This window comes from Monodelphis domestica, chromosome 4 (assembly GCF_027887165.1).
Source record: "Monodelphis domestica isolate mMonDom1 chromosome 4, mMonDom1.pri, whole genome shotgun sequence".
Lineage (NCBI taxonomy): Eukaryota > Metazoa > Chordata > Mammalia > Didelphimorphia > Didelphidae > Monodelphis > Monodelphis domestica.
The window spans coordinates 261,009,121-261,081,209 of NC_077230.1; positions in this window are offsets into that span (position 1 = coordinate 261,009,121).

The window sequence follows — 72,089 nt, forward strand, 5'->3', positions numbered from 1 at the left end:
TATAAGCAGGTACCTCAGAGTTATTTTAATTTGTATTTTTCCAACCAGGAGAGATTTAGAACATGTTTCCATGTGATTATTGATAGTTTTGATTGCTTCATCTGAAAACTGCCTATATTGCTTCATCTGAAAACTCCCTATTCATATCCCTTGGCTATTTGTCAGTTGGGGAATGATTTGATTTCTTAAAATTTGTCTTAGTTCTTGGTATATTTAAGAAATTCAATCTTTGTCAAAATTTTGTTAATTTTTACCAGTTTGTTTCTTTCCTTCTAATTTTGGTTGCTTTGGTTTTGTTTCTACAAAAACATTTTAATTCAATATAACAAACATTATTCATTTTGCATTGTGTAATGTTCTTTATCTCTTGTTTGGTCGTAAATTCTTCCCTTCTCCCTAGATCTGACAGATATACAATTCCACATTCACCTAATTTATTTATAATAGCACTTTTTATGTTTAAGGCATATACCCATTTTGACCTTATCTTGGAATAGTGTATGGGGTGTATGGGGTGCTCAGGGAGGGGTAGTATCTCTGGTATGGAGGGCTTGTTGTGCACTCCTAGGGCAGCTCTCCGGCCTCTGACCCCCACCTGAAACCCAGCTCTCACTTGTGGCTCCCAGTAGCTGCTAACATGTGGCAGTGGCCACACCCCCGGCAACAGCTTCGAACAAGCTGGCTAAACCTTGTGAGGGTAGCCATCGGGTCATCGACCCCTGGTGAACCAGGGCTTTGCTCACCCAGCATGTGAAGACTGCTTTGGCGGAACAGGCAGAAGAAACCAATAAGAAGGTTCAGTGGCTGAGATGGTGACGCAGCAAAGCACTGTGGAGTGTTTAGGGTGTGTTGGAGCACAAAAGACAATACGGCCATCCAATGCAGCTGATGCATCCAATGCAGTATGAGATATTGATCTAAACTTAATTTTTCTTATACTGTTTTCCAATTTTCCCAGCAGTTTTTGCTAAACAGTGGGTTCTTACTCAAAAGCTGGCATCATGGTTTATCATACACTAGCAAATCACACAGTTTTGAAAAATTTTATAATGTTTTTTTAGTGTGATTATACCTTCCACATGGAAAAAATTAAAATAGGTTATAATTATTATTAATTAAAATTCCCCATTCCAAAATTTACAGTCATTATGCTATGCTTTATATAGAAAGCTTCATTATGGAGTGGGGAAAGAGGATGCCATCTGTCTAGACATGAGCACCTATGATAATACCTAAGCTTATACTAAGACAATGAATATAAATTTCCTTTTTTGCACCTGTTCTAGAGGCCTTTCTAGATTTCACAGGACTGACAAAATCACATAAACATGCCATTTTAGATTAAAAGGGACCTCCTATCAGATTTGACCAATATACTCAAAAAGAATAACCATTACAACATATGACACAAATGATAATTGAGCTGTTAGTTGAAGACTTCTAAGAAACAGGAAGTAATTTCTTCCTGAAGTAATACATTCTGCTTTTAAGTAGCTGAAATATTTTTCCCCTGATAATAAATCTAAATCTGTCTTCTTGCAATTTCAATTCTGTGTTTCTCATTGTGCTCTTTGGGGCAAGAGGAATTAAATTTAATTTTTTCAAATGATAATCTTCCAAATACTTAAAGACAGTATTATGTCATCATTTTACACATAACCAAATGGATTAATTATGCCTTTTGAACTCTAGTGGACATTTTCCAGATTATTGTTGTTCTTCCTGATTCTTGACATATACAAAAAAGTCAAATGTGTCATAACCAAAGCAGAGTACAATGGAACAATCATTTCTTTGTTTCTAGAATTTATGGCTGTCTTAATGTAGCCCTTTCTCATGGAGAGAGAGATTACATTGTTTTTGCTTGGCCATAGAGTATAATATAAGAAGAAAATGGACAATCTTGGCATATGTGAAATCATTAACACTGAAACTTTTCATTCAAGAGGTATTTGAAAGTTTATCAGGAGTACTGCAAAGGAGGGGTCAGTTCAAGAGAAAAACAGAATAAATATCACTGAAGGCCAAATGAAGTGCTAATGAGAAGGGAAAGGCTGATAGACTGTGAGGATAGAAATAGAAATTGACAAAAAAGGGAAGTATATGGAACAAGAAAAAATACAGGTGACTGATAAGAGGCATTTTGTTTTAATGAAACTAAATCTGTGATCACAGTTACCTTCTTCATTTCTCTGAGTTGATGAGGAAGTTGATTGATTTTTTTCATAAAGCTTTAGCAATAGGCATCAACAATATACAGGGATATAACATGTCTCTTTGCCTCAGTAGCCCTTTTCTTTCAATGGTTAGTTCCTTTCAGAAACCCTATTTTAGGGATGATCACAGAGCAATTGTATTTTATGCTGGATTTTGCATCCACACTACTGTGATGAGAGTTTTCTTTTCCTTTCCCAATTCCCTTATATGTGTTGTCAAATTTCTTTAGAGTGTAAGCCTCTTTAGGCCACAGACTCCTTTTAATTTCACTTTTCTTTTTATCCTCAGATCAAAGCACACATAATGTCATATAATAAGCGCTGAATAAATGTTGGTGTTAGTGGTGGCTCTTTTTGTTTTTGGTTATGATTGTTGTTATTGCTGCTGCTGTTATAGTGCTGATTTTTGAGTTGAGAAAGACTTGGATTTGAATCATCTTGGATGCTACCTATATCAACAAATACAAGTCATTAAAACCCTTTCAGTCTTTTTATCTCTCAATTTTTCATCTTCAAAAATGCTGTATGACACTTCCTACACTACTACACAACATTGTTATAAGATCAAATTAGTTAAAATATAGTAAGTGTATTTTACACCTCAAAGTAATATATAAATGTGATCTGATATTAAAAGAATATTGCTTTGATGACCCTCCTTAATCCTAGTTTTCTAGTAATTTTATTTTTAAAATAAGCTAATACACATAGGTAGAATATCTAGGAAAATTTTAGAGCCCCAATATTATTCTATGAATCTAGGATTCGCCAAGTTGCCTAGAATTTGTCTGTATTCTCTGACATAAAAGAAAAATAGAGTCCAAGCATTCTTGGGAGTAATACTCTGGAGGTAGACTTTGTTTTTAGTGCTTAGGTTATGAGACATTCATTAAACAGTTAGAATATATAATATAAAATTAAGTGATATCAAGTGCTATATTAGCATTTCCAGAAATAATACCTCATTGTCTATAAATCAACATTCTTAACATTGGAGTCTGAGAATGCAATTCTGAGAGTGAGCAGCTAAAGCTACCTAAGGCAAAGATCTGTGTGGTAGGGTATGGTATTCTGGGATTGCCTCAGGAGATGAGTAGAAAGCCTTCACAGTTTGATAGTACCTGACAACTCCAATTTTGCAGGCTACCTTGCTTCAAGAAGGTATGATCCTTTGAATGTTATCTATGACAATTCCTCCCTTCGGGGATTAACTTCACCTCACACAGAAAACGGTGTAAGAGCCTGCTCTCGGATATTTTAAGATGAGCTTTTGAGAAGGGACTTTAAAAAAGTTTGAGATAATGGTGCATGAATTGCTACCATACAGGGCACTAGTAATAAATGTTCAAAGTATGTATATATGTTTTATGGAGCAATTTAATCAGTTATTTACTTTAAAAAATATTCCCTTTGCAACTGACATGAGACATCTCTAATGCTATCTTTGGCACACAACATGAAACACTCAAGGTCATAATGCACTAATGGAAATGTCTTTCATTTGAACATGTTTAAAGTTCACTGTGCTTTAACATGTACTTAACTGTGATGATATAGATTTGGCCAAATTGAGGTTAACTCATCAATAAAAAAAAGCTTGCCAGTACTTTCATCATTTTTTAACCTTTCCCCTAGTTTGTCAAAAGCAAATGGTTTTGGCAGCAAAATAACTCAATGGATAGAGTTCCAGGAGTACCCAGGGTCAGGTCTGGCTTCAGATATTTCCTAACTGTGTTACCCTGGTCAAGGCACATAACCTAAATTGTCTAGCCCTTACCCTTCTTCTGCCTTGGAATTAATACTAAGTATCAATTCTAAGACAGAAAGTAAAGATTTTTTTTTCAAATCTAAATAATTAAGTAAAGGAAGTGAGAACAAAATTAATTCAATTCAATTCAATTCATGATGTAGTAGAAATGGTACAGTGGAAAAGTATCAGTGAGACTTCTGGTTGAAGTGAAAATATGGACATATGTAGAGTAGCCCAGATACTCCCAAAGCAACTAAAGCAAAAGATCTAAAAATTTAACAGTACTGTGGTAAAGAAAATGAAAAATAATTAATCCTTTGGCTATAACATGCATCATTCATTCCAGGACTATCTGAGACTACTGCCAGAAGTTTTGCTCAAGTTCTAACCAGAGATAATCAAGGGCTCATGAGAGTCTTGACTTGTACATAACCAAGCCAATTGCCATGGAGTCCAATGCCCAGACAGCCTGAAGGTAATCAGTAGCAACAGACAGAGCCCGACTAGTACCCAAACAGTCCATGCCTTACTCAGCACCCAAAGAACTTGTGGTAAATCCTTAGCAGGGAACAGCATAACACCAATAACAAGGAGGATAAGCATTCAGTACATGTCATAATTAATAGAGTAGACAAGGCAATACTAGTGTCCAGGAAGACTGCATCTGAGTCCTAAAAAGATGAAGGACTAGGCCAAAGCTCAGATAGCATGATATCAAGATAGCTTATTTCTAATTCAGAGAAGTAGACTATATCAGAGAAACATCTGGGAAGTAAAGCATCTGGGATCTTTTAGGTTACTTGCTATCATGTCCATTAATAACTTGTCTGGTAGTCTACCTGAAGCCAACTCTTGTTGTGGATTGTGGATTGTAAAAAGAGAGGGAGAGAAAGGGATGAATTTTATTGTAAGCCACCACAATTGAGAACCAAAACATGGAAAATCTTAGAGATAGTTGGGACTTTTTTTAGCCAACACATCCTAGACCAGTGATGGCAAAACTTTTAGAGGTGTGAATGATGTGAGAAATGTTATCAGGCACATATGGAGAAAGGAAAGGGAGCAGTTCTGAGTTCCTCTGCTTCCTACTAACAAACTATGGTAAACTCTGTGCTGGGGCAAAGGTCCACATGCCCACAGAGTGCCCCCTCTGACACACATGCCAGAGGTTCAACACCATGGTCCTAGACCAAGCAGGATTTATATATAGAAAATAAGAGCATATGAAGGATCAGAGTTTGAGCCAAGGATATTTCAGTTAAGTAACTGAGTCATAAGAAATAGAAGAAAAAGTGAAACATGTTGAAAAAATAGTGTAACAGAAGAGAAACTCAAGAGGTAAGTCCAAAATAAAAGTTATTCCATAGCAATCTAAGTACACCTTCAGAAAAAGTCATAGCTTAAACATAATGACCACAAGAATTCCTAGAAGGAATGAAGCAATATATATATATATATATATATATATATATATATATATATATATATATATGGGGATTAAAAATTAAGTAAGACATATGGAATAGAGAATACAATTGAAAATTAATAAATTAAAACATAAAATGCTTAACTCTGAAAACTTACAATGGGTCAATCAGAAAAGAATAACTCCATAAAACATTGACAATTAATAAAACAAAAAAAAACAAAAAAGTACTCAACATTATAAAATATTTCCTTTTTAAAACAACACACATGAAAAGTAATTGAACAAAAACAATCTAAGAAGAAAAATTACCTCAAACTCATGAAAGAAAAAAGATACATGCATATAATTAAACACACACACAAAGATATCTCAAGTTAAAATTGCCCTAAACTATTAGAATCAGACGTCAAAATGAAAAGAAATAATTCACCATTCCTCCCTATAAAAACAAAATTCCAATTTTATCAGATTCCAAATCTTCATCTTCTACATCAATGTAGAAATATATCAAGTGTAAAAATACAGAAGATATAATTTAGACATTAAGGAAACCATCAGGAGCAAAGAAAACGTGTTAGCTACCACTATAAAGAGATTTTTAAATCTGATATTCCAAAAAACAAAAGTAAAGACTATCAATTGATAATAATTCATCCCATAAAACAAGGAATAACCTTACATGTAAAACATTAAAAATTCTCCTATAATTCAAAAATTATTTCCTGTTTTTTTTGTTTTGTTTTGTTTTATGTTTTGTTTTGATTTTTTGTTGTTTGTTTTTTTACTGAACTTGATTGGAACTATAGTGGTCAAGAGAAAATTGGAAAAATGACTATATTTTATATTGGAAATGGGCCATATGATGATGTAATTATGTTCTCATGGCCAAAAGAGCCAAGTATCCCTTCTTAACTAATATCTTCACATATTAGTTTCACATAAAGGGAGTTAGATAAGGCAAATAGAGAGTCTCAGGGTATTTTTATTTTGATTGCCTTAAGAGAAGAAAGAAAAAGGAGTGGAAAAGTTTGACACTGGAGAAGAAAGGGGAGGAAATAGAACCTATTGTTTCACATAGCTAGGCTTTAAGAGATGAAGAGTACACATACATGGAAAAAAACAGGGGAGCAGCAATTATCAAATATACCTCATTTTCATCTGAAGTACACAAAAAATTGAACATTGACTCTCTTTATTTTTGATTCTCTTTGTTCTATCTCTGCATGTCTTTAATCTCTGAATATATTTCTCTCAGTGTGTGTGTGTGTGTGTGTGTGTGTGTGTGCTAGTGTATCAGTGTCTATCTCTTTGTCTTATATGCAAAGTTTAGTATAGAAATAAATTAAACTTAACTGGGGAAGAGGTGCAAACAATTATAAGAAAGAGGGGATATCAATTATAAGATAAAAGTTAGGCTATATATGGGATTATTCATAAGTTAAAAAAAACCTCTATCATCAAAAGAAAAATTTTAAATAGTTGAAGGTATTAAAAATAACTAAAAAGGGGGCAGCTGGGTGGGTCAGTGGATTGAGAGTCAGGTCTAGAGATGGGAAATCCTAGGTTCAAATCTGGCCTCGGACACTTCCCAGCTGTGTGACCCTGGGCAAATCACCTGACCCCCATTGTCTAGCCCTTACCACTCTTCTGCCTTGGAGCCAATACACAGTATTGACTCCAAGACAGAAGGTAAGGGTTTAAAAAAATAAAAAATAAAAATAACCAAAAACTTAAAAATGTTTTATGTAGCAAAGAAAGAGAAAAAAGGTCCAGAGAAATAGTAATGGATTATTTCAATTATCACCTTAGGGTAAAAGTATACATCAACACTCACTATCTTCTCATGCATTATGATGAGGAGAGGGAAAGACAAAGTACATTTTTAAAAAGCATAAATGGATAGAAGAAGATAAATATACAAAAAAACATAACCATTGAGGTAAATGAGATGAACTTTGCATCACATGGTAAAATGAAGAATGAAGAGTATAGTAGGATGAATTAGAAAACAGAAGGGGGGGGAGAGAAAATGATTTTTGTTTCCAATGAATAATGTTTGGAAATGACCAAATAAAATAATGTTTTTTTAAAAAAGAAAATATACAACAGAATAAATATGTCACCCATATAAAATAAAACAAAATCTAACAATAATGCATTCACTTGGTCTCTTATAATCAGAGAGATGCAAATCAAAACAACTCTGAGGTATCACCTCACACCTAGCAGATTGGTCAACATGACAGCAAAGGAAAGTAATGAATGCTGTAGGGGATGTGGCAAAGTAGGGACATTAATGCATTGCTGGTGGAGTTGTGAACTGATCCAACAACCATTCTGGAGGGCAACTTGGAAGTATGCACAAAGGGTGATAAAAGAAAGTCTACCATTTGATCCAGCCATAGCACTGCTGGGTTTGTACCCCAAAGAGATAATAAAGAAAAAGACTTGTACAAGAATATTCATAGCTGTGCTCTTTGTGGTAGCCAAAAATTGGAAAATGAGGGGATGCCATTCAATTGGGGAATGGCTGAACAAATCATGGTATATGTTGCTGATGGAATACTATTGTGCTAAAAGGAATAATAAAGTGGAGGAATTCCATGGAGTCTGGAACAACCTCCAGGAAGTGATGCAGAGTGAGAGGAGCAGAACCAGGAGAACATTGTACACAGAGACTGACACATTGTGGTACAAGAGAATGTAATTGACTTTTCCAGTAATGGCTTTACAATGTCCCTGAACAATCTGCAGGGATCTATGAGGAAAAAAAAAACTATCCTCAAGCAGAGGACAAACTAAACTGAGGGAGTAAAGACACTGAGAAAAAGCAACTGCTTGACTACAGAGATTGAGGGGATATGATTGAGGAGAGACGCTAAATGAGCACCCTAATGCAAATACCAACAACAAGGAAATGGGTTCAGAGCAAGGACACATGTGATACCCAGGCAAATCCTGTGTTGGCTAGGGAAGTGGTGGTGGGGGTGGTGGGGGAGTGGGGGAGGAAAAGTAAATGATCTCTTTCCAATGAATAATGTATGAAAATGACCAAATAAAATAATGTTTTAAAAACTAAAAAAAATAAAAATAAATCACATTCAACTTAAAGGAATCATTGATAATGAAACAATAGCAATACACAGAAAACATGAACTGAATTAGTTAGCATCTAAATACTTAAAAGAAACCATTACTCAGTTGCAAGGAAAACTAACCCATTAATTTAGATCATAACTGAGACTCAGAACAAGTGTGACAGTAAAAAAAAAAAATCTGGGGAAAGAAAGTCAAAGGATTAAGGATTGCCACCTTTGTTTGGATGGTTTTTATGTATATGTATTTGTATTTTGAGTAAGATAGCTTACCTTTTATATTTCAATTTACTCATTTGTAAAATTAAATGTTTGCACTAAAATACTTTCCAATGACCTAATTCTTAATCCATTATTTCATGAAACCTACTTCAAACTTTTGTTATCTTTTATCTGAATTATTATAGTCAATCAGTTAAAAATATTAATAATCATGTAGTATAGGTCAGGCTTTCTGTTAATCTCTAGAAATACAATAACATAATCTTATCATTGATTTTCCTGCTTCCAGTTCTTTCCCTCTCCATAATCATACCTCAATAATCTTCCTAAAATACTGAACTGATTGTATTTTCTTGCTCAAACACATCCGTCATTTTCCAGTGCCTATGCTATTAATAAACCTACCACATCTCCAATTTCTACCACAAAAATATCTAGCATTTATATAGTGATATATGGTTTGCAAAACATTTTACATGCCTTATATTAAATGATTCTCACCACATCCTTGTGAAGTAGATGTTTTATTATGTCCATTTTGCTGATGATTTTATTACCTTTAACTTTAGTCTATTTTCATTCTACTCTTTCCAAACTCTGAAGTCTATTTAAACAGTACTGCTAGTTGTTTCTAGATTTCAGGATTCTACCTCCCAGTTACTATGTGTATTATTATTATTGCCTATGAGTAGATTGTACTCTCTCCTCATCTCCTCTATTCATAAGTTTTGCCTTTCTTTAAAGACACATCTTAGGTGTGTTAAATTTATTTGTGGTTGGACTCTGAATATATAATAGGTGGTTGCCAGGGATTTAAATTTCTAAATCCCAAATGAATTACTAAAATGAAATGAATTTATGGTAGTTCATTTACAATAGAGGGAAGATATTAAGGAAAGAGAGAGAGAGAGAGAGAGAGAGAGAGAGAGAGAGAGAGAGAGAGAGAGAGAGAGAGAGAGAGAGAGAGAGAGAGAGAGAGAGAAAGAACTCTCACTTCCTCTGAGACAGTTAGAAATTTCTAGGCCCCAGCCAGAGGAAGAGAGTCTCAAGATGATGGGCCTTTCCTGGAGGCTTCATGTCTCCAGAAAGGTGGGATCACTATTTCAGCCTTTCACTCACCAATGATGACCATCTAAATGAAAAGAAGTCTGGGTGTCTGTCTTCTGGTCACTCCTCAAGTGTCTGTCTTCAGTATCTCCTCTGAGTCAGAGATCCTTCATCCAACTCGAAACTTGAATCAAATATATCTTCCCTTTCGTCCTCTTTTTAAAGAATCTTTTTCTCTTGTGTCACCTCCCCTAAATTTCATGTCTACCAATCACAACAGATGTTTTTCTCTAGGACTTCCCACTCTTTAGTTCTCACTTTCTTTGATTAGATTATATCTTTTTGGGTTACTTAACACCTTTTTTGGTAAGTTCACCTTTTGCAGTTACTTAACATTTTTTTTTGTGGTTTAAATGGGTAGACGTACTTAAAATACTGAGTTGTAGCCTTTCTGCAGATTAAAATCTAAACATATATTGTGAATTACAATTTAATCTTCCCAATAAAGGAAGATCTAAGTACCTTCATTGTTACAATCAGGAGATAGCTAAATCCAGTCTTCACAGGTGTTACCTCTTCAGTGAAGTGTTCCCTAACTTGTTCTCACTGGTGCTTTCTTCTTTCTGAAGTTTATTTTTACTATATTTGTACACATTCATTTTGTATTTTGTGTAGGAATATGCAAACTACTTGAGAATATAAAATGTTTGGGGAGTCTTTGGGGTGAGGAGGGGAGGAGACTTTGCATTTCTGTAGACTTAGCATAGCACATCATATGCAGTATTTAATAAATGTTTTTTTTAATTGAATTGTATTGGTGATTCATAATATATTTTATTTTCCTAATTATATGAAATAACATCTTAAACATTTTTTTCTGAAATTATAAGATCCAAATTATCTCCTTGTATTCCCCAGTAGTGAGAGTGGACCCATTTAAAATCAAAGCCATGGTTTGTCTAGAATCACTCCACACATGAGGTCCCCAAAACCCCTCCTTTCCAAATTCCCCTCTGTTTTACTTGATAATAACTGACTGTTCTTACAGACCTACTGAAGAAAATATTTCCCTGAGAATCTGGGCTAGATGGTTACATATTTATCTGTGATTTATTATTCTATAAAAAATTCTGTCTGAGCTTTAGTAAGGTAAACTGAGTTATTTTATTAAGACTGTAAATAATTACTAATCACTGTCCATGTAAAAAGCCTTCCTAATCCCTTAGCCTACCTCACTTTCTCTATAAAAATACTACCTGTAATCCAAAAAGCTCTCCTCTGATTGCTATCAGTTTCAATGGCCCTCCTGACAAATCATCATTCTTATCACTTCTCATTCTCCTCATCTCTTTGGGACCCCCATATGTTTTTCAGGACCTCTTAATACCCCGTGACTTCTCCTTCCCTCCCCCTCAGAGATGGTAAGCAATTTGATCTCAGTTATACATGTATTATTCTGCAAGTCATACTTCCATTTTGTTCATTTTATATAAGAGAATACTCATATAAAACCAAAACACAAATAAAAGCTAATATGAAAATAGTTTGCTTTGACCAGCATTCTGACTCCATCCTTCCTTTCTCTAGAGGTGGATATAGAATTCTTTGTCTTTAGTTCTTCAGAATCATCCTGGATCATTGTATTGCTGAGAGTGCCCAAGTCTTTCAAGGGTGGGATAGTAAAATATTGTTATTATTGTATACTATGTACTCCTGGTTTTACTCATTTTATTCTCTATCAGTTCATGTAGGTCTTTCCAGATTTTTCTGAAATTATCATGCTTATTATGTCTTATAGCATAGTAATTTTCTGTCATCATCATATACAGCAAATTGTCTAGTCATTCCCCAATTAATGGATATCCCCTTGAATTTCTACTCCTTTGCCACCACAAAGAGAGCTGCTATAAACGTTTGTACAACTAGGTCCTTATCCCTTTTTATGTTTGTTTGTTTCTTCCCCTCTTTGGGATACAGATATAGTAGTGGATCAAAGGGTATGTATAATTTCACAGATCTTTAGGCATGATTCTGAATTGCCCTCCAAAAAGATTGACTCTATTAGCCAACTCTATTAGCAATGCATGTGTCCCAGTTTTGCTCTCCCCACCTCCAATTTTATCACTTTCTTTTATTGTCTTATTGGTCAGACTGATAGATGTGAGGTACTACCTCAGTTTGTTTGAATTTGCATTTCACTAATCAAGAATTTTTAGAATTATTTTTCATGTGATTTCTTTATCTGAAAACTTCTTGTTCACATCCTTTGGCCATTTTAAATTGCTGAATTACTTTTGTTCTTATTATAATTGAAAATTTGGGCTTTTATCAGGGAAGCTTGCTATAAAAATTCTTGCCCAGTTTATTGTTTCCCCTCTAATCATGGTTACATTGGTTTTGCTTGCACAAACAATTTTAATTTAATCAAAATTTTTCATTTAGCATCTTGAATTTTCTTCTTTGTCTTGTTTGGTCATGATTTCATTCCCTCTCCATAGATCTGACAGGTAAACTATTATATTTTCCTCTAATTTACTTATGTTATCACTCTTTTTGTCTAAGTCATTCATCTATTTTGATCTTATTTTGCTAGAGTGTATGAGATATTGACCAACAACTAGTATCTGCATACTATAACCCAATTTTCCCAGGATTTTTTTATTGAATTCTTATCTCAATATCTGGAGTCTTTGGGTTTACCAAAAACTAGATTGCTATGTTCATTTACCTCTGTATATTGTGTACCTAAATATTCCATGGATCCACCATTTTATTTTTTAATAGCCAATTTAAAAGCCAATACCAAATTATTTTGATTTCTACTTTTCAAACATTTTTTAGATCTGGTACTACTAGGTCACCATTCTGTACATTTTTTTCATTAATTTCTTTCAGATGAAATTTGTGATCATTTTTTCTAGTTCTGGAAAATAATTTTTGGTATTTTGATTGTTATGGCACTGAATATGTAATTTGTGTAGAAAATATGTAAATTAAGTAGAATTATGATTTTAATTATATTAGCTTGACTTCACCACAAGCAATTAATATTTTTCCAATTGTTTAGTTCTGATTTTGTGAGAAAAATATTTTGTAATTGTGTCCATACAATTCTTATGTTTGTCTTGGCAAATGAATTCCTAGATATTTTTAAATTGTCTACATTTATTTAAAATTGAATTTCTCTTTTTATCTCTTGCTGGTGGTCTTTACATGCAATATACAGAAATGCTGTTTATTTTGTATCCTGAAATGTTGGTTATTCTATTAATCATTTAAACAATTTTTTCAGTTGATTCTCTAAGTTTACAATCTCATCATCTTCAAGGACTAATAGTTGAGTTTTCTTATTGCCTAATTTAGTTCCTTCAATATCAATAACCCTTCAAAAGAATGCAATTATTATTTTCTGCTTTTCTGTCTTTGGTTCTCAAGTTTTTATGCCCTTATGCATAGTCAATTTTTCTGGGTGCCATAAACTGCTAAAATAATATATATGTATATAAACATGCATATACATATATATTCCTTTTGATTCCCATTCAATTTTTTCAGAGATCATTAAATAATTTTACTAAAATTTCATTCATTTACTTCACTTTTTCTGATTTTTTCATTTGATTTATCTTGCTCTGAGAGGGGAAAGTTGAATTCCCCCACTAGAACTGTTTTACTATATATTACCTCCTGAAGCTCTTTTAATTTCTCCCTTAAAAAATGGAACATATGGGCTATTTGGTGCATATGTACTTAGTACTGAAGTTATTTCATTGTCTATGGTATCTTTTAATTAGATACAAATTCCTTCCTAATTTCTTTTTAATTAGATCTATATTTGCTTTACCTTTGACTGAGATCAAACTTTTTTTTTTTTACTTCAGGTGAAGCATGGAACATTCCACTCTATCCCTTTAACTTTACTATGTTTTATTCTCCCTGCTTAAAATATATTTTTTAGAATTCTAGTTATTAATCCATTCTATCCTGCTTCAGCTTTTCGAGTCAGGTTATCTCACTCACATTCACAGTTATGATTATCACTTGTTTATTCTACTCCATATTATTTTCCTGTTTTTACCCTGCTCTTACTCTTTCCTTTCATTCTGTCCTTCCTGGAAAGCAAGTGATTTGGTTTTAATCAACTCACCTATTATTCACACATACACAGACACACTGACACACACACACATTTGCACCAGTTTTATTTCTCTCCTTTTACTCTATATGGTAAGATAAGATTCTACATCCAAGATAATATGATTGCTATGAATTCTCTGAGCTGATTCTTATGAGAGTAAGATTGAAGCATTGTCCATCTTCATACCCTCATTGTAAGGTTATTTATGTCTGTATGTTTCTCTCTGTGTGCCTCTATAGTTGAGATATTTTACCCTGTTCCATCCATACCTACCCTTCTTCCTTAGTGCAATCCTCTTTTTCACTACTTGCTTTTATTTTTTGCATAATGAATTATTCTAATTGACTTACTCTTGCAGTTGTCTATGTATACTCCTATCTGCTCTAATATTGATTTAAAAAATAAAAATTTACAAATATCATCTTTCCATGTAGAAATATAAAGAGTTTGACCTTACTGATTCCCTTAAAGTTTTTCTCTCTTGTTTTTCTTTTTTATGCTTCCCTTGGATCTTGTATTTGAACATCACATTTTCCATTTTGATCTGGTCTTTTCATTAGGAATGTTTGGAATTCCATTTTATTAGTCATTTTTGCGCTCAAATACTATACTTAATTTTTTCTGTGTAGGTCACTCATGGTTGTAAAGCTAGTTCCATTGTCATCTGGAATATTATTTTAAATGTTTAAAGTATTTAAAATGGAAATTGCTGAGTCCTGTATAATAGTGATTGTGAACCCATGATATTTTAATTTTTTTTTCCCTTTCTGACTGCTTACAGTATTTTCTTCTTGACCTAGTAGCTCTTGAATTTGTCTATAATATTCATGTAAGTAGTCATTTAGGGATGATATTTTTTCCCAGAAATTATATATGGATTCTTTCAATTTCTATTTTACCTTCTTGTTCAAGAATACTAGGGCAATTTTATTTGATAATTTCTTGCAATATAATGCCCAGGCTTTTTAAAAATTATTATCACCTTATGGTTATATGATAACTCTTAAATTATCTCCTTGGATCTATTTTTCCAATTCAGGTTTTAATGACATATTTCATATTTTACTCTATGTTTATTCTTTTGATTTTTTTTGCTTCCTAATTTCTCATAAGGTCTTTTCCTTCTACTTAACCAATTCTAATTTTTAAGGCATTATTTTCTTTTATAAGCTTTTAAACTGAGGATAAAGTTTTCCATGAAGACTTGGGGAGGGGTTCTGTGCCTCCTCTTGGACTTAAACTAGCTAGGTGCATTGCCAAATTCCTTGGGCTGGGGCTTGGGACCTCATCTTGAACTTTGGCATACTACAGAAGCCTCATTCTAGGTCTATGCCAGATAGTTACACCCATAATACTAGTCATTGGATCCTCACTATAGGATCATATTAAGGTTTGAAACGTCAAGGGGTCAGATAAGAGTTCTTTGATATTGGCTTAGGTAGAGTATTGGAGTTTCAAAGTTGACTCGGGCCCAGGTTCAGAAACTGGAGCAACGGATGTCTGGTGAGGGGGCCAGGCTTGCTATTGTCTTATGCCAGTACTCTTTGTTGAAACCTTGCTGCAGACCAACTTCTCTTACCTTCCATCCTATATGCTTCACTCCATTCCCTTGTTGGTTCTGTCACTCCAGTATTTGTTTCGAAGCATGGTTTTGAGGTTCATTGGAGAGAATTCTCAGAGAGGCTCAAACTTTCCTTGCTTCTACTATGCCACCTTGACTCTCCATCCAAATTCCTTTGAATTGTATTATAAACAATAATTATAACACAAGGCCATCTGCGTCAACTACCTCTTCACCTTCTGAATAAGTGCTATTTATATTTTTATTAATCATGTGATCAATCTGTCCCTTTCAGGTATTAGGACATAGTTGACAAAGGAAAAAGCCATTTTACTACATTCATATATAATGAAATGTTTACACCCTTATTTCAAGTAAGCTAAATCAGCAAATATCCCTTGGCAGCATTACCTATATTTAAATTAATACCTGGTAATGCTGTTAAGAAAAAAATTCCATTTAAAGAACAAATACATAGTATAAGATTAAATATATTTTAAACAATTACCAAATATCTCATCTGAAATGAGACATTATTGATATGCTGATGCCAGCTGAGTTTATAGAATCATTTCTTCTGACTACAATCTGGTCTATGGTTTGCATTAGAAGATAGTATCGTTAATATGTCTTGCTAAGTGTTTTAATTTAAAAGATCAATGTAGTCGAGAAAATAGTTGTTTAAAAAATTAAAACATTTTAATCAACTCTATTTTCTCACAAAATGCAGTTTTCATTTTCTTTATTGTAATGATTTGGAGAATGTAGAATTAAGTCAAAAGCCTTAGATCCCGCAATTTTCAAAATAGGTTTAAACAAGAGAAATGAAGCTTCCTTAGACAGTGAATGAGCATCAACCCCAATGTCTCCAATTAGATGGAGCAAAGGTTAGAGAGCCAGTCTTGGAGTCAGGAATATCTGAGTTCATACCTGGTCAAAGATACTTAGTAGCTGTGTGAACCTCACCAAGCCACTTAACCTTCTTTGCCTCCATTTCCTCATATGTAAAAATGAACTAGAGAAATGGCAAGTAACTCCAGTATTCTTGCCAAGAAAAGTCCACAGCATCATGAAGGTTCTGAAATGTTTGAAACAATTCAACAACAGCTCCAATTAACATGGGTCTAAAATAATCCAGTTAAATCACATATTTCAAGTAAATTAAGTTGTACATCATGACCTATGAGGTTTTAACTGGTTAACAAAATTGGCATGATTTATAATTATGAATGAATCAAAAGCAATTGTTTGAGTATCCCTTAGGAGTCCTAAATGTGGCAAGTATAGTAGAAGATCCATTTGGATCCTTGATGGAAGAGGATTTCTCTTTTTTGGTTTGTATTTCTAGCTTCCTAGTAAGGTATATGCCATATATTGGGTAATTTATAAATACTTGTTTGTTTGTTTGCTTCCTTGAGGGTCATTATGGGAATTAAGAAACATAGAACATGAAACCTTCCCTTAAAGAACCTCTGCTATAACTGAATATATATCACTCATATCCCCAGAAGATGACCAATGAGGTCAATATAACAAGTAATTATATATGTCCAGAAGTGAAATATCTGATCCATAGTACATACAGATCTTTTATAACTACTTAGCATCATTTTTAATTGTTTTTCAAATTTTATGGATCAATTCACAGCTGTGTCAAAAGTTCTGTAGATTCACTATCTTTCCACAACCCCATCAGCAAAAATTATTCCTTTCTTTTGGCATCTTGAAAATTTTAATAGGTATTAAGTGAATCTCCAGAATTGTTTTGATTTAAATGGGTCTAATTGGTGTTTTGCAATCTTATCTGATATGATTATACTTTCAAATCTTCATTGGAGAAAATATTTTTACTTATTTGATGATCATAATTATAAAGGGAAAAACATGCATACCTTAGGAAGCACACTGGGTATCACCATAAGATCCTATAACAATTACATGTATTTTTTAGGGTAATTCTGAACTGGAGATGGATATCATATTCAAAGAGACTATAATTATCTTGGAGCATTTGAAGATCAGTCATACTGAAGCAGTAGGGTTTTTTTTTTCCAATTAGTCATAGACAATAATGTAGTTCATTGATTATTATCATTCTTTGTCATGGAATATTTTGGATGTCTAGTGAAGCCTTATGAATCCCTTCTCTGAATGTTAGATGAATGAAGGAAAATACATAGTATTATAAAGAAAACTAATTATACTAAAATACAGTTATCAAAATGTTCTCAATTCATGTACCCCCAGATTAAGAACCTATATAATCGATACAACCACAAGTTATATTTGTATTTGTATTGGAGAAATATTTACTTCCTCAAATTTCTCATAACATAGATTAGATTTATTTTATATTTCTTTGTCTTTATTCCTTTACTAAGCTATAAGTTCTTTTAATGATATAGACATGTCCTGATTATTTTTTTGTATTTCACCCCAAAAATATGTCTACAACAAATGCTTATGAAAACTATTTCAATTTAGTTTAGTTGAAGAACCTTTCAAATGATAAAATTTGTAACATGATTGCAATATAATTCTTTGTTCTGTCTGGTTTCTTATTCTTCCTATACTATGTTCTGTGGAATTCATATAAAATCATAGGATCAGAAATCTAGAGCTAGAAGGAACCTCAGAGGCTATCCATTCAGACCCATTCATTCTACCAAAAAAAAAAGAAAGAAATACAACCCAAGAAGATAAAATGATTTATTCAAGGTCAATAAGAAAGTAATTGCAAAAGGTGGGCTGATGATAATAATGAATATAATTGATATTTGTTATACTAAATTGCTGTGCTAATTAAGTTGTGTGGCTAACCATTGTTTAAAGAGAATAGTCTAGACTTCTACTATAAATACTCAGGTGATAAGTTCAGCTGGAGATGTAAAGGTAAGCTTTTCAAGAAGAGTTAGAACTTAATAGGGGTATAAAAATAATAAAATTTAGATCCCTTAAGGGAGAAGATTTCTGAATTTGATCGAAGGTCATAACATTTGTGAGAAGCTAATTTATAGTTACCAAATTTTAAAAAATCCTTCATTACGAGTACTAAGTTAGAGTATTGAATATGGCCTTTAATCCATAATTCATTTCTATTAATTTTAATTTATAACTGTCATAGTTGCTTACATAAAACTATAGTTTGGAATAATTTTTTTACCAAAATTTAACCTAATTTAATGTTCTGCCACTATGTTCAAATTTAATATGAGAAAGAAAAATGTCATCAAGCATTATTAGTGCATGTGTTTGTGTGTGTGTCTGTATAAAATGCTTAGATCTTCTATTGGTTATCTCAGCAAGAAAGCAGATTTCTCAAATATCAGATTTTACTACATTCTGTTCATAATGTCAGTCTCTGTAGGGAAAAATACAACCAGACTAAAAATAGAGACAATATAGAAAAAATCTGAAATAAATGCAATGATATCCCCATTCCCCCTCAAAATAAAAACAATAACTTCTTAACTGATCTAGAAAATTCACTAGACCAAATACTGATTGTAAAATCCAAGAAAAAATTTAAAAGGTGTTTTTATCCAGCACAGATCAGCATGGGGAGACAAGATTCTATTTGTACCCACATAAAGTCTAGAAATTGCAGGACTTATACCAGAGAGTAGTGATGAAGCTTAATGATAAATTAGTCAACTTTGGGAGCACTGATAGCAATCAAGTATTCATCCAGAGCTGATTCTGAAAATAGAATATCACAATATTTTTAATTCCACAATATACTGGCAACTGAAACACCCCATACCTTATCTCCAGTATTGTGTAGGACCTGGCCCTAATAACGCATCTGAAATCAATGAATGGTCTAAAAAGGGTTAAAATAAAAAAATGCCTTTTTAAAAAATGATTATGGTTATTAATTAATGTTTGCTTTTTATTTTTTATTTTATTTTTCTGTTTACTTCACATTTTTAACTTCAAAGTTTCTAAACAGCTTTGGCCTTTCTGTTATCAGAAAGGGTTAGAAATCCATTATATTGGTGATGAAACACATGCATGTGCACACACATACATACACACACACATATATAGCACAGTGGACTTTTTAGAAAGGAAGATATACTTAAAAGATATAACAAGTATGTAAACTTACACATTAAACATGAGGGAGACTTAATCCTCATTATCTTTTGTACTACTTCAGTCAGGCTTCAGGAAGACCAAGGATATTGGGTTCATAGATTTAACTTGGTTCTTAAAGAACTCTTCTAGTTTCAAGGACAAACCCTGCCCTCTATCATTAGTCTAAAGCACCCTAACTTCTCAGGATTTCCATGAGGGGTTAGTTGACTGGGCCTACAATTTGAGCTCTAAGGTGGTCAAGGTATAATCTCCTGTCAAGATTACAATCATCTAAAACAATGAAACTGAGAATAAATATAAAAGAACAGAAACCAATATTTTCCCCCAGTCCAATACAATCCAATTGTGATAAAGCAAGGAATAAAAAGGAGAAAACAAATCTCTTTCCTCTCACCTGCTCAGTTCCTGGTGCCTGCACTAGGTGCAGTAGATAGGAGACATTGAAAAATATTGTTTCCTTAAATATGATATAAAGAATAAGTCTCATCAGTTTTAAAAATACAGGTATCTGAACAAAGGAGACCATCCTCCACATGACAGCGAATTCCAAAAGCTCCATTTAAAACAAACAAGAAGCCAAGCCCATCTGTTAATGTATCTCTTTCTGAATACAGATAGATATACATGTTGATGTAGATATTGGTTTGCTTCTCTATATTTTAAATCAGGGTGTTATTTTCTGTTGGGAGAGTTGGGTTGGGTGAAAGGGAGACAAGATGCATTTTTACTGATGAAAAAATAAAGCATCTATTAGTTGTATACTATTTGTCAAAAAATATAAAGGTAATTTAACCTTCCAAGACTTACATATTAACAGTGGAAAAGGACAAGTATTCATATAAGTATAAAATATTTGAATAGTGTCAATAGTGAATCTTTTTGAAATAGTCATTTTATTCAAATTCTTTCTCTATATTTCTATTGGGCTAGATTCAATGACATATTTTATATAACATAAATTTGAATAATGCAAATTGTAATTCATGTGACCACATAATTGGAAGACTTGCCATAATAAGTAAACATGGGAGTCATAGAGTAATATGTTGGTGTTTGCCAGGTTGGTGGTCCAGGTTTCTGAACAGTGGAAGTCACAGAGACCAGGAAATATGACCTATGGGGCCTGAGGCCTTGGACCATTTGAAGAATCCTGGTGAGGGGCTTAGATGGAGCTTGAAAAACCAGATCATGAAGCTCACAATCACATTCTCAGTCATTTCAGTGGGCTTGTGGAAAAAGCTCCACCTCAGACATTCTGGAAGCTTATCTATGTAGTCATATCTGGCAAGTGGTGATGTGGCAGGAAATGCCCCTGGCTGGAATCAGGACTTGATCTTACTTTAACTTGGAAAAGATATAAATCTTTTTTTCTCTATTTCTTTCCCTTTACTAATAAATACTTATAAATTGAGTGTAGTCTCAATGAATAATTTTAATTATTAACTTCCTGTTCATTTCTACTATAGAAAGTTTCCTGTTCATTTCTATTTCTATAGATATTTTAATAACTATAGGTTCTTTTGATTTTTTTTTAATCTCTGGCATATTAGACTCAGAAAGCACTTATATATAAAAAATATTTAATAGCTCTTTTAGGGTGGTAAAGAATTGAAAATGGATGTGGGGTGATATACATCAATTGGGGAATGCCTGAATAAGCTGCCTTGATGTAATATTATTGAACTATAAGAAAGGAAAACATAATACTCTCAGAAAAACCTGGAAAGACTTATACTAATTGATGTAAAGAGAAGTGAGCAGAATAAGAACACTATATAAAGTAATAGAAGTATTGTATAATAATCAAATATAAATATCTTAGTTGTCCTCAGAAATAAAAGACTTATGACAATATTGAAACTTCTGAAAAAAATATTATCCAACTCTAGTGAAAGAATTAATGGATTCTGAATGCAAATTGAAGCATCCTTTTTATTTCACTTTATTATTCTTATTTTGTATTTTGAGGGAAGATCTGTTTTTAATTTTGCAAAAGGTTAATATGGAAGTATGATTTCCATTATTAAACATAATTTATATGAAATTTTCTTCCTTCTCAAGGAAGGGGAACAGCAGGGAGGAACCTTTGAAGGGGGTGAAATTACTCTCAACAGAGGGTGAGTTCATCATCCCTCCCTGAATCCATCTATAGTGCCAGAGTTGGAGATAATGCAGGGCAATCTCTAGGGTCTCTGGGGGGCTGTCTGAGGACACCAGAAACTTACCCCTAAGAGTGACAAAACTTGGCACCCCAGGAGACAGAGGGAAAATGGAGATAGGGCTCAGAGATTGGGGGTGGGGTTCACAGCAGATGAGAAGAATCGAAAAAAATAGCCTCAGGTCAATAACCTCCCAAGAGCTAAATACAAAGATCTCCCACCTTCCTCACTCAAACTTCTTACTGGGAAGGAATAAAGCAATAGCCACAAATAGCCCAGAACTACAAAAATACAAAACTACCAAAAAAAAAAAAAAACCAGGGAAGATAACCTTGATCATAAATCATTTTTATGCAGAAAAACTGCAGACTACAGAGGAGACAGCATAAGACAACAAACAATTAAACATATGCAAACCTTCAAAAAATAGGAAACTGGACACAATCTTTTTGGAGCTCATATTTGAGACTATAAGAAAGATAGAAGAAATTTGGCAATAAAAGTAGGAAATAGTTTAAAAAGAAAATAACAGGATAAAAGACAGAATATCCCACTTGGAAAAAGAAGCCCAGAAATAAAATGAAATTATAAGTAAATTAAAGATCATAAATGACCTGCTGAAAGCCATGAAAAGTGGGATAGACCAAATCAAAAGATCTTAGCTGAAAACCAGTCTTTAAAAACTAGAATTGGGCAAGTATAAGACAACCATCTCACAAGACAGCAAGAAATAATAAAGCAAAGCCAAGAGAATGACAGATTAGAAGGAAACATGAAATATCTCATTGAGTAAAAGGATGATTTGGAAAACAGATTGAGAAGAGAACTTGAGAATCATATGTCTACCTGAAAACCCAGTAATAGACAGAAACCTTGACATCATACTACAAGAAATTATACAAGGAATCTTCCCTGATGCTGTTGAACGAGAGGCCAAAATAGACATTGAAAGATCATCCTCTACATTAAATCCTCAAAAGACAACCCCCAGGAATGTAATTACCAAATCCAAGAGCTTCTAAGTTAAGGAGAAAATATTGCAAGAACACAGGAAGAAAAAAATTCAGATATCAAGGAGCACTAATTAGTATTACACAGGATCTGACAGTCACCACACTAAACAACAAAACATTTTAGAATATTATATTCTGGAAGGCAAGAGAAATAGGTCTACAATCAAGGATCAATTGCCCATCAAAACTGACAACTTATTATCAGGGGAAAGTATGGGCATTTAACAATAATAATAACAAATAGAAAATTTGCCAAGTATTTGTAAAAAAAAGAGTAGAACTAAATGGAAAATTTGATGTTCAAATATAAAAATCAAGCAAAACATGAAAAAAATGAATGAGGAAGAGATGGATTTTTTTCCTTTTTTAAGTGCCTCAATAATGTCTAATTGTTCATATTCATATATGGAAAAATGTTATTTGTAACTGTCAAAAATTATATTCATTATTATAGTAGTTAGAAGAATTATTCACATGTAGAGGTTGAGGTAATAAGTGGTTTAAGATGATATGCAAAAAAAAAAAAGAAAAGAGCAGGTGGGAGAATAGAAGGTTGCACAAAGAGAAACTTGAAGGAGTTAGAAAAATAGGATAATCTATACCACATAAAGAGGCACATGGGAAGGAAAGGGAAAGAATACTATTATGAGAAAAAGAGGAAGAGAGTGCTAATAGGTAATACTGAAACCTTACTCTCAGTGGAATCAATTCTGAGACGGAAGAACATCTAGATCCATTGGGATATCAAAATCTACCTTACCCTACAGGAAAGTTGAGAGGGAAAAACTAAAGGAGGGAGTGGGGTGGGGAATATAAAAAGAGATAAAAAGAGAGTGGGTGGGAATTTAATAGAACCAAAAGTAAAACAAGAAGAGAATAAGCAAGGAGGCAGTGGAAAGGGAAGTAAAACAAGGGTAGGTATTAGGAGGACTGATTAAAAGCAAAACACTGGTGTAGAAGGATATAGTGAATGAAAAAAGGGCAGGACTAGGAGAGGAAATCAGAATGATGGGATATAAAAAAGTGGTAATCATAACTCTTAATGTGAATGAGATGAACTCACCCTAAAAATAGAAGCAAATAGCAGAGTGGATTAGAAACCAAAATCCAATCATATATTGTCTACAAGAAACACACATGAGGCAGGTAGATATACACAGGGTAAAGATAAAATGCCAGAGAAAATTATATTGGGCATTAACTGAAAAAAGAGAAGTCACAACCATTATATCTGCCAAAGCCAAAGTACAAATAAATATGAATAAAAGAGATATGTAAGGTAATTACACCCTGATAAAAGGCAGTATAGAAATGAGGAAATATCAGTACTCAACATGTATGAACCAAATAGTATAGCACCTAAAATTTTAAAGTAGAAACTATTGGAGCTTAAGGAGGAAATAGATAGTAAAACTATACTAGTAGGATGCCTGAACCTGCTTCTATCAGATCGAGATAAAACAAAAAAAATAAGAAATAGGTAAGAGAAGAAAATGAAATCTTAGAAAAATTATAGTTAGTAGATATGTGGAGAAAAATAAATAGGGACAAAAAAGAAAACGCATTCTTTTCAGCAGCACTTGGTACATTCACAAAGACTGATCATGTTTTAGGTATGAAAACTTGGCAAACAAATTTAAAAAATAGAATGAATAAATGAAACCTTTTTTGATCATAATGTAATAAAAATAATAGTTAGAAAGGGTACATGTACAGGCAAACCAAAAATTAATTTAAATTAAATAAAATGATTCTCTAAAATTGGTTAGTTACAAAACAAATCATAGAAACAATTGATTTCATTGAAGAGAATAAAAATGATGAGACATCATATCAAAATCTATGGAATGCAGTCAAAGCAGTACTAAGGGGGAATATTTATATCCTTGAATGCTTATAATAATGAATTAGGCAGGGCAGAGGACAAATAATTGGGCATTCAAATTAAAAAAAAAACTAGAAGGAGAACAAATTAAATATCCCCAAGGAAAAATCAAATTAGAAATGCTAAAAATTAAAGGAGAAATTAATAAAATTGAAAGTGCAAGAAGTATTGAATTAATAAATAAGACGAGAAGCTGGTATTTTGAGAAAAACAAATAAGATTGATAAAGTATTGGTCAATCTAATAAAAAAAGGAAAGAAGAAAACCAAATTAACAGTATCAAAGATGAAAAGGGAGGCCTCACATCTAATGAAGAGGAAATTAAAGCAATCATTAAAATCTATTTTGCCCAGTTATATGGCACTGAATACAGCAATCTAAGTTTTATGGACGGATATTTACAAAAATGTAAATTGTGTAGATTAGCAGAAGAAGAAATATAATACTTAAATAATCCCATATGAAAAAAGGGAATTGAACAAGCCATAAACAGACTCCCTAAGAAAAAATCCACAGGTTCATATGGATTCACAAATGAATTCTATCAAATATTCAAATTACAAGTAATCCCAACATTATGCAACTATTTGAGAGAATAAGCAAAGAAGGTACTCTATCAAATTCCTTTTATGAAATAAATATGGTACTGATTCCAAAGGCAAGCAGGTCAAAAAAGAGAAAAACTATAGAACAAACTCCTTACTGAACGTAGATGCAAAAAATCTTAAATAGAATACTAACAAAAGGACTCCAGCAAGTGATTATGAGAGTTATTCATTATATTCAGGTGGTATTTATTCCATGAATTCAAGGATGGTTCAATATTAGGAAAAGCATCCATATAATTAATCAAGTCAACAACTAATAGAACAAAAATCATTTGATTATCTCAATATATGCAGAAAAAGCCTTTAAAAATGCAACACTCTTTCCTAATAAAAACACTAGAAAGATTGGGATAGAAGGACCTCTCCTAAAAATAATAAGCAGTATTTATTTATTTATTTATTCATCCATTCATTCATTTGTTCATTCATTTATTTATTTATTTGTTTGTTTGTTTGTTTATTTATTTATTTACTTACTTATTTATTTATTTACTGGGTATTGGTTCCAAGCAGAAGAGTGGTAAGGGCTAGGCAATGGGGGTTAAGAGATTTGTCCAAGGTCACACAGCTAGGAAGGGTCTAAGGTCAAATTTGAACTCAAGACCTACCATCTCTGGCCCTGGCTTTTAATCCACTCACTGAGCCACCCAGATCCCCCAACAGTATATATTTAAAGCCATCATAAAGCATCATCTGCAATGGGAATAAATTGCTGCCTTACCAATAAGATAAGGAGTAAAACAAAGATGCCTCTCATCATCTCTATTATTTAACATTGTATTGGAAACACTAGCAGTAGCAGTTAGAGAAGAAAAAGAAATTGAAGATATTAAAATAGGCAATGTGGAGACCAAGCTATCACTTTTTAGAGAAGATATAATTAACTATGTAAATAATACTAGAGAATCAATCAAAAAGCTAGTGGAAATAATCAACAACTTTAACAAAGTTGTAGGATATAAAATAAACCCAAATAAATCATCAGCATTTCTATATTTCCAATATATCCTGTCACAAAGAGGTAGAAAGAGAAATTCCATTTAAAATCACCGTAGACAATATAAAATGCTTAGGAATCTATGTGCCAAGGCAAACACAGGAACTATATGAACACAATTACAAAACACTCTCCACACAATTAAAACTTGATCTAAACAACTGAATAAATACTATTTACTCATGGGTAGGATGAACTAACATAATAAAAATGACAATCCTAGCCAAACTAATTTACTTATTTAGTATCTTATCTATCAATCTACCAAGAAGCATTTTTACTGAATTAGAAGAAAAAAAAACTTTTACAAACTACATTTGGAAGAACAAAAGATCAAGAATATCAAGGGAAATAATGAAAAAAAATGTGAAGGAGGGGGCCCTTCCAGTAACAAATCTTAAAAATGTACTATAAACCAGTGGTCATCAAAATAAGATGGATGGTACTTGTTAAGAGAAAGAAGCGAGGATCAGTAGAATAGGCTTGGGTTAAAGGACTTTAGCTATACAGTGTATGATAACCCCAAAGAGCCAAGCTTTTTGGACAAAAGTCTACTATTTGACAAAAACTGCTTGGAAAATTGGAAAATATTATGGGAGAGATTAGTTTTGGATCAACATCTCACACCCTACACCAAGATAAACTCAGAATGGGTGAATGACCTGAATATAAAGAAGGAAACTATAAGCAAATTAGGAGAATACAGAATAGAATACTTGTCAGATATTTGGGAAAGGAAAAACTTTCCTTTCCCAGACAAAGGATGGCCTAGAAAAAATCACAAAATGTAAAATCAATAATTTTGATTACATCAAATTAAAAAGTTTCTGTACAAACAAAACTAATGCATCCAAAATTAGAAGGGAAAAATTGGGAAACAATGTTCATTACAAAAATATCTGACAAATGTCTAGTTACTCAAATTTATAAAGAGCTAAACCAATTGTACAAAAAATGAATCCATTCACCAATTGATAAAGGGGCAAAGGACATGAATAGGCAATTTTCAGTGAAAGAAATCAAAACTATTAATAAGCACCCAAAACAATGTCCTAAATCTCTTATAATCAGAGAAATATAAATCAAAACATCTCTGAGCTATCACCTCACACCTAGCACATTGGCTAACATGACAGTAAAGGAAACTAATGAATTCTGGCGGGGGTGTGGCAAGGTTGGGACATTAATGCATTACTGGCGGAGTTGTGAATTGATCCAACCATTCTGGAGGGCAATTTGGAACTATGCCCAAGGGGCTTTAAACAACTGTTTGCCCTTTGATCCAGCCATAGCACTGCTGGGTTTATACCCCAAAGAGATAATAAGGAAAAAGACTTGCACAAAAATATTCATAGCTGCACTCTTTGTGGTGGCCAAAAATTGGAAAATGAGGGGATGGCCTTCAATTGGGGAATGCCTGAACAAATTGTGGTATATGTTGGTTATGGAATACTATTTTGCTGAAAGGAATAATAAAGTGGAGGAATTCCATGGGAACTGGAACAACCTCCAGGAATTGATGCAGAGTGAGAGGAGCAGAACCAGGAAAACATTGTACACAGAGACTGATACACTGTGGTACAATCAAATGTAATGGACTTCTCCATTAATATCAATGCAATGATCCTGAACAACTTTGAGGAATCTATGAGAAAATCACTATCCACATTCAAAGGAAACACTGTGGGAGTAAAAACTCCAAAGAAAAACAAATCCTTGAATATAAGAGACAAAGGGATATGGTTTGGGATGTAGACTCTAAATGAACATCCTAGTGCAAACAACAACATGGAAATAGGGTCTGATAAAGGACACAAGTAATACCCAATGAAATTGCACATCAACTCAGGAAAGAGTGGATGGATAGGAGGGAGGGAAATAAAGTGATTATTGTAACCGAATTTTTTTTTAAATTAAAGAAAAGCTTTTTTATAAACAAAACCAATGCATCCAAATTTAGAAAGGCAGCAACAAATTAGGAAAATAATCTTTATAGCAAATTCCTCCAACAAAAGTCTAAATCCTCAAATTTTGAGGAGCTAAATCAATTGTATGAAAAAAGCAAGCCATTTCCCAATTGATAAATGGGCAAGTGACATGAATAGGCAATTTTCATAGAAAGTGTGAATCTTGAAATTTCTCAGACTTGTGAATGTTAAAAAATTCCACATTAGGAAATTCTCCATTGGGACAATTCCCTATTGGGACCACTCCCCATTTGGACAGTGAGAACTCTACGTAGATCAGAAATGTGAAGACCTCTACTCCACCTGTACTTAAGCCTGTTTTAGGGGAAAAAACTCCTTGCTGAACAATGAAAAATACTTAAACCCGTACTTAAGCCATGCCTGTTTTTAGAATTAATACAAAGGGGGTGCTAAGTACCTATAAAGGTCAGGCAACTTGTAAACTTACATGGGACAAAGAGGTGAGAAACTTACTCAGAGATTCTAGCCTACTCAGGTGTGGATTACTAAAAGGATTAGTCTACTCAGGTGTGAATTCAGAATGGGTTGTCCTTTGGAAAATGTCTACTGTGATTGGTAGATGGAAGAACTTAGGGGAGGTGACATAGGAGAAAACCTCCTATATAAGAAAAGGACAGTCTGTTGAAAAAAAAAAAAACAGTCTCTAAGGAGGCTGTTAGAAACACAGTCTCTAAGGAGTCTCTTGGGAGAGGCTCTTGAGGACAGTCAGAAGAATTTCTCTCTGGAGAAGGATGGCTGGCTGAACTGGTGTCTATATTCTTGCTTGGACAGATCTTGTGGTAAGTGATTAAGGACTGACTCATCTCTCTCTAAAGAGTCAGGTCTAGGCCATGTTGGCTTAAGGCCCTTCAAACTTATTCCTTTCTTACTCTTTCTCTCTTTCTTTAATTCCTCATTGTATTATTAATTAAAGTCTCTATAAAACCCAGTTCACTTGGGTATATTCATAATTGGGAATATTTCCCTAGAGACCACCTTAAATATTGATTTAAAACAAGACACTGTAGTGAAAATATATTCCCTGCGGTCACAAATTTACTCACCCACTCTTATATCTATTACAATTTATTTCTTCAACTCACTACAGTTTACAACCTCACCTATTTTAACTCTTACAGTTTATGGTTCCCACTCTTTTAACAGCCACAAAAGAAATCAAAACTATCAACAAGCACATGAAAAAGTGTTCTAAACCTCTTATAATTAGAGAAATGCAAATCAAAACAACTCTGAGGTACCACTTCACACCTAGCAGATTGGCTAAAATGACATCAAAGTACAGTAATGAATGTTGGAGGGGATTTGGCAAAATTGGCACATTAATGCATTGCCAGTGGAGTTGTAAATTGATTCAGCCTTTCCATATGGCAATTTGGTACTATGACCAAAGGGATTTAAATGACTGTCTGCTCTTTGATCCAGCCATAGCACTGTTGGGTTTATACCCCAAAGAGATAATATGGAAAAAGACTTGTACAAAAATATTTGTATCCATGCTCTTTATGGTGGCAAAAAACAAATAAAAATGAGGGGATACCCTCCATTTGGGGAATGGCTGAACATATCGTGGTATATGTTGGTGGTGGAATAATATTGTGCTAAAAGAAATAATGGCCTGGAGGAATTCCATGTGAACTGAAATCACCTCCAGGAATTGATGCAGAGTGAAGTAGCAGAACCAGGAGAACATTAATATACAGAGACAGATACACAGTGGTACAATATAATGGACTTCTCTACTGGAAGCAATGCAATGATCGCGGACAATTCTGAGTGACTTATGTGAAAGAATGCTATCCACATCCAGAGAAAGGACTGTGAGAATAGAAACTCAGAAGAAAAACAATTGCTTGATCACATTGATTGGGATACGATCGGGGATATAGACTAAACAATCACTCTATTGCAAATATTAATAATATGGAAATTGGTCTTGATTAGTGACACATGTAAAACCCAATGGAATTATGTGTTGACTATGGGATGGAGGTGGGAGGAAGGGAGAGAAAGAACATGAATCAATGGAAAAATATTCTAAAATAATTAAATAAAAACATTTTAAAACTAAAAAAAAAGTTATTTGGAAGTGAATTTAGAGGACCTCAGAATTATTCCTGCCTTTTCTCCACCATCATATCTCTGCCCTAACCCATAAATTTTCGGTTATACTTAAAGAAGGCTATGAACAAGGCATTTGAATGATTTTTTCTCTATCATTTCACCATATTTATGATATTTTCTTCATATCATGCCATTATGTAATATTGTGTTTATATATTTCCTTAATTTGGATATTGCTATAATTCTTCATTAGTACTCTAAAACTGTTTATATATCAACAAACATTGATAAAATTAATAAATAAATAAAAATAAATAAAATTTTCAAACAGTTATTTAGAAGGAACATTTATAATCTGTGTAAGATGTCCAAATGTTAACCAACTCATCTGGATCTCTCCTCACAATTATTTTTATATATCTTTATATTTAAAAAGTTTCAATATTTAATCTTACTTTTTTCTAATATTAAGTACTATAGGCTCATTCTTCAATCCTGTTTAATTGTCTTTATTTACATGAAAGAACTCAGAATGTCTTGCTCTTCTTTGTGCTCAATTAAATATGGAATGGTAGGTACTCTCCTTTGTTTTAAAATTTATAATAAAGGACAGTAAAACTATGCAGAGATCTGTTCTTTGTGATTAATAAACTCTTGGTGAACCATAATGTTTTCATTTCAAAAGGTGTATGTGAAACTCTTAAATGCTGGGCCAGGCTTTTATTTCTGACCAAAGGAATGGCTTATGAACATTTACAAGAAGTAACTAAAATTTATCCTATAATTATCAACTATTGATCATTCCACATGATTCTTATTTTTGAGAATGGTAAAGTATGGGAATTTCAAGGGAATGGCACAAAACGTTTTATGTCGATTTTATCAGAGCCTTTTTTGTGTGAAATATCTCATACTATCTTCATGGAGAAGATGGAGAGATGTGGTCTACATGATTATCCAGTTTTGAATCTGGATTTAGTTGAATAGTTTCTGATAACACTGAGGGAAACTTCAAGCAACTAATATTTTGACAGAATGATTATGAGTGTGCTCATTATATCCTGTTTATTACATACTAGCAAATATTCCACTTTGGAAATGATTTTTAAATTTAATATCCCAAACTAAAAGCATACTCCAGATACATTTTGACAAAGGCAGCATAGAATATGAACATATCCTTTTCAATGTGACACTGTATTTTTATTTCTGTATTTTAAATTATATTAAATTTTCAAAGTTTTTTTTTTTCTTTAAGGCTTCATGAGGTTATCACATATTCTGTGGAAGATTTTTTTTAATCCTCCAATATGTTAGAATTGTTTTCCTTCTCATCAGTTTACCTTGTACTCATATTTCTGTTCACTTACTATTTTCTAGTTAGAATATAAGATTCATGAGGGCAGGTATTTATCTTTGTTTACCCCCAAGGCCTATTATGATGCCTTAATCACTCATCATATGTTTAAAATATTTTTGAAGGCCATCAAATTGAAAACTAAGAAGTTTATTCAAACTGTCTTGTGCTAATGAAAGATTTTTTTTCACACTAAAGATTAGAGTAACATCTATTTCCATTTCAAAGGGCATAAAGATTTAATTCATTGGAAAAAAAATTTGTCACATCAGCTGAAGTTAGAAAATCTCAGGACTAAATAGCATGAAGATTTGGGGAGCATTGCGGGAAGGGTACATAGGTTCTCTACATATTTTCAATAAGATCAGTGGTTAAGAAGGAGAAGTCCACAGGGTTGGGGTAAAAAGTTATAGTATTCTACTCTTTTCCTTCTCCTTTCTTACCAGAAACACAGATCTTCCAATAACCCCTATCTGAGCATCTTATAAGTGATGAAAAATAAGAATAAGTGCTGTATGACAAAGATAGGTTACCCTAGATATTGAAATCCCCCAAAGAAAGGGAGTTTCTGAAACTGCTGTCCATTCCCAAATGACTGTTCACATATAAGGAGAGCAAATAAATTAGTAAATATCTCTACAGACATACTGATGAGAGCATACTCCAGGGATGTTGTCTGAGATAACATCCAATACTCTTATCTCCATGTGAAACTCAGTAGGGAGCTGCATTTAGAGTACTAAATAGATTAATCTATGGAGTAAACACTGCATCTTTCATCTCTAAGGCTCCTTCCTGACCCTTTATGGCATTTCTATATATAAACCATCTAGTTCATGTAACAATCCTGCTCTTTCTTATTAAGAGGAAAAGGAAAAGCTGTCAGCTAAATCAATATCATACCAGTGGAAAACACAGAAAATTGTAATAGCATTGGCAATTTCCTCAGACCAGAGTAATGTCAGGGCAGAGTAAATATAACTGTCTATAGGTACAGGAAAGGCAAGTTTCCTATGCCTATTCTTCTTACTCAGATACTCAGAGGTGAGGAGAGGGTTATGGAAGTTGGAAAATTATCTTTTCCATGTGTTTTTCCTGTGTATCGTCAGAAAAAGCATGAAATTTATTGTCACACACTGTTCTTTCTTTTTCATTCTCCATTATATAAGACATTAAAAAAGCCACAGAATCCAGAATTTTCAGAAAGATAAAGTTCAAAAGCTATGAACCTATAAAAGTTATGAACTTCAAAACCTATTCATAAAAATCCCCTCTTGCTGAGGAACTAGGGAATTTCATCATTTTCCTAATGGCTCCTCCACAAATACTTGGACCTTTTCTGTCATTAGCCCTTTTATCATATCTTATCTTTCTCATATTCTTCCTTTTTCTCCAACATTTTTCATACAGTTTTCTTTCTTTATTCCCTGAGGAATTACTTTAATATAGATCTATAGAATGAGTTCCTTAGTTATAACCACCTCCTTTTTGATAGCAATCCTACCTTCATTAATGTCAGTACTCAAAATGCTTAAAATAGTTTGAAAGTTATTTTCATTACCTCAACTGTTTCTCATTATTCTATTGATCATAACCCTATTGATCATGTTTAAAATGTGGTTGTCCTGTCAATACTAGAATTTATTTTCTCTTGATCATTATTAGACTGGATTTTAGAACTTCCTGAAAACCTTTTCCTTTCATTCTTCTTCTTTTTTGCCTCTGAAGTATTTTGTAAATGCCCCATATCTCTGGCTGGTCTTCTGGCTTTCATATACAAAGTGATCTCTCCTCCATCTTTAAAATGTTCAACAAATCCTCCTTCCTCATGAAATCTGTTTGGCCTTTATCATTGAAAACAGAAAAATATAATGGGAAGAACTCTGGGTTTACATACAAATTTTGAGTCTACAATGTTTTATTTAAGTGCACATGCAACAAGTTATATCACCCATATACTCTAAACTTGGTTTTCTCTTCTGTGAAATGGGAACAATAATTTTCTTATTGCTATTTTCTAGAATTTGCATATCCAATTAGATAACGTATAGAAAGAGCTTTTCCCACCAAAAAGCACCATACAAATGAAAATTGTTTTCATTTGAATGACTTCTAAAATCCTATTTCCTCTCTAATACCTTTCTAAATTAATAGAAAGGAAACTATCCTAATGATGTATCTAGTCACTATTCTAGATCATGTGATTAGCATCTCCATTTTCTAGCAAACATAAACACACTCCTCATTCTTTTCCCTTGAATAAAGTAATGGTGGATTTTAAGTTGGTCCTCAGACATGTCTCAGTGCAATTCCTTCATTTTCAGTTTTTTAATGCTCAGGTAGGATTAATCCTTAGGGTAGGATAGCCACAGATTCCCATACGTAATTCTTGGGGAAAACCATTCTGAGTCTTGGAAAAGGAGGTAGAAAAATGAATCATCTCACTTCAATGAGGTGTTGATTTTCTAAACTTAATATCATTAGGCATTTTTTTCATTTCATTAATTTTCTTTTAACAAGTCTTGAGGCAAAGGCAGTTTAATGCTGATTAAGAAATCTAGACTAAATCTAAGAAGAAGGTTTTGAGATGCACCTCCCCCATTTTCAGGGAGAAGGTAGAATGGTAAAAGCAAAATATAGAGATTTTAGGAAGTAGAAAAGCAATCACTAATGGCCTGCATTTTCAACTATCTGGAACAAGATGTCCCTCCCAGGAAAGGCACATCATTTCTAATATTACCACAATATAGCTTACTTGGGGTTTGACTGACACCACCTCCCTCAATTTCCTTTCCCTTCTGATTAGAGGGCTAGAAAGAGGAGTGCCAAAATTCTCCAATTAACTCCCTATATAGAGAGCAGAAACTGAACTTCCATCTTACTCAAATCTACATCTATTGTTCAATTTACTTTTAAGTCTATGGAATCTCAAGTCTTTTCCATCTCTTCTACTTTCCTGACTTCTTGTATGTATTGTCCCTCCCATTAGACTGTAAGCTTGAGTACATAGATTATCTTTCTTTTTATTAATTGTATGTATGGTGCTTAACACAATTCACAGTTCCTAACACATAGTATTCACTTAATAAATATTTACTAGATTGAATTAAATTGAATCTAGTGTACCAAGAAGAGTAGGAAGGATATTGGAAAGTTGAACAATGACATTCATTATATTTTAATGATTGCTTTATTGTCAGAGGGCTATCTTCATTCTGGTAGAATAATGACCCAAATTAACAACTCACTCTTTTCACACAATTTTCTCCTCTATTCCTCCATAAAATTTATTGAACAATCATATTTTTGCTCTGGAAGATACAAGAAGGATAAGATACAGTACCTTTTCTGAACAAGCTTAAGTTCTACTTAGGAATACAAAAGTAACACCCAAGACAACTATACAACAAGATGAAAGAGATAGGTGACTGCTGAGATATTAACTATCGTTATTATGGAATATCATCACCATAAGCAGTAGCAGCATTGTTAACATTGATGCACTTTATAATATCCAAAGTGCTTTGCAAATATTATTAGTTTTGATTTTCACAATACTTCAAAGTCACATAGATTATTTCAAAAGCTTCCTGATTCCATTCAGCTATTATCTTTATTTTTATGAGGTATTTGTAAAGTAGTTAGCACAGTTCCTGGCACATAGTAGATACTTAATGAATGCTTATTCTTCCCCATTCCTCTGCACTATCCTCAACATAAATGCCAAACAAATTCCTAAATCAGATATCTAGCAATATCACTTCTCTGTTTAGGAAGTTTCTGTAAATCTTTATTGAATATAATATGACTATACATTAATCTGTTTGGCACTTAAAGTCCTTTACACTTGATTTCATATTTCTTTAAAAATTGTGTTCTATTCTGGTTGCACAGTATTCTCTTCCACACACTCTGTGTTCCAGCCAATCTAGATCATTTATTTTTCTTGTTCAGAATATTATATCTGGGCCTTTTAACAAGCTCTATATGTGTAACACTTTTCCTTCCCACATTCATTTATTAGAGTCTCCAGCCCTCTTCATGAATCTATTCAAAAGCTGCCTCCAGGATTAGGCATTCTCTTATCCTTCTGTTATTAGTAGTTCAGCTCCTGAGTATTGCATTTTCTTTGTACCCATTATTAATGCACTCATATATTTACATGTTGCATGCCTCCCAGTAGAATATTTGTTCTCTGAAGGTAAGGGATATATCTTTTTAAGCTTTATAATCTTAGTGCCTGCTTGGCCCAGAAAAGTGCATAATGAATAGTTTCTGAACTAGAATTCAATGCTATGTGGTATTACAGATATTATCCAAGTTTTAGAGGTGAATAAATTAATATCCAGAGAGATTACAATAATTATCTATATTAACATAGCTTGAAAATTATTCATTGGTGGGGAAGGGAGGATATAAAACCAAAATAGTGTATTTAATCTTAATATGCTAGTGTAACACACTTTGCATCTAATTTTTAAAGGTTCTGAATATCTCAAGATCATTAAAAACTTCAAGAATAACAGTCACTTGGATAATGATACCATAAATATTGCTGTGACTAACTCATTTGATTTTGTAGAACTTCAACAACTGCCAAAGACTCATTTTCTTCATAAAAACATCATTCTTGAAAACCTCACAATATATTTAGTATGTTATTTTGATGATCGTCTATAGGTAAATAAGAATTGAAAGATATGGTTGAGGTTGGCTAAGAAATTATTAATCTAATCTATAGCTTGTGTTAATGTGTATTATCTGCACAATTGTGAACCTAAAAGGAATTAGAAAGCAGGACTAAGGGACAAGGTAAAGGAAGGAAAAGAAGTAAAGAAAAAACTTGAAGATGATTTACAGTCACCTGAAGTAGCATCAATATTTTAGATTTTACTTTTTCAGAAGCAGAGACTATATCTATATAATTATTTTGGTAATGAGTTTAGTGCAATTATATTGTTTGATATATGTTGTTTTGTGATCATGGTAACTTTGACATAGAGGTATAAAAATAGAAGATGGAGAGAGAGACAGAAAAGTGATTGAGGCAAGCAAATCCCATGTAAAACATTTCCTTTGCATAGTGATCAATAATTTCTTGCAGAAATGTCAGATTACTTTTTAAGACACAACACCTTCTGGAGTTACTATCTCCATCATTTTAAAAGTGTCAAACTGGAAGATCATTTAAACTGTAAAAAGCTGGAGCAAACAATGCAGCTTTAAACACACACACACATTTAAATAGTTCCTCACAGAGGTAATTTAAAGAGAAGTGGAAATGTCAAGACTATAAATTTGACATACACTTCAGTAGGAGACTTGAAAAGTGCTAGAATGTAACTTTGGTGCATGAGAACACATTCCTGGTAACCGCCATTTATAATATAATTAAGCAGAGGCTCATTCCACAACATGAGTGAATAGCTAATCTAAATTAAAAATGTCTGCCTGTGGGCTTTTCTTCAAACGGCATCATACCAATAATCACTATTGTCAGTGACAAGCAAATAGTGTATTTTCAAAGTGACATGTAATTGCATGCTTTTAAAATGTTTGTATTTGATCTATGTTTCAGATTGTCTACTATATGCAGTAAGTAAATAGTTCAGTGATGGCAGTAGCTATATTTAACAGCTTTGAAATCTCTAATGAAAGGATTGATCTGACATTTTCTTGATAAATTGAAGATAGCAGGAGGAAGACAAAGAATGCTCAGAAAATGAAAATAGGGAGAAATGTGGTTGCAGAATTTCAGCCCCATAGGGAAGAAGAATAGCTTTGTGGGACAAGCTAGGCATGATAGATAATCAGATAAATAAAATTTTAAAGCTTAAAATTTTTTTCTCCTGAGTAGTCCAAAAGGTTGGTGATGTTCTGTCAAAAAATGAAAACATAGAGGAAGGAAGTAGGGCTTTATTAGTAGACATGGCATTAAGAACCAGAAATAGAGCAGCTTATCTATATACCATTAGTCATTGAGTCCTATTGATTTTTTTTTCTTAGAAGTATCTCATGGATCTTTCCCTTGCTATATGTTTCCTTGTAACAACCTGGTCAAAGTTCTCATATCCTCAAAACTAAACTCTCCTTATAGCTTCCCAGCTAATCTTATGGACTTTCTCCACTCTAATCTATTCATCAAAAGGTTTTAGAGTAATCTAATAAAAATATAACTATACTCAAGACATTCTTCTGCTCAAAAAAAGAAAGTCACTTTTGATTGTCTGCTATACCATGTCTGTACCCATCATCTTTGTATTTGGGACCATGCATGTCCTATCCTTCATTTACCAATGCATTTCACTCTCCTTTATTCCTCAGGGTGTCTTCCTGTGAGAGAAAGAAGGATGATGCCAGTTTCACTGGATCTCAGAATAGGTAAAGTAAAGCAATGTAAAGCAGACTACAAAGACACAACAGAACAATTTTTACTGGGCTCTAAAAATAGACAGAGGCTTTTGTTAGATTTTTGAGGTAATAGACAACTACTGGCATTCATTGAATAGTAGGTATAAGGGCATGAATGCTCTGATTAGATATGAACTTAAGGAGAATTGATGTGGTAGTCAAGTGGAAGATGTATTAGAGCCTTTCCTTTAATTCTGATATGCCTTTATTTATCTTCCTGCAATTCATGGCATTTTGAGCCAACAACACTTATTTCACTGTTTATAATATATTGTCATTCTTGCTCACTAATATTCTATATTTTCTTCACTAGTAAATTGTTGACTTGAAGGAAGGGACTTTCCCCTAAATTTTCTATCTAAGTACAGAGAGACCAAAATAAGTATATTAGTTGGCAAATATTAGTAAAATGAAGGAAAATGACAACACATTTTAGAATTGTGAAAAAGCATTTCTGATATTGCTATCCTATCTGTTCATGTTTTAATGAATCTGAGGAGTAATCATGCCAGCCACTATGTGAAGAGCTTTGTAGAATGAATACAGATCAAGTGGTCTTTTTGTTTGGCATTAGAAAATACTTGTTTATAGTAAAATGCCAATTTTTATTAAATTAATTTGCTCATTCAGTACCACATAACTCTAACAAAAATTATGTCATAGAGCTAGAAAAAATCATAATAAAATTTATCTGGAAGAAGAAAATACCTAGAATATAGGGAATTAATGAAAACTAAGGAGGGAGGGAGTTTAGCTATACCAGATCTCAAATTGCATTATAAAGTTTTAAACACAAAAACAGTCAAGTACTAGCTAAAAAATAGGAGACATGTGGAATAGATAAAGCATTCAGGCCACAATGGTAAATTTCCATAGCAATTTAATGTTTGATCAACCCATCAATCAATGTTTTTAAAAGAACTCCCTATTTGACAAAAATTATTGGGAAAGAGTATGGGAGAAATTAAGCAGAGACCAACACCTCAAGGTAAAGCAAAATGGATACATGATTCAGAAATAAATGGTGATACCACAAACAAATTAGAGGAGCACAAAATAGTTTGTCAGAGCAACAGAAACGGGAAGAATTTAGGTCAAAAGAAAACAGAGAACATTATGAGATTTAAAATTAATAACATTACCTACATTTAACTCAAAAATTTCTGTGCAAAGCAACAATATTAAAAGGCAAGCAACAAAGTGGGGAAAATTCTTTGTATTAAGTCTCTTGGACAAAGACTTTATTTCTCAAATATAAACAGAACAGTCAAATTTATAAGAATACAAAGCATTTCCTGATTAAGTGGTCAAAGAATATGAACAGGAAATTATCAGATAAAGAAATTAAAACCATCTTTAGTCATATTAAAATGCTTCAAATAAATATTGATTAGAGAAATGCACATTAAAATAACTCTGATGTGCCGCTCCATACCCATCAGACTGACTAACTTGATAAAGCAAAAGGAAAATGATGAATGCTGTCAGGGAAGTGGAAAAATCAGGACACTAATATGTTGCTGATGTAGTTGTGAACTGATACAACTATTCAGGAAAACAATATGGAATCATGAGCAAAAGCTCCTAACACTATACTTATCAATTCATTCAGCAATATCACTACTAGATCTGTGTTTTTTTATGAGAGTAAAGAGGAAAAGAACCTACCTATTCATTCAGCAATATCACTACTAGATCTGTTTTTTTTTATGAGATTAAAGAGGAAAAGAACCTACCTAAATTAAAGAAGCTCTTTTTATTGGTGGCAAACAACTAGAAACTGAATGGATGTCCACCAATGGCTGAACAAGTCCTGATAATATGCTTGTAATGAAATATTGTTGCTGTAAGAAATGACAAAAGGATATTGTCATCCAAAAACTTTGAAAGACATGAATAAAGTGAAGGGATAAGAATCAGAAAAATGTTGTTCACATTAACAACAGTATTATATGATGATCATCTCTGAAAGATTTAGCTTGATCAACAAGCCAGGGATCCAGGACAATTCCAACAGCCTCATACCAAAAAAAAAAAAAAAGGATATACAGAACTATAGAAGAAAAAGATTGAATCTGAATGGAAATCGAAATAAAAAAATTATATATTTCCTTCATGAATTTTTCTCTAACATAAGCAATATGTCTTCATTCATAACATGATGAGCATAGGAATATTTTTAATGTGGTAATATATGTGCAACCTGTATTCTTTTACCTGCTTTCTTGGGGAGGGCAGAAGTGTGGGAAAGACAGGGAAGACATGGATTGCAAAATATCAGAAAACAAACATTGAAAAATTGCACTGAAAAGTAATCTGAAAAAATTATTAGAGCAAAAAAGAAAATAATTGTTAATTTAAGATGACAATTTAACTTAAATATCTGTTCCATTGTATTATTTTGAATAAAATGCCTTTTTCTTTTAATAATTTCATAGTAAATTTAAAAAAATCATGTTGCCAAATTTAGATTATCCCAAATTGTACCTTTTTTGGTGATTTAAAAGTAGAGTTGTCTGTATGAATTTTTATATTATTGTCAAATTTGCCTTCATTATTTCCATTGCTAGTCTTTATCTTTCACCTGTTATTGAATTTTCTAGATTTTTTCAAATGTACTAATAACCAAACACAAATAAAAACAACATTGAAGTACTATATCATCTGGAATCGGCCAAAATATATGGGAAGCAATATAATCCAATACTAGCAGGGTTAAAAAATAAAATATGCAACAATAATATAATTGTAACTTACAGAATCATTTTAAAGACCAATCAGAATGTAGAAAAAGATGCTCAAAAATTGAATGTGTCAATAATATCATTGTTGGAGATATACTCTGAAAACATTATTTTTAAAAATTCTAAGTACAAATAAAGACCAATACAGTGAAGGATTGGAAATACCATTAATTTCTTAGGAGCTCTCAAAGCTTTCCAAAATAATAATTATAATAAATGGTAAAGTTTTTGTAGCTATTTCCACAGCTTATTACATAGAAAAAAAATCTTAAAAAGGAAACAATATCAGAAATGGTTAACCCTTCATCTCTAAGAAGCTCACTCAACACAGCTTCCTCCAAAAGTCCCCATTCTTTGACTTGACAGTATAATTCTTGATCCCAAAGTCTATTGGTTTGAGATGCTCTCCTTATTAGTACAGGGAGGGGAGAGTTCTGCTGTCTTTGGATTTGATTCATATCTCTTAAATCATTTCAGATTCCACAGTTCTTTTATATATTGCCATCTACAGAAGACAAGAGTCAAGCCAACTCCACTTCAGATTGATGAAAGATCCTAGGAAGAAGACAAAGTGAAAAGAGCTGAATACAGAGCTGGAAGAGTCTGAAGAATAAGGCACTGATCTCTACAAATAATGAATATATCTCATTCTATTGGGCTTGAGACTTGAATTATAGCAATAATATATGTGCCATCCATTTGTGATCTGAAATTCATTCATTAAATACATACTCTACAACCATTTAAGTGCCTATTATGTTCCAGATACTTATGTAACTGTTGAAACTACAAGAAGAGGGATGGCACTGAGGTTCTCAGGAAGGAAATGTTTATCCATCCATCAAGAGCCAGTTCTAGACCCTAAAGTGATTTACAGTAGAAAAGAATTTCCCACTGTGCAAGGGCTCTGAGACAACACTGAGATCTAGCCTTTAAAGATCCACATAAAATTAAGAGGAGTCAGAAAACAAGTGAGAAGGGAACATAAAGGAAAAGAGCTGAATTTACAAATAAATTACAAATCATAGTAATCTTAGATTGCACCTCCTTTTCAGTACAATAGATAAGATGACAAAGGAGGGGAAAAGTTAATTTTGGTGTAATTGTGTAGGAAGAAAAGAAGAATGGTACATTGTTAGGGGAGCTAAGAATCATTATACTATAGTTTAGAGATATTTGGACAAATCTAGATAATTTTAAAACAAAGAATTTTAATTAAACATATTTTCAAGACTAACTAAAATTTATTCAAATATAAAAATAATGGAATTAGTTGCAATTATAAAGAAACACATACAAAAAATAAGTGAATGCTAACTGTCTCACAATGTGAAATAATATATATATAAAGTATGGTGCATATTTCTTACTCCACAAAGCCTTCCCCTGAAACTTCATCATTCCATGGTGATTAGTTGCTGAAATCTATGGCAGTGGAACATAAGATCTGACAAATTTTTCATGATAAAAATATTTAGAGCAGCTTCCAATATTAAAATATCAGAAATTTTTCATGACTCAGCTAAGTATGGAGAGATGCTTATCATTAAGATGCTGGTCATTTGGTAAAAATTAATTTGGCATTATTATGAATGAATTACAGAAAAAATTTCAGAGTGCTGAATGACTTCAGTCTACTTTTTAAGTGTTAGAGAAAGAACAGAGATAATGGAAAAAAAGAGGTTAATAACAAATATTTTTTTTTAACTGCTTGAAAACTTTAACTGGGATTTTGATACTCTAGATATGAGAAACTTGTGCAATGATCTATAAGAGGTCATACTATTAATGAATTAGAAAAATATCATACCTGATATTTTCCCTAAAAATAAAACCAGAAGGAAGTTGTAGCTCAATATAATTATGTTTTTCATGTATTCTTTTAAAAGTCAAAAGAGTTGATGAATTTATTGTTATCATCAGGACAAAGTTATCAATAATCAATGTTATATGAGATATTTGTATATCTGAAATGTGATATTAATGATGGGCAATTGAAAACAATCTTTAAAATATTTTACTAAAGGTAAAAGCCTTAGTTGTAGATAATAAAGATTTATATAGAAAAAAATTATAAAAAGAACTAGTAGATTTCCATTAAATAAACTTACATGTACCTAGGAGGTTCTAAAAGTGAATTTTATTGTGGAGTGTTTTATTTTGCTTTAATTTTTTTCACTTTTATTATGTTTTGTTTTTCAAACATATTTTTAATTCATTTGTTACATATTTCCCAAATGTAAAAAGTTTATTATTCTTTTCATTTCAAATTTCAATTTTCTCCCTTCTTCTGGTGGCTATACCATCCATTGATAAAATTTATACTTGAAAATTCATGCAAAATATATTGTAACATTGGCTGTGATGCAAAATAAACATCCCACTGCCAACAAAACAAGATATATAAAGAAAGTTCTGTTTGTTTGTTTTTTAAAGTATTCTTCAATCTTCACTCAGAGTTCATCCATTCTTTCTCTGGAAATAGATAGAATTTTTTGATCATGGCCTTTGTGGAATTGTCCTGGATCACTGTCTTGATCAGAATAACTAAGTTTATCCCAGTTGATCATACTTGTAATATTACCATTACTGTGTAAAATATCATCCTGGTTCTACTCATTTCACTTTGAATCAGTTCATATAAATCTTCCCAGGTATTTGTGAAGTCATCCTGCTCATCATTGCTTACACCAAAATAATATTCAAATAAAATTTCAAACACATTCCTTCAATTTACAATTATTCATAACTACAAAAAGTTGTGATAAATATTTTGCACAAGTTACTTCTTTTCTCTTTCCTTTGACTTCTTTGGGATACAGATCTAGTACTGGTACTGCTTCGTCAAAGGGTATTCACAGTTTTATAACCCCTTTGGAATAGATCCAAATTGTTCTCCAAAATAGCTGGAATAGTGCACAATTCCACCAAGAGTGCATTATTGTTGCAAACTGTATATATCCTTTCTTTCATGTGTCATTTTCTTTTGTCATGGTAATCAATATGATAGAAGTGGGATGGTAGAATTGTTTTAATTTGGATTTCTCTAATCAATAGTTATTTAGAGTATTTTTATGTAATTAATGAAAATACTGATTACTTTTGTTTTTTTGTTTTTTGAAAATTATCTATTTATGTACTTCATCCAGTTATCATTTGGAAAACAGCTCATTTTTTTTCCTGAATTCATATTAGTGCTCTATATATTTGAGAAATGAGACATTCCTCAGAGAAATTGACTGCAATTCCCCTACACAAACCACATTTCCCATTTTCCTTCTTATTTTGGGTACATTGGTATGTCATATTTTATTTTTAATTTAATGTAAATAAAATTATCCATTTTACTTTCTGCATTTTTGTCTCTTCATTACTCACAAACTGTTGCCTCATCCATGATCCCTTAATTTCCCTATGGTTTTTGCTTCAAGTTATTTATTCATTATCTTGGTATATAGTGTGAATACTGGTCTATGCCTAAATGCCTACTTTTTTCAAATTGTTATCTAGTTTTCTCATCAGTCATTGTCAAATGGTGAGTTCCAACTTCAAAAGTTTGCATTTGTGAGTTTAACAAATACTAAATTACTATGACAATTTACTATTGTACATTGTGTACCCAATTTATTTCAGTGACCCATTGCTTAATTTCTTAACCAAATAAAAGATTATTTAGATGAATATGTTAGTTTCTGAAAGGATGAAATTTGTTACTATTTGGATGCCTTCATGAACATTTCTTCATTGATCTGTTTCATATTTTTGACCTTTGGGTTTTTTAAAATAAATTTATTATTTTTTCTAAGTCTATTAAATAATTTTTGGTACTTCAGTTGGAATAGTAATGAAAAGTAAATTAAATTAGGTAATGTCATTTTAAATTTTATTGCCTCATGTCTACCTTTGAGAAATTTATATTCCTCTAAATCTTGTTATTTCTCTTTTTTTCCTTTGAAGTAGTGTTTAATTGTATTCTTACTTTCTTAAAATTTCTCTTGGCAGGTATCTTTCAAGTTTTGGGCACAATCTGTAATCATTTTAAGTAGATTTTATCTTTCTATCTCTTCCTGCTCTGTTTTCTTTATAACATATTTTTGGTGGTTTTATTTTATATCTTACAACTTTGCTAAAGTTATTATTTCAAAAATATTTTAGTTTATTCTTTAGGGTTCTTTAAGTACATCATAATAACATCTGTGCAGAATGACAGTATTGTTTCCTTATTGCTTGTTTACTCCACAAATTTTTTTTCTTAGCTTATCCACATAACTTGAATATCTAATGTGATATTGAATGAGAATGGAGATATTAGATTAGCTGATTTCACCCAAGTATTATTGGAAAGACTTCAAGATTAATCCTGTTACCATTTATATTGTTCTTTATTTCAGATGGATGTTACTGATTCTGATTGTTATGCTAATTTCAATTTTACTTTGTCAAAAATATTTTGTGGGTCTACTGATGTATTCTTATGACTTTTGTTGCCTTTTTATTGATATGATAAATTATGTTCATAATTTTCATAATATTGTTTCAAACTTTAATTCCTGGTATAAAGACTTGCCAGTCATAGTCTATCATCATAATGATATAGCTCTATAATCTTCTTGATAATATTTCATTTAATTATTTTTGCATTAATTTTCATTAAAGTAATTGGACTATTTTCTTTGTTTTTGCTCTTTCTGGTTTGAGTGTCAGCACTATATTTGTATCATAAATTAATTTTTAAGGAGACCTTTTTTAACCTAATTTTCAAATATTTTTTTATTATTTTTATTTTTATTATATATTATATATTATTTATTAATAATAGTATTGGAAATAATTATTCCTCAAATTTTTATTAGAATGCTCTTGCACACAAATCTAAATCTGTGGATTATTTCCTTAGGTAGCTCATTCATGATTTATTCAATTTCTTTTTCTAAGTTTTAAGCATTTTAATTTTTTGTTAATCTGGGCCATTTACATTTTTTGAAAATATTAATCTATTTCACTCATATTATGAGCTTTACTTTCACATAATTGGGCAAAATCATTTCTAAAATTTGAAGTAATTTCATTTACAGTGGTTTTGTCATCATTATTTTCATCTTTGATACTGATAATTTATTTTCACCTTTTTTAAATTAAAATTAACCAAGTGCTCATTCATCTTACTGTGTTTTTTTTTATGAAAGCATCTCCTAATTTTATTTTCAAATTTTTAATTCTTCTTTATAGGTTCATTCTTGTATTCACATTCACTGTTATGTTTACTAATCTGCATTTCCTCCATTTTATTTTCACCTATTTGTCTTTCTAGCTCTCTTCATCTTGTCCTTCCTCTGGTCTATTTTGCTTCTTGCCATTCTATTCCTTTGCCAACTTTTCCTTTTATCATTCTTTGACCCTTGTTTTCTCATTCCATTGTCCTTATTCACTTTCAGTTAAGACAGAGTCCTATACTCAAGTGAATATGTAAATATATATGTGTGTGTGTGTGTGTGTGTGTGTGTGTGTGTATATATATATATATATATATATATTCTCTCTTTGAACAAATTTAGATAACAGCAAGATCTAAACATTTCTGTCCTTCATTACCCTCTCCAATGTAAGGGCTCTTCCTCAGGTGCCTCTTCTAGGAGAAATAAACTTCCCATTTTTCCTCTTCCTTTCCCTTCTCCAAAGGCATTACTATTTCTTGTCTATTTTTTATCATACCAACATGATCATTTCACACTCATTCTCTTTATGTAGAATCATTTAAATTGCCTTAATAATAAAAATGACAAATAAAGTTCTTAAAAGCTACATGTGTCAATTGTTCATACAGAAAAATAAATTATTTAACACATTTTCTATTCATCTTTGATCTTTTCAGGAATGCTTGAAAGTTATCTATTCATTAAATATTCATTTTCAATGCAATAGTATATTCAGTTTTTCTTAGGAGGTAATAATCCTAGCTCTTTTGCATTTAGAAGTACTGTATGATGTAACATTTATGGTTGGACCGAATATTTAATTGGTGGTCACCAGAGATTTAATTTCTAAATCCCAAAATGAATTTACTCAAGTAAATGAAATTTATGGTAGTTTATTTTTACAATAGAGGGAAGATATTAAGGAAGAGAGAAAAGGTGAGAGAGAGAAGATATTAAGGAAGAGAGAAAAGGTGAGAGAGAGAGAGAGAGAGTGCGCTCCGGCTTCCTCTGAGCCAGGTAGTAATTCTAAGGTACCAGTCAGGGGAAAGGAGTCCTAAGGTGATGGAACTTTCTAGGAGGTTCACACCTCCAGAAAGGTCAGGGAACTAAGTTAGCTTTCACACTCACCACAGTGACAATCTAAAAAGAAAGCAGTCTGAGGTCTCCTGCACAAGCTTCTCCAGGGGTCCAGTTCCACCACCAAGTGTCTTCACTCCAAGTCTGATTGTCTGTCTTCCAGTCTCTCCTCAAGTGTCTCTCTTCCCTACAAGTCCAAGAGTCCCTCTTTACTCCATCCAAGAGTCTGTCTTCCAGTACAAATTTGAGTGACTGATGAATGATCTTTACTCCAAGGCCAAGTGAATAATCCCTGTGTGTCTCTGATTCTACTATTTAAAGACATTTTTCTCTTGTGTCACCTGTCCTAAATTTTATGTCTACCAATCACAGCAGATGCTCCTCTCCAGAACTGCCCACTCTTTCACAGGTGAGTCACAGATCTCCCACTCAATGTATGAAATGGGTGTTCATACCTTTTGTGGCTTGTTCACACATTTTTGTAGTTAGTTCATACCTTTTTTGGCTTAAATGGGTATATCTACTTTAAGTACTTTGTTTACACTTTGGGGGTTAAAATCTAAAAATAGACAGGGTATTAAAATTAATCTTCACAATAAAGAAGAACTAATTACTTTCATTATTTCAATCAAGGGATTACAATTTAATTTTCACAGTGCCAAGACCTCTGCTCCTTTAACACTGTAGCTGCTTTCTCTTTCTGGTAAAAAAAATGGAAATTTATGAAATGTACATCAATTGGTTAATGGCTAAACAAATTATGGTATAAAGTTATTACTGAATACTATTATATCATAAGAAGTGATGAACAGTATGGGTTCAGAAAAACATGGTGAGATTGTTTTATGAACTAATACAAAGTTAAGTAATCATAACCAGGAGAACAATCTATACTGTAACAAAATATTATATGATGATCAACTGTGAAGAAATAAACTATTATCAGCAATGCAAGGAGCCAAGATCATAGCAAAAGATTGATAATGAAAAATGTTATCCATATTTTAGCCAAAGAAAGAACTTTCAGAGTATGGATACACATGCATACACACATACACACACAAACACACATATATGTATATATATATATATATATGTTTAAAACATCCTTCTTTGTTTTGTGGTTACAAAGAAATAGAAACCAAAGGTATGTCCATCAATTGGAAAATGTCTGAACAAGTTTTGAAATATGTTTGTAAATAAATTACCATTTTGTCATAAGATATGACAGACAAGATGACCACAAAAAAACCTGGAAATACAGTGATCCCTCACTTATAGTGGGAATTATATTCCAGAAATACATGAAATATTAGCATTTTATACATATATATATACATTTATATATCTTAAAAAATCCTTCCCACTCTCCTTTAAACCTTTCCCAAACTCTTATTAACCTTTCCTACACTCTCATAAACACAGAGCCAATCAGCATTGAAGATACAGAACATAACACTGTGGTTGGTCACTTTTAATTCCATCAGCCAATAGTATGCCATGTACAATTTCACATTGGCAAATGTATAAATGGAGATTTTTAACTTTTGACTTAATTCCCCAGAAGTACTTAGTATTTCCCAAAATTCCCTACAATCTCTCTTGCTTCTCCACATTGGCAGGATAACGTTATTGTAATTTAACTGGCAGTATCTCCACCCATGCCCTCTTTTTTGGAATGATGCAGCAAGTATGGTGATAAGCTAAGAACGGGGATTTTAAATGGGCTAAGCAGCCATGAACACATGGTTTTTATTTTGTATCCTCTTTATTCCTTGATTTCCAATGATCCTTAATAAACCTCATAAAATATAATATGTTTATTATTAGAGATTATAATTTAATTTTTACAGTTTTGGCAACCACTAGTCAGACGAGAACTCTCAAATTTTTTTTTAAGTAGCCTAGATAAAATTTTTTTAAGCCATGTTTCTCCTGCCAAGGCTTTTTGCCCACCCCACCCACCCACCTACCTCCCAAACTCCAAGAGAATTCCTAACTCTCTTTGGAGATGCTGCCCTTTTTCTTTCCTTACTTTTAGCCTGGTTGCCCTCCCTACTGGTCAGGCTATTTTTAGCCGTGGGACTCTTTGTGTAGAAGATGCTTCTCTCACTCATCTACTTGAGACCATGTTCCTCAGTTCCTCACTGCTGTCTCTGGCACTCTTCCTCCTGATCTACAGCCCCAACTCAGATTGTTCATCCAGCCCCAGCCCCAGGTCTCAGACTGCTGATTGCTGCTAATGAGAAGATAGGAGTTCTTGGGCCTGCTCTCTTGGGAAGCTTGTAAAAAACATGTGGCAGGGGACCTCAAGAGGGGAAGGAAAAAAGAAGTTTTTACTCTTCCAAACAGGAAGTTGATTACAAGTATGGTGTACTTCTGTAAAAGAGCAGTATGTTTCCTATTTCAAACAGCTTCTACAGTTCATAAATGAACTGATCCTTCCACTTATCTTGCCTGAGATTCAGGGGAGAAATTCATCTCCCTACAACAACTCTTTGCCATTTGAGCCTGCCCAATTTGGGATTCCTAATACCCATGTTCTCCCTTGCTATGGGAAATACTACAGTACTGATAAAAAGAATCTCAACAGATAAAAAAAAAACTTTTAAGAGACTGGAGATGAAATTTTTAAGCCATTTCAGACACCGATGTTTCATAAAAGCCTCCAAAATTTTATTGTATTTTGCTGAATGTTTTGTTTAGATTCAATTTTGTGGTTTTAAGTTAATATATTAATGTATTCAATACTATTCTGTTACACTGAATCATTTTAATGTACTGAGTTTTAACTGCTATTATATTCTGTTACCTATCCCCTATAACTATACTGAAGAGATATTATTAAATAAACCCATAAAAAGTTTTTTTTTCCATTTTGGCTTTGTAAATTGTCACATAGAGGATGGATGGACTTCATCAAACTGGTTACAATTATTTAACAACCTTTAGAGAATTTAATAAGCTAAATATCTCAAGTTCATTAAAACATTCTTCAAAAATAAATTTTAGATTTTTTTCTCAACTCTGATTATTTTGCCTGCCCCTTAGTTATTTGTAACAAGAGTTAAGGTTCATTTTCGTAGCTGAAGTAAAATACAATTATAATCCCCACCTTCTGATGGGATATTACAGTCTCACAATGTAGGTAAAATCGATCCCTACCCCCTTATAATTGATTGGATTTTAGTATTAGTAATAGGTTTAAGATAATCAATATTGTGATTCTAAATTGATTAGTATAAATTCCATTATAATCTTAATACAATCATTAAAATTCATGATTTTAAAAGGATTTCTAACTAAAGCATAAAAACTATTCCTAAAGGGATGTCTAACCCCTCCCTAACCCCTTCCCTTTATCGTGAGATGTTGACTATCTGAATCTCATGACTCAATATGACACACACATCACACACCCTTCCCTGTTTGAAAATAGCTATCCTTCCCCCCAGATCAGATGAGAGAGATGTAATGGTCATTTGACTTGACCATTAGACTAATATGGGCTTTCCAAAATGAACTAACCAATCAGCTTTGTAATTGGGTAACAGTTTCTAAATATGATCTATATGATGTTATGTCTTGTGATATGTCATCAACCTTAAAAGGAAATATTAATTGTTTCATATAAACCAGGTCTCATCCTCTGCAAGTTATCTTGCCAGAGTCTGACAATGTAGTGCATGCAAAAGAATGCTTTTATTGGAGGACTCGGACCACCACCAATAAAATCTAACGTTATACCTTGACTTGGAGAAACTTGGCTTTTTTCCTTTTTATACCTAAATTATCTATATGGTGTCTGTGGGTTTCTATTTCACAACAATACCAAAGGAGCTGTGTAATATTTATTGGGAAAGGAAATGGGATTTGAAAACAAGGGGATAATGAGAGGTTTGTATAGGGGTAAGAGAGAGAGGGAATAGTGCTAGGTGAGGCAAGGGAGATGCCCCCTGCTGAGAGGAAACAGCAGGGGTCCTTTAAGGTTTTTTTATTGCCTTGATGACTGAACTGATTTTCAGCTCCCTCTATGAACAGAAAAGATAGTCCACGTATCTGACTGTGAATTCAAATAATATAAAATTTAATAATCCAATTGGAATTGGAGTTTTTACTTAGCTTCAGAGTATAGGGCCAGGCCCTAGAGTCTGGCGGAGGGTTTTCCCACTTTCGTCTCCTCTATATCAGTCCAGTTTTGTATACTTCAGAATCTTAGCAGTAGATAGAAAGCAAACAAGAACAGGTCTAACCTTCAGAAGAGACTGGGCCTGAATCTTCAGGCTGAACCAAGAAAGAGGCACACCACACCAGACTGGGTTGACAAGCTCCTTCCTCCTCCAACACCCAGAAGCAAGTCCCACCCGGCAGGAAGGAAGAGCTAGTCACAAGACCCAACTGCCACTCCCAGTTGGGCCCTTCCCCCAAAAACTGTCAGTCTTGTTTCCTTTCCACAGCTGGGAAGTTGATGCCAGGTCATGGTACCCCTGGATGGCTCCCAAAAGAGGAGCATCTCTCATTTGTAACTCCTCAGCTTATTTTACCATTTCACCAGGATGATATCTGCATTCCTGGTGACATTTTTAGACTCAAGTTCAACAGTATAGAGGTTTGGTTTTTTCTAGACTACTGTTATGGGTAAATTTTAGGGTTGAGACTGAATATATTATTTAGTGGTCACCAGGGATTTAAATTCTAAATCCCAATGAAATACGAAGTCAAAATGGAATTTTATGGTGGTTTATTTACATTAGAAGAAAGAAATTAAGAATGAGGGGGAGAGAAAGGGGAAGATTTTTGCTCTGGCCTGGCCTGAGCCAGGGGGAGTTCAGAGGCCTCAGCCAAGGAGCCTTACCATAAAATTAAATCCAGCTTGGCTTCCCAGCCATGAGGCCTCCTCCAAGATGAGGGACTTCCTCGGAGACTGGTGCCTTCAGACATGTCAAAGGAAAGAGAATTTAGCCTTACCACTCACCACGTGGTCTCCTAAGGGAAGCAGTCTCAGGACCTAAGCACCACCAAGTCAAGTTCCACTGCCAAAAACCACAAAACTCCCCCTCACATGAAGTAACAAGAAATATAAAAGCAGGTCTTTACATCACTTCCTGTGTCTCGCATGTACCAATGGTGGCTTAAACTTGACTTAGGACAGCCCAAGGGGTCAGTCAATTGTTTCTGATTTGTCACTTGCTAGCACACATGGGTCACTGACCATCCTCCCCCACTGTTAATCCTTAAGTGTATATATTCCTGGTTGCTAAAAATCTAATGACTAAGCAGGGTGGAGTAATCTAAAATTCACATTCCTATCCCAGTTTTGTAATTATGGCAGTAATAGAATTTAAAAAAAACTCTCACCTAAGTTTGAAATATTGCTACACCTGAAAAACTTGTGACAAGTATCCATTTTCTTTAAATGTCATACATCAGACTCATGTAAAATATGGTAGTGGGTTTATTTGCTATTGTCATTAAATGGGCTATTATAATCTTGGTGATTTTGGTACTTTTTGAATGAGCATTATACGTTGTAGTACTTTCTTTATTAAAAAAAAAACTGTTACTCTGTGAAAATAATTTACTTTGCACTCACAGTGGATCATAGCCAGATTTGGAAAAGGAAATGGATCTCATTTTTGGTGAGAAACTTTTGTATTCTGCATTTCCTTAGCTGACATTGTTTCAATAATTATAAGCTACATTTTTGATTTTTAAAACTTGTTTATTATTGTTTTTGCTTGTATGTGCAATATACTATTTCATTTTTTATGTTTTGTCTTTTTTGTATTTGAAGCACATGTCACCAGTATTGAGAAGATTTTCTTTAACTTTTTTGATTTTGCAGTAATATAAATTTAAAATATATTTGCTATAATGTCAATGAATACCCCAAAAAGCTTTAGACTATAAAAATGATGCTATTGATTGTTTAAAATAATTATGGGACTTTGATTAATGATTCTGTCTGATTCCAGGACAAGAGAATTAAAAAAAGAGCCATTGCATAGTGCCAAAGAAGCACAAAGCCAAACTGCATAGTGCCAATTGAGCACAAGGTCAAAAAGACCAACCAATCCCGATGGGATTGATGAAAATTTTGCGTCATGACAAGAGGACTTGAACTTGTTTGGGGTTCAAGGTTGAAGTTGTCTAACATGTGCCAAAGGCAGGTCTTCATTGACCCACATTATACAAAAGCTCTTACCTGGCTCCTATAATCTAGTTCCTTTTCTGTCTTTCATGGTGTGGCAAACTTTCTGTAGTCCCGGATACTGACTGGGTAAATGCATAATTGCTTAAATCATTTTAATTCAGCACTGATTCAAGGACCTCTTATGGATATTTTCCCTTTATTTGGAATTTTTACACATAAGCCTTTGATAGTCTATATTTCATCCAGAAATTGTTTTTTATTTGGATTTTTTAAATATTTTTATTTCTCTTGCCAATTGATTCATATACCTCGTAACTCAGTCATGAATCCCTAAGTGATCCCTGTGTTTTTCAATCACTGTATTCAGGGGAGTATGTATGATTATTATTATTTTAAATTGCAAAGCTCAAATTCCTTTTGTGAGTAATTTTAGGTTAAGAAACATGCTACCTCTCTGAATCCACAAAGTTAACTGTTTGGAGAAGACACCATGAAGGTGTCTCCACAAGACCACACTGCGCCAGAAGATCCAGAGTGAACGCTGGGATGTGGTGATTTGAACTTTGTGGGGTTGAATGCACTTGTTTTGTATGTATACTCTTATGCTGAAGGGGACTGCCCCACCATACTTTTTGTCAATGTCCCTAGCAATCATTGGTTTTGTTCTCTTTCCTCTTATCCTCAAATTACTGTAATTTCAAAGTTGGTTATGTTTAGAAGACCCATCAGAAAGATTAGTCTTCCTCAGCTCTCAGGGGTAAATGTATAAATGGAGATTTTGAACCTTTGATTTCATTCCGCAGAAGTCCTTAGTATTTTCCAAAATTCCCTATAAACTCTCCTGTGTCTCCACATTGGTGAGATCATGCTATTGTTATTTAACTGGAGGTATCTCTGCCCATGTCCTCATTTTTGGGGATGATGCAACAAGTATGGTTGTAACTTCAAGTGCAGGGATTTTAAATGGGCTAATCTTCTATGGGCATGTGGTTTTTATTTTGGATCCTCTTTATTCATTGATTTCTAATGATTCTTAATAAACCTCATGAAATATAATAATTTTATTATTAGAGATTATAATTTAATTTTTACACAAAATTGTGCAAGCTATAGAAGCATATACTGCATTTCCATTATATACAATATTGTATTCATTGGCAAAATCCCAAGATATAGAGAAACTCTGCCAAACATTTGGAATTTCTTTTCAACAGGCAATGCAGAGAAGACATGATAAGTGAATCCTGATATAGCATGGAATGACTAAACTTATATAAACTAATTCAAAGTGAAGTGAGTAGAACTAGGAGAATGTGGCACACAGTAACAATGATGTATGATGACTGAATGACAACTATTATCAACAAAGCAATGATCTAGGACAACTCCAAGAAACTTATGAACAACAACAAAAAAAGGATATCTATTGCCATAGAAGGAGAAAATGGAGTCAGATACAAATTGAAACATAGTATTTTTTAAAGAGTCAGAATTTTTCTCCAAAGAAAATTATGTGTATTGTTTTACCACATGGATCTTGTTTTACCACATGATGGACATGAAGATATTATATCTTAATATAGACAATGTATGAAATAATCCTTGCCTTCTTGGGGAGGTGGGAATCTTGGGAGAAAGAAATCATAGATTCAAAAATATCAGAATTTAAATATTAAGAAATTGTATTGATGTAATCTGAAAACAATAATATTTATAGTGTATAAAATTTAAAACTGAAGAGGTTGATACATTCTATATTATGTTAGTGTCAATTAATATGAGCATCCAGAGTATTAATGGCATAGATTCTCTAATATTTATCCACAAAAATTTAATAAGCTTGCTAGCTTAGTCTGTAGAGCTAAATAAATGGTTTTGTCAAGAAAAAATATATACCATAGAAGTAAAAGATGGATTCTGAATGCAAATTGAAACATAGCTTTCTTTACTTTATTTCCTCTATGGAATTTTCTCTAGTGTAAGAAATATACATCTTTTTTTCACACATATAGACATGGAAATATGCATTGTACAATAATATATGTAAAATTGATAACATATTTTGTGCCTTCTTAGGGAAGGGAAGTGGGTAGGTGAGTTAAAATATGGATTGCAAAATGTCAAAAAGAAAATACTTAAAAATTATAGGGATCTGTAATTTGGAAAAATGACAAATTTGGGAATGTTATATGATCTGCTATTGTTCATTTTTTATACAATGAATTTAATATTAAAGTGACATAAACATATAAAATGTTTTGCAGAACATGGAGTATAGCGTTTTAAGCCTTAATTCAATCAGACTGCATTACCATAGTAAAAGAATTTTGTATCAAATACATTTATTTACTAAGCAATATTTTTTCTGGTTTACTGAATACTGGGTTTTGATTTCAATTGTTTCTGATTCTCCCTTTGCTTCATATAACCTATTGATATACCTTTATGTTTTGCAAATAATACTATGTGGTTTGCATTGTTATTATTTTAAAATGTATTTGATATCAATTACTGTTTTTTCTCCATTATCATTCTAAAGCTTAATGAATGTTCAGCTTTATTACTAGAGACATCAAATGAATCTGGAAAGCATTTTGGAAAGAGGCCTTAATGTTTTAAGTGCATGTCCTTTAAAACAGCAATAGACTTACTAGAGTTATACCACAAAAAAGAAAAAGACCTTGGTAAATGCACACATGTTTATATACACAAAATGAATATTTACACATATGTGTGCATGTGCACACACATATATATTACATATATTCATAGTAGAATAAAACTGGGGAGTAAAATTTTGCCTACTTATTATTTAATGTCAAAATAAATTATGATATATGATATAATTGAATATCATTACACTATAACAAATAGTGAAATATACATTTTCAAAAGGAAATGAGAAGATCTATAAGGAGAGCTTATAGAACTTATGGAACGTAAACTATTGTTTTGGTGAGGAACAATTCAATTGGACAGGGGGAAAATAAATATTAACTTCAGAAATTCCATTCTGTTCTATTTTGATAATCATTATTTTTGTAAATATTGATGTTATACATATGAGTATGAATGTAGGTCTATGTTTATATATGTATTTAACTTAACTTTGTCTTAGCAATTTGTTATGTTATGCCATAATTATATTTCTCATAATCATTTTATGTGACTTTTTTGACCCATTCCTTACTTAGGATATCATAACTTTATTATGAAAAGACATTAGTCTTTGTCTCTTGTTTATGCTTCTAAAAGTAATTTCTATTATTGGTTTATTTGTGTCTTAGAGAGAGTTTACTATCTCTGCTTTATTAAATTTATTTGATTTTTATGTACAAATACTTAGTTTTTGTAAATCTGTTATGAGCTGTTGAAAAACATGAATATTCTTTTTTTAACCCTTACCTTCCATCTTGGAGTCAATAATGTATATTGGCTCCAAGGCAGAAGAGTGGTAAGGGCTAGGCAATGGGGGTCAAGTGACTTGCCCAGGGTCACACATCTGGGAAGTGTCTGAGGTCAGATTTGAAACTAGGACCTCCTGTCTCTAGGCCTGGCTCTCAATCCACTGAGCAACCCAGCTGCCCCCATGAATATTCTTTAGTGATCAAAATCAAGAGGCACCGAATATATTTTAGTATTAATTTCTCTAGTAATGTTTTCTATTTTAGGTTTCCCTCTTCTAACAGTTTCTCTTACTCTGAAATGGGAATATTAAAGTCTTCTGATATTATTAGATCACCATTTGTATTCTTGTAATTCTTTTAATTTTTCCTTTATGAATTTGATAATACACTATTCAGAATAAGTATTTAAAAAAGATATTGGGTTTTCTTCTATTCTTCTTTCAAGTATTTTCTTTTATTTTTAATTTTTTAAATTATATTTAGTCAATTTAGAATATTATTCATTGGTTATAAGAATCATATTCTTTCCCTCCTCCCCTCACCACAAACTTCCCATAACCACTGGGTATTACATGTGTCCTTGATTAGAACTTATTTCCATGTTGTTTGCACTAGGATATTCATTTAGAGTCTACACCCCCAACCATATCTACCTCAACCCATGAGATCAAGCAATTGTTTTCTTCTGTGTTTCTACTACCACAGTGTTTCTGCTGAATGGGGATAGTGTTCTTTCTCATAGATACCTCTGGGTTGTTCAGGATCACTGCATTGCCACTAATGGAGAAGTCCATTACATTCCTTGTACTCCTGGTTCTGCTCCTTTCACTCTGCATCAATTCCTGGAGGTCATTCCAGTTCACATAAAATCTCTCCAGTTTATTATTCCTTTGAGCACGATAGTATTCTTTTTTTTTTTTAAATATATTTTATTTGATCATTTCCAAGCATTATTCGTTAAAGACATAGATCATTTTCTTTTCCTCCCACCCACCCCCCATAGCCGACGCGTAAGTCCACTGGGCATTAGATGTTTTCTTGATTTGAACCCATTGCTTTGTTGATAGTATTTGCATTAGAGTGTTCATTTAAAGTCTATCCTCTGTCATGTCCCCTCGACCTCTGTATTCAGGCAGTTGCTTTTTCTCGGTGTTTCCACTCCCATAGTTTATCCTTTGCTTATGAATGGTGTTTTTTTTTTCTCCTGGATCCCTGAAAGTTGTTCAGGGACATTACACCGCCCCTAATGGAGAAGTCCATTACGTTCGATTATACCACAGTGTATTAGTCTCTGTGTACAATGTTCTCCTGGTTCTGCTCCTCTCGCTCTGCATCACTTCCTGGAGGTTGTTCCAGTCTCCATGGAACTTCTCCACTTTATTATTCCTTTGAGCACAATAGTATTCCATCACCAACATATACCACAGTTTGTTCAGCCATTCCCCAATTGATGGGCATCCCCTCGTTTTCCAGTTTTGGGCCACCACAAAGAGCGCAGCTATGAATATTTTTGTACAAGTCTTTGTGTCCATTATCTCTTTGGGATACAGACCCAGCAGTGCTATGGCTGGGTCAAAGGGTAGATATTCTTTTGTCGCCCTTTGGGCATAGTTCCAAATTGCCCTCCAGAATGGTTGGATCAGTTCACAGCTCCACCAGCAATGAATTAATGTCCCTACTTTGCCACATCCCCTCCAGCATTCATTACTTTCCTCTGCTGTTATGTTAGCCAATCTGCTAGGTGTGAGGTGATACCTCAGAGTTGTTTTGATTTGCATCTCTCTGATTATAAGAGATGTGGAACACTTCTTCATGTGCTTGTTAATAGTTTTGATTTCTTTATCTGAGAACTGCCTATCCATTTCCCTTGCCCATTTATCAATTGGAGAATGGCTTGATTTTTTGTACAATTGATTTAGCTCATTATAAATATGAGTAATTAAACCTTTGTCAGAGGTTTCTATGAAGATTTTTTCCCAATTTGTTGTTTCCCTTCTGATTTTAGTTATATTGGTTTTGTTTGTACAAAAGCTTTTTAGTTTGATGTAGTCAAAATTATTTATTTTACATTTTGTGATTCTTTCTATATCTTGCTTGGTTTTAAAGCCTTTCCCCTCCCAAAGGTCTGACATGTATACTATTCTGTGTTTACCCAATTTACTTATGGTTTCCTTCTTTATGTTTAAGTCACTCACCCATTTTGAATTTATCTTGGTGTAGGGTGTGAGGTGTTGATCTATTCCTAGTCTCTCCCACACTGTCTTCCAATTTTCCCAGCAGTTTTTATCGAATAGTGGATTTTTGTCCCAAAAGCTGGGATCTTTGGGTTTATCGTATACTGTCTTGCTGAGGTCGTTTTCCCCCAGTCTATTCCACTGATCTTCCTTTCTGTTTCTTAGCCAGTACCAAATTGTTTTGATGACTGCTGCTTTGTAATATAGTTTGAGGTCTGGGACTGCAAGGCCCCCATCATATGTGTTTTTTTTTCATTATTTCCCTGATCTTTTGTTCTTCCAAATGAACTTTGTTATGGTTTTTTCTAAATCAGTGAAGAAGTATTTTGGTAGTTCAATGGGTATGGCACTAAATAGATAAATAAGTTTGGGTAGGATGGTCATTTTTATTATATTGGCTCGTCCTATCCATGAGCAGTTAATGTTTTTCCAATTGTTCAAGTCTAGTTTTAGTTGTGTGGCGAGTGGTTTGTAGTTGTGTTCATATAGTTCCTGTGTTTGTCTTGGGAGATAGATTCCTAGGTATTTTATTTTGTCTAAGGTGATTTTGAATGGGATTTCTCTTTCTAGTTCTTGCTGCTGAGCTGTGTTGGAGATATATAGAAAAGTTGATGATTTATGTGGGTTTATTTTGTATCCTGCAACTTTGCTAAAGTTGTTGATTATTTCAATTAGCTTTTTGGTTGAATCTCTAGGATTCTTTAAGTAGACCATCATGTCATCCGCAAAGAGTGATAACTTGGTCTCCTCCTTGCCTATTCTGATGCCTTCAATTTCTTTATCTTCTCTAATTGCTACTGCTAGTGTTTCTAGTACAATGTCAAATAGTAGAGGTGATAATGGGCATCCTTGTTTCACTCCTGATCTTATTGGGAATGCATCTAGTTTATCCCCATTGCAGATGATATTAGCTGTTGGTTTTAGATATATACTGTTTATTATTTTTAGGAATGACCCTTCTATTCCTATGCTTTCTAGTGTTTTTAATAGGAATGGGTGTTGTATTTTATCAAAGGCTTTTTCTGCATCTATTGAGATAATCATGTGGTTCTTGCTAGTTTGCTTGTTGATGTGGTCAATTATGTGGATGGTTTTCCTAATGTTGAACCAGCCCTGCATCCCTGGTATGAATCCTACTTGATCATGGTGAATGATCCTTCTGATCACTTGCTGGAGTCTTTTTGCTAGTATCCTATTTAAAATTTTTGCATCTATATTCATTAGGGAGATTGGTCTATAGTTTTCTTTCTCTGTTTTTGACCTGCCTGGTTTTGGAATCAGTACCATGTTTGTGTCGTAAAAGGAGTTTGGTAGAACTCCCTCTTTGCTTATTATGTCAAATAGTTTGTATAGTATTGGGGTTAATTGTTCTCTGAATGTTTGATAGAATTCACAGGTGAATCCATCAGGCCCTGGGGATTTTTTCTTAGGAAGTTCTTTGATGGCTTGATGGATTTCAATTTCTGATATGGGATTATTTAAGAATTCTATTTCCTCTTCTGTTAGTCTAGGCAGTTTGTATTTTTGTATATATTCATCCATTTCTCCTAAATTGGTGTATTTATTGCCATATAATTGGGCAAAGTAATTTCTAATGATTGCCTTAATTTCCTCCTCATTGGAGGTGCTGTCCCCCTTTTCATCTTTAATGCTGTGAATTTGCTTTTCTTCCTTCCTTTTTTTAATTAGATTGACCAGTACTTTGTCTATTTTGTTTGTTTTTTCAAAGTACCAGCTTCTTGTCTTATTTATTAAATCAATAGTTCTATCACTTTCGATTTTATTAATTTCTCCCTTAATTTTTAGGATTTCTAATTTGGTTTTCTGCTGGGGGTTTTTAATTTGATCGCTTTCGAGTTTTTTCAATTGCATTTCCAATTGATTGATCTCTGCTCTCCCTTGTTTGTTAATATGAGCTTTCAGGGATATGAATTTGCCTCTGATTACCGCTTTGGCTGCATCCCAAAAGGTTTGAAAGGATGTTTCGCCATTGTCATTTTCCTTGATGAAATTATTAATTGTTTCTATGATTTCTTCTTTAGCTAAACGGTTTTGGAGTATCATATTGTTTAATTTCCAATTGGTTTTAGATTTGGTTTTCCATGTACCATTACTAATCATTATTTTTATTGCCTTGTGATCTGAGAAGGCTGCATTCATTATTTCTGCTTTTCTGCATTTGTGTGCTATGTTTCTGTGACCTAATGTATGGTCAATTTTTGTGAATGTGCCATGTGGTGCTGAGAAGAAGGTGTATTCCTTTTTATCCCTATTTATTTTTCTCCATATGTCTATTAATTCTAATTTTTCTAAGATTTCATTCACTTCTTTTACCTCTTTCTTATTTATTTTTTGATTTGATTTATCTAAATTTGATAATGGTTGGTTTAAGTCTCCCACTAGTATGGTTTTATTGTCTATTTCTTCCTTCAATTCTCCTAGTTTCTCCATTAGAAATTTGGGTGCTATATTATTTGGTGCATACATGTTGATTAATGATATTTCCTCATTGTCTAGAGTCCCTTTTAACAAAATATAATTACCTTCCCTATCCCTTTTGATCAGGTCTATTTTTGCATTGGCTTTATCAGATATCATGATTACCACTCCTGCCTTCTTTCTATCAGTTGAGGCCCAGAAGGTCTTACTCCATCCTTTAATTCTGACCTTGTGGGTGTCAACCCGCCTCATGTGTGTTTCTTGAAGACAACATATGGTAGGGTTTTGGATTCTAATCCATTCAGCTATTCGTCTACGTTTTATGGGTGAGTTCATCCCATTCACGTTCAAAGTTATGATTGTCATTTGTGGACTCCCTGGCATTTTGATTGCCTTCCCTAATTCTAACCTTTTCTTCTTCGGCTCTACCTTTTAGTCCAGTGATTTACTTTGAATCAGTCCCCCTTGTCCCCTCCCTTGATGTTTCCCTTTTTAGTCCCTCCCTTTTTGTTCCCTCCCCCTCCCCCCTCTCTTTCCCTCCCTTTTTGTTCTCCCTCTCCCCCTCCCCCCCTTGGTTTTCCCTTCTCCTTACCCTTGTTGGGTAAGATAGAATTCAAGATCCCAATGGATCTGGATGTTTTTCCCTCTCAGAGTTGATTTCCCTGAGATTGAGGTTTAAGTAACCCCCCCCCTCTCTTCCTCTCCTTCTTATAGGAGTTTTCTTCCCCTCCCCTTCCCCTGTGAATCTTTGTGTGAGAACCATTATTCTATTTGGTCTTTCTTTACCCCCTATTTATACATTACATTTTCCCCACATATTAGTATACATAGGTTGATATAAATGTAGTCCTTATAGAAGAGAGTTTGAGTAAAAGAAGATAACATTTTTCCCCTTTCCTTAATATTTACCTTTTCAGGTATTCCTTGCTCTTTGATTTTCGGTATCAAACTTTCCACAGAGCTCTGGTCTTTTCTTTGCAAAAAGTTGGAAGTCTTCTATTTTGTTGAATGCCCATACTCTCCCTTGGAAGTATATAGTCAGTTTTGCTGGGTAGCTGATTCTTGGTTGGAGACCCAGCTCTCTTGCCTTTCTGAAGATCATGTTCCATGCCTTACGATCATTCAGCGTAGAACTTGCAAGGTCTTGTGTGATCCTGATTGGCATTCCTTTATATCTAAATTGTCTTTTTCTGGCTTCCTGTAGGATTTTTTCTTTTGTTTGATAGCTTTGGAATTTGGCAATTACATTCCTGGGAGTTGTCTTTTGGGGGTTTAGTGTAGAAGGTGTTCTGTGAGCTCTGTCAGTGGATGTATTGCCCCCTTGTTCTAGGATCTCTGGGCAATTTTCTTTGATTATATCTTGTATCACCATGTCCAGTTTGGTGTTTATTTCTGGCTTTTCTGGGAGTCCAATTATTCTTAAATTTTCTCTTCTCCCCCTGTTTTCCAGATCTATCACCTTGTCGGTGAGATATTTTATGTTCTCTTCTAATTTCTTGGTGTTTTGGCTTTGCTTTATTAGTTCTTGCTTTAAAGCCTGGTTTTCTTTTACAGTTTGGTCAAACTGGTTTTGTAGATGCGTGAATTTCTTTTGCATCATTTCCCACTTTTCCTCCCAGAGGGCTTCCATCTTTTTGGTCCTTTCTGATTCAAATTCTTCATGGGTTTGTGGAGAGTTTCTATTTCCTTTGGAAGATTTTGGAGAATTTTCTTGTATATCTTCTTCTATCTGCTCTGTATTTTGTATTTTGGCTCCATAGAATGTGTCCAGAGTCGCCCCTTTCTTCTTATTTTTCTTGGTATTTTGGGGATTCTGTGCTTCTGTGGAATTTGTCATCTCTGAACGTGGAGGATTGGCTTTTCTTGTCTTTGTCTGGTGATCAGTGGCTTTAGTCCTGGGCAGATGTTGGTTCTATGAGCGTTCCCTGGGTTAAACTGAATATGCCTCACTGGAACTGGAATGGAAGGGTCGGACCACGAGGCCACACTCTCCCCCTGGCTCGATTTCCGGAAGTTGCCTTCAGAATCCCTGGCCGTGAGGCTGTTTCGTCGGCCTGCGGGGGGGATGGGCTGCCGCTTCCCCAAGCTCCGAGAGCACAGACTTTCACTGAGACTTGGATAGCAGGATCCAGCCCGTGAGGCTGTCTTGCCCGCCCTGAGGGTTGCTGTTGTTTTGACCAGCTCTCTGCAGCGGAGGCCCCAGGCAGTAACTTTCACCTGGACCGACCAGCTCTTTGCAGCGGAGGCCCCAGGCAGTAACTTTCACCCGGACCGACAGGCTCTCTGCAGCGGAAGCCCCAGGCAGTAACTTTCACCCGGACTGGGACTTGGGTAGAAGACCCTGAGGGTTGTTGTTCCTCAGACCCTGCTCTCTGAGCCCGGCGCGGCTGCCGCTTCCGGGAGCCTTGGACTCTGCGCTCCTACCCCTGAGGTCCGAGGGATCTCGGGTTCTGGCTTTTAAGGGGAGCCGTACCTTTTGAACCGGGTCCAGGTCCAGGAGGAGGGTTCCCAGGGTCTGTGCTGTTGATCGTTTTGAATTTCGGCGCCTTAGGAGCTTCTAGTTTGAGATCGGTCGGGAAGGGTTTTCCGGAGATCTGAACTTCAGCTTTCTCTAAGCCGCCATCTTAACCGGAAGTCTCACGATAGTATTCTATCACCAACCTATAGCACAATTTGTTCAGCCATTCCCCAATTGAAGAGCATCACCTCATTTTCCAATTTTTTACTACCACAAAGAGCACATCTATGTATATTCTTGTACATGACTTTTTCCTTATGATCTCCTTGGGGTATAAACCCAACAGTGCTTTTGCTGGGTCAAAGGGCAGAGAATTGTTTAGCACCATTTGTGCATAGTTCAAAATTGCCCTCCAGAATGGTTGAATCAATTTACTCAACCAGCAAAGTATTAATGTCCCAACTTTGCCACATCCCATCCAGTATTCATTATTTTCCTTTGCTGTCATGTTAGTCAATCTGCTAGGTGTGAGGTGATACCTCAGAGATGTTTTGATTTGCATCTCTCTGATTATAAGAGATTTAGAACACTTTTTCATGTGCTTATTAATAGTTTTGATTTCTTTAACTGACAATTGCCTATTGATGTCCCTCACCCATTTATCAATTGGAAAATGGCTGGATTTTTTGTAAAATTGAGGTAGCTCTTTATAAATTTGAGGAATTAGACCTTTGTTAGAGGATTTTGTTATAAAAATTTATTCCTAATTTGTTGCTTCCCTTCTAATTTTGGTTGCATTAGTTTTGTTTGTACAAAAACTTTTTTTAATTTGATATAATCAAAATTATTTATTTTACATTTTGCGATTTTTTTCTAACACTTGTTTGGTTTTAAAATCTTTCCTTTCCCAAAGATCTGACATGTATACTATTTTGTGTTCACCTAATTTACTAATAGTTTCCTTCTTTTTATTCAAGTCATTCATCCACTCTGAGTTTATCTTGGTGTAGGGTGTGAGATGTTGATCCAAACCTAATCTCTCCACATTATCTTCCAATTTTCCTAGCAGTTTTTATCAAATAGTGAATTTTGATCCCAAAAGCTGGGATCTTTGGACTTATCATAGACTGTCTTGCTGAGGTCACTTACCCCAAGTCTATTCCACTGATTCTCCTTTCTGTCTCTTAGCCAGTACCATATTGTTTTGGTGACCACTGCTTTCTAGTATTATTTGAGATCTGGGACTGCAAGGCACCCTTCCTTGCTCATTTTTTTCATTATTTCTATGGATATTCTTGATCTTTTGTTCTTCCAAATAAACTTTGATATGCTTTTTTTCTAATTCAGTAAAAAAAGTGTTGTTTTTTGCTTATTTTTTGTAATTAAATGGGTATGGCACTAAATAAGTAAATTAAGTTGGGTAGGATTGTTATTTTAATTCTGTTAGCTTTTCCTACACATTAGCAATCCTTTTTCTAATTGTTTAGATCAAGTTTTAATTGTGTGAAGAGTGTTTTATAGTTGTGTTCATATTTCCTATGTTTGTCTCAGCATATAGATTCCTAAGTATTTTATTTTATCTAGGTTGATTTTAATTGGAATTTCTCTTTCTAGTTCTTGCTGCTGAGATGCGTTGGAAATATATAGAAATGCTGATGACTTATGTGGGTTTATTTTGCATCCTGCAACTTTGATAAAATTGTTGATTATTTCTACTACCTTTTTAGTTGATCCTCTAGGATTCTTTAAGTAAACCATTATATCCTCTGCAAACAGTGATAGCTTGCTCTCCTCATTGCCTATTTTAATACCTACAAGTTCTTTTTCTTCTCCAATTGCTACTGCTAGTGTTTCCAGTACAATGTTAAATAGAGGTGGTAATAGGCATCTTTGTTTCGCTCCTGATCTTATTGGAAAGGATGCTAATTCATCCCCATTGCTGATGATACTTGCTGATGGTTTTAGATATATACTGTTGGGGGAACTGGGAGGCTCAGTAGTTTGAGAGACAGGCCCAGAAATGGTACTTTCTGGGTTCAAATCTAACCTCAGACCCTTCCTACCCCTGTGACCCTGGACAAGTCACTTAACTCCCATTGCTTAGCACTTACCACTCTTCTGCCTTGAAACCAATACCCAGAAAATAAATAAATAATCAAACAAATAAATAAATACTGTTTATTGTTTTTAGGGGAGGCCCTTCTATTCCTATTTTTCTATTGTTTTCAATAGGAATTGTTTTTTCATTTTCTTAAAGACTTTTTCTGCATCTATTGAGATAATCAAGTGAATTTTGTTGGTTTAGTTTTTATCTGGTCAACTATATGGATGATTTTTCCTAATATTGAACCATCCTTTCATTCCTGGTATAAATCCCACCTGATCATAATGAATAACTCTCATGCTCACTTGCTGGAGCCTTTTTGCTAGTATTCTATTTTAAATTTTTATATCTATGTTCATTAAGGAGATTGGTCTGTAGTTTTCTTTCTCTCTTTTTTACCTGCCTGGCTTTGGAACCAGTACCATATTTGTGTCATAAAAGGAATTTGGTAGAACTTCTTCTTTGCTTATTCTGTCAAATAGTTTGTATAATATTGGGACTAGTTGTTCTTTGAATGTTTGATAGAATTCATTTGTGAATCCATCTGGTCATGGGGATTTTTTCTTAGGGAGTTCTTTAATGGATTATTCAATTTCTTTTTCTGATATGATGTTGTTTAGGTATTCTATTCTTTCCACTGCTAGTCTAGACAATTTATATTTTTAAATAATTATCCATATCACCTAGATCACCATATTTATTGCTATAAAATTGGGCAAAATAGTTTGTAATGATTGTATTAATTTCCTCTTCATTAGAGGTGAGGTATCCCTTTTCATCTTGGATAATGTCAATTAGTTTTTCTTCTTTCCTTTTTTAAATTAGATTGAGCAGTAATTAGTCCATTTTATTTATTTTTCAAAGTACCAGCTTCTAATCTTATTTATTAAATCAATAGTTCTTTGACTTTCAATTTTATTAATTTCTCCTTTGATGTCTAGGATCTCTAATTTAGTCTTCATCTGAGGATTTTAATTTGTTTGATTTCTAATTTTTTTTATTTGCATGCCCAATTCATTGACCTCTGCCCTCCCTAATTTGTTACTATATGAACTCATTACTTTATAATTTTCCCGCTGTGTACTGCTTTATTTACATCCTATAGATTTTGAAAGGATATCTCATCATTGTCATTTTCTTCAATGAAATTATCAATTGTTTCTAAAATTTGCTCTTTAACTGGTTTTGGAGAATTGTATTGTTTAATTTCCAATTAATTTTTGATTTGCCTCTCCATGTACACTTACTAATTATTATTTTTATTGCATTGTTTTCTGAGAAGGTTCCATTTATTATTTATGCTCTTTTGCTCTTGTTTACAATATTTTTATGCCCTAGTACATGGTCAGTCTTTGTGAATGGACCATGTTCTGCTGAAAAGAAGGTGTATTCCTTTTTGTCCCTATTTATTTTTCTCCAAATATATACTAATTTTTCATTCACTTCTCTTACCTCTTTCTTATTTTTTTTTGTTTTATTCATCTAGTTCTGATAGAGGTAGGTTCAGGTTTCCCACTAGTATAGTTTTTCTAACTATTTCATCTTTGATATTCACTAGTTTCTCCTTTAGAAATTTGTTTGCTATGTAATTTGTTGCATACATGTTGAGTACTGATATTTCCTTATTGTCTATATTGTCTTTTATGAGAATGAAATTACCTTCCATATCTCTTTTGACTAGATCTATTTTTATTTTGGCTTTGTCAGATATCATGATTGTGACTCCTGCTTTCTTTTTCTCACTTGATACCCAATATATTTGGCTCCATCCACTTACTTTTACCCTATGTGTATCTATCTTCCTCATGTGTGTTTCTTGTAGATAGCATGTGGTAGGGTTTTGGTTTCTAATCCACTCTGCTATTTGCTTGCATTTCATAGATGAGTTCATTCCTTTCACATTCAGAGTTATGATTACCAGCTGTGTATTTCCCAGCATTTTGATTTCTATTCCTGGTCCTGCCTCTTCTTCTTTCATTATTTCCTTCTAAACAAATATTTATTTTTAATAAATCCCCTTAGCTCCCATCCTTATTTTACTTTCTTTTCTATTCTCCTCCCTTCTCATCCCCCCCTTATTTGCCTTGCAGTCTTTCTAAAACTACCCCCCCCCACTCTCTCCCTCTCTTGTACTGCTTCCCTCCCTACCAGTCCATTTGTTACCCTTCCACTCCCCTATAGGGTGTGAATCTATTCTCTGCCCCAGTGTATTGGATTGTTCTTCCCTCTTTGGGTCAATTTCAACGCACATAAGAGTTGAGTATTTCCTATCTCCAACCTCTTTACCCTTCCAGTGTATTGATGTTCTTTCCCCTCCCACCATGAGCTTCTTTGTGACATATAAATTAACCCCTTTTTGTTTATTTTCCCATTACTTTTAATTCTAATTGTGTATATATATGTATGTATATGCATTTATGCATACATACATCTATAAACCTATTTATGTCTTGTCATTTCATCCTATACAGTTTGTCACTGTTCTCTCTAAGTGTAATTCTTCTAGCTGCACAATTTTTATAAGAGTTACCAATGATCTCTTTTCTTATAGGGATACATATCATTTTAACTTATTGAGTCACTTAAAAAAAGGTGTTTTGGGTTTTTTTTTCTTTTTTCCCTCTTTTAAAATTATCTTTTGATGATTTTCTTGAGTTCTATGCTTGGGTATCAACTTTTCTGTTCAAGTCTGGTCTTTTCTTTATAAATTCTTGGAATTCTTCTATTTTATTGAATGACCATACTTTCCACTGTAAGAATATAGTATGTTTTGCTGGGTAGTTAATTCTCAGTTGTAGACCTAGTTCCCTTGCTTTCCGGAATATCATATTCCATGCCTTTCGGTCCTTCAGTGTGGATGCAGCCAGATCCTGCATTATCCTCACTGTGGTTCCTTGGCTCTGTCTTGTTGTTAGGTTTGATTTTCAGTCCCCTGGGAGCATTCAATTTGTGATGAATAAGGAAGGGTTTTCAGAGGTCTGAACTTTTGCTGCTTCTATGTGGCCATCTTGACTCTGCCCCATGTTTTCTAAAATTGTTCCTGTCTTTATTTCTTATAGCACACTAGTGTTCCATTACAATTATATATTATAACTTCTTCAACCATAACAACTTCAACTTCCCAACTGACTGTTATTTAATCAGTCTCCAATGCTTTGCTATCACAAAAAGTGATTCTATAAAATTTTTGTACAAGTTGGTCACTTTTTTTTTTTACTTTTTGGAGGTACACATCTATTTGTGGCAATGCTAAATCAATGGGTATGGATAATTATGTAGCCTTTGAGGCATAGTTCCAAATTTCTCTTGAGAATGGCTGGATTAGTTCACAACTCCATCAATGATTAAGAACTTTCAGAGGTTAGAGAGGGAGAATGAATTCTAGGATTTTCCCATGAATAAGGTGATTTTCAATAAAACCAAGAAAGGAGTATTGTCATAAGATGGAGCTAGTAATCACAATTCCCAGATTTATAACAGGAATGCAGCACTGGTTCAATATTAGGCAAACTATAAGCCTAGTTGACTATATCAATAATAAAACCAATAAAAATCAATTATCTCAATATTTTAAAAAAACTATTAACAAAAATACCTATTCCTATTAAAAACATTAGAAAGCTTAAAAATAAACACAGGCATTCTTAAATTGATAGTTGGTGTTAAATTTATGATAGGACTGAGTATTTAACTGCTCATTAATTTCTAAATTGCAAAAAAGAATTACTGAAGTCAAATGGAATTTATGGTAGTTTATTTTACAATGGGGAAGATATTAAGGAAGATAGAATAGAGATAAAGAGAGAGGTCTCCTGACCCAGGTAGCAATTCTAAGGCCCCAGCAAAGGGAAAGGAGTCTCAAGATGATGGGCCTTTCCTGTAGGCTCACACATCCAGAAAGAGTAAGGAAGGAAGTCAGCCTTTACACTCACCACTGTGTCATTTCCATCAGCAGGTTCTTTTATCAGCCTGAACTCCAGCAGTGCCATCTTTCTAAAAGCAAGAAGAAACTTTAACTGTAATGAAGATAAACTAGGAGCTTTCTCAATGATATTAGAGATAAAGCAAAAATGTCCATTATCATGAACATTATTCACTATATTAAGTAGAAATGTTAGCTTTGAAAATAAAAAATGAAAAAGCAATTGAATGAGTAAAAATATGAAGTGAGAAAACAAAATTATCATTCCTTTTAGATGATATGATAGCATAATTATATAATCAATTAAAACATAGAAACAATTATAGCAAAATTGAGGATATAAAATAATTCTACATTGACTAGCATATGTAATTGAAGATAGATAGATAGTCAACAATGCATAATAGAAAGAGATAAAAAGAGAAATACATTTACAATAATTGTAAGCAATGTAAACATTTTAATCAAACTGCTGAGACAAACCTAGGGCCAATGTGAACAAAATTAAAAAATTCTTTTTTTTTCTTAGACAAGTAACATCATACTTAAAAAAAAGGAGAAACATTAATTGTTCATGGTTAGACCCAAATCAACATAACAGAAATGTCAATTCTACCTAAATTAATTTACTTATTTAATGACATAACAATTAAACTAGGAAAGAATTATTTTATAAAGATAGAAAAATAAAGCAACAAAATTTGTTTGCATGAGAAAAAGGCTGATGAAATAGAAGCAGATCACGGAATGAATTAGATATTAGAATCAGATAATATGTTTTTTAACTCATTTGAAACAGGGGCAGAAACAGGGGAAACTAATCCTCTCAATTAAATCAAAAGGAAAAATAAGATTTATTAAAAGAGAAAAATCATGGAAACTATACTTTGTAAAAAAGTACCACAAATACTTTAGTTATCAACCAATTATCATGACCAATATCAACCAATTTTAGAGAAAGTTCCTCTGATAAAGTTCTCATTTCTCAGAAATTTAAAAAAATAAGTCACATTTGTGAAAATATAAAACATCCCCCAATTGATAACTGGCCAAATGGTATGTATACTTTTTATAAAAAATAAATCAAAGCTTTCCATAATAATAATAAAAATGCTCTAAATTACTACTTATTAGAAAAATGCAAATTAAAAGAAATCTGAGGTACCACCTTACTCCCTTCAGATTGATTAATATGACAGAAAAAGAAAATGACAAATGTTAGAGCTAATGTGGACCATTGGGACACTCATGTACTATTGATGGAATTGTGAACTAGTCCAATCATTCTGGAGAATAATTTTAAACTGTTGCTAACAGGTGATAAAACTCTGCATACCTTTTGACCAAGCAATATCATTACTAGGTCTGTATTACAAAGATAAAACAAAAACATAAATGACCTATATGTTTAAAATGTTAATTGCACTATTACTTTTGCTACTGGAAAAGAATTGAAAATTGAAGTGCTAATCAATTGGAAAATGGCTGAAACAGTTGTGATATGTAGATTTGACTGAGAATTATTGTACTCTAACTAATAATAAGGAATGTGGTATCAAAATAACTGTAGTATGCATTTATTAAATTATTTTTTATTTGTTGCAATGTAGTTAATGTGGAAATATATTTTGCATAATTTCACATGTGTAATTGATATTTTGTTTGCTTCTCAGTTGGAGGACAGATGGAAGGGAGAAAGAATTTTGAACTTAATTTTAAAAATTTTGAAAATAAATAATGATTTAAAAGAATAATAATTTACACAAATCATACACTTAATTTTATTGAATTGTGCTATATCAGAATATATATATGCGTATGTGTATATGTATCTCTATTGCATATAGGTTTGCAAATGTATGTAGATTCATAATATAGAGTATATACACATGTATGTGTAATTTGTATCTACCTACTTATACTTAATTTATAATTTATTTAACTTTGAGCACCATCTCCATAAGAAATTAGTTCATTTAAAGAAGGTTTTGAGTGATAATATATGTATAATCCAGTTAAATTGTTTGTCATCTCCAGGAGGGAAGAAAAAGAGAACATGAATCATGTAATCATGTGGTAAAAAAACTTTTAAATTAAATTAAAAATTAAAATGTGGATGTTAAAAAACAGGTGACTTAAGATAACTCATAATAATAATAATAATATAGAAATTACTTCCTTTAAATACAAACATAAATTTAAATTAATCTCTAAGACAAGATTTATTCATCTTTTTGATCCATATGAAGGGATAGGTTACAAACAATTGACCAGGATCTGAGAAATTAAGAAAAGTTTACTGAGTAAAATTATTGAT